This window comes from Falco peregrinus, chromosome 7 (genome assembly GCF_023634155.1).
Source record: "Falco peregrinus isolate bFalPer1 chromosome 7, bFalPer1.pri, whole genome shotgun sequence".
Classification (NCBI taxonomy): domain Eukaryota; kingdom Metazoa; phylum Chordata; class Aves; order Falconiformes; family Falconidae; genus Falco; species Falco peregrinus.
This window is the reverse complement of record NC_073727.1, coordinates 72,998,453-73,070,541: the sequence shown is the minus strand read 5'-3', so window position 1 is coordinate 73,070,541 and position 72,089 is coordinate 72,998,453. Positions and strand designations below refer to the sequence as shown.

The window sequence follows — 72,089 nt, the reverse complement described above, 5'->3', positions numbered from 1 at the left end:
TATGGAGAAGTCCTAAAGGTATTTCCTGTAATTTTAGAGATGAAAAAACCCTTCAGAAAGCAAAATAAGACAAATTGTATTTGTTTATAGGTATTCTCTTTGGGGGAGTTTTAATACAAATTAACTCAGTACAGCTTTTTACAGTTTGAAAACAAAACAGAGTAATTATAGTCTCTGTAAAGAGATGTTCTCTCTCACACCAGGAAGTTTTAACCGATAAGGAAGATCAGTTTTCTAGCTGATAGTCAATCAAGGCTAACGGCTATCTCTTGAAATTACAAAACATTCATTGGTTATTCTCATCATTTGAATATTACATATTTCTAGAAATTAATTCTTATGCTTTGGGGTTAACTGTTTTCTAGATCAGTTTTCAACACTATTTGGTTTAAAAAACTAATTTAACCTTGACAATGGATCTAGATTCATAGTTTCCTGAGAAAAAAGAGATAAAAGAGGTTCCCCATGCCTCCCCAGTCCCATGTGCTGTAACATCTTTGACCATAACATGTCACAATGCAGCTCATGATGTTACACATTGCTGTCTGAATGCTAATCTAGGCTGTCCTCAATTCTTTTTCAGTACCATGTAATGATCCTACAGCAGTAACATTTGAAGCGAGCATTCAAGTTTGCAAGGACTCCACAAGGAAGAAGCAAATCGGTTAGGTACTGCTGTATTGTCAAAATGCCTTCTGTCTGACAGAGTGAAAATCCTCAGACTGTATCCTGGTCCAGGTTTCCACACAATGTGTCTTCCACTTTCCTGCTAAGCAAAACATGTCAGGAAGATCATCTGACATGAGAGGTGTCTCCTGTCAGACTAATTTAGTGGGAGAGCTTGAATGATCGAAATAGTTAACGAGTTTCAAGGAAGACCAGGAGTTTATCAACATAATGCACATACAGCTCTCTAGTGGAGGGGGAAAGGGTTAGGTGGAAAAAGATGCAGCAGTATCAGGAAAATTAACCTGCTATTCAACAGTTCACTTGCTTCCCATCTAGTATCCACACAGCACCACCAAAGAATTACATACAATGATGGACAAGGAGGAAAAGCCGTTTGCCCCTGGAGAGATTTATGGCTACTGTGTAAAGTGCAAATAAAATAAAATGATGGCAATGGTTGGATAGTCTCTCTCTAAATGAATGGGTGCATCACAGTTCTCTGCCAGGAGCTCCTACCCATGACCATATAAGAATCACCAACGCTCAGCAAGACTCACTTGGATTGTCACATTGTGGCATGGATAACACCTGAACAGAGGTGATAACAGGCTCTGAGCCTCAGAGAAAGAGTCAGGGGTCTGGGTATGACGATGATCTTCTATCCCTCTAGCCTTGCACAACAGCCACATAGTCACAGAGCCATAAAACCACAGCAGCAAAGGTAGTGGCTGCTTGGGAAGGTTTTTTGGATATTTTTTTTTTCCTTTATCACATGCCAGTGTACAAAGAAGGAAACTGTTCAGTAGGAATTAGGTCTTTCTCACACAGAAGGGAGAAGAAAAGATCTCAGGCCTGGATATTCTCACCAGATAAGGAGAGCTAGATGGAGGATTGATGTCTAATTTGGAGGTAGGTAGCCTAGATAAAACCCTGAAAAACTGATGAAGGGGCGCAAACAGATCGATCAATCTACTAAACCTCTTAGATGCACCTATACTGAAATAAGAGCTATGGCAAACAAACAAGAAATAAAAAAGTGTATATGTAATCAACATTACTGCTGCACCAAAGCCATCACTCAGCTGACCATTTCTGCAACATGAATGCTGATGAAGAATAATGCCACCTGTTAAGGAATAGAAAGAAGAGACAGAATTTTGTATATCAAGGGCATATGCAGTTTCCCTGAGCCTAAACTATAATGATAATTAGACTCATTAGAGCACTGCACAATGACAGACAGAAAAAGCCCAAAAGTATTGCTGTCAGGTATGGTCTATTGCTGGCCTCTAAAATTGCAAAATCAAGTGGGATAAGCCTTTAGAGAAGAACAAAAAGAAAAAAGTGTTAGCACAGTCATCTGACAGATAGGCTTTGATGTTAATGACAGGCTTGTAGCTCCTGATCCATGGAAGAAAGAAAACAAGACTATACAACAAGCAAGGGGGAAATGTCTAAATATCTTTGGATCCAGTAAGTTAAGACAGCACCCGAAGAACGGCAGCTTTTTCAGTTCTGAACAACTTTGGAAAACTGGCAGTATGGGAGACAGTAATCATAACTTCATGCAGTATTTCATTCTAGAGTAAACAAAGAGATGAAACATTAGGATAGGCTAAAAACTACTGAAATAAATGTAACTTCATTGCTCAAAGAAATATTAGAACAAAAAACCTGAAGAAGTCTACTTATCATCAAGAAGATATCAAAATGATAAGCAATAGTCAGTATGGGTTTGTCAAAACTAAATCCTGTTAAACCTATTCAATTTATATGACATGACAACAAACCTGGTGTTTAGGTGAAAGCAGATGTTTTGGTTTGAATAGGACTTCTGACCCTGTCTAATAGGATATTCCTTAGACTTCCTCCAAAAGTACCCTCATGATTAGCTTACCACAAAAAAAGATAGGCAATTTGAGACAATTTTTTCTCTGAAAGTTAAAAAGTTAAAGGATAAATTAAGTACTCTAGGAGGATCTTGTGGGTTCCATAATCATAAATATTTGCATTAGGGACTGAACAAAAGACTATGCATTAAGTGTACAAGAAGCAGTGAGGGGCTGTAAGCCTACTGTCAGAGGAAGATGAGAATCAAACATCTTGAGAGATGGGAGAAACTGTCACAAAAAAAAAAAAAAAAAAAAAAAAAAAAAAAAGAAGGAATACTAGTCCTAGAAAGGAAATAATGACAATCAAGAATCTCATACACATAGCAATCAACGGCATATAGTATCAGTGCAAATAAGAATTTGTATAATGATTGTTTGCAAACCAATCATAATTAGATAGTGTTACTGAAATACTGAAAGATAAAAACTGAATTGTTTAAAGTGAATCACAGGACATAATCATTCTGCCTTAGTCAGCATTGACATGGCCACATCAAGACTACTGTTCCCAATTGTGGATGTTCCACATCAAAAAGATGAGCTCATAGGAATTATCAGAGAGACAGTAAATGTAGAAACATGAAAATGTGAATTGGTTTGTCAAGAGAAGAGAAAACTGGGGAAACGTGATGACAAGCTTAAAAAGCTGCTGGAAAATAAAAAAAGGAAGGGAATAAACTTTTTTCATGTCTACTGTGAATGAGACAAGTAGTACGGACTAAAATTAGAGCAATGGAGGTGCACATCAGTCAGGTAGAAAAGCTTCTAATGGGAAAGACAGGTAAGTACCAGAGTAGATTGCTTAGGGATAATGCACAACCTCTTCCTCTGCAGCATTTAAGAACCAGCCAGGGATCTGTCAGGAATAGTTTAGATACAGCCAGTCTTGCCTCAAATGGTGGAGGAAAAATTAGATGGACTTTCTGATTCCCATCTTATTTTCTGTGATTCTGAGTAAAATTCTATTTAAAAAAAAAAAATAGTGCACATCTTAATACCAGTAGGGTACATTGGGTAACTGGTTGTCATTATAGTAAATACTCATTTCCTGCATTGTTTTCCACTAAGATTTGTGCACTTCACAGTTACCTTATGTATAGTTTCAAATCCAGCATTTATTCCCAGGTCTCCAGCACATCTCAGCAGCTCGTTCTTTTTAATTCAGACCAGTCTGTGGTTGTGAAAGCCTGATAACATTCCTCACGCAGTACAGCATAGTGCTTTTACAGTGTAACTAATGAATCACACTGCCATCCCAAATGTCCTCAAAATGACTTTTACTTGAATTAAACATCTTTGAGGTCTAAAGCAATATTGTCTATTACTGTCAGTCCCATTTGAGTTTGTTCCTGTGCTGGGCTAAGGCCATCTGTGACTCCCCAGCTTTGACTTCATTTTTGGGTTTTTTTACTGGAATTACATGTAGGCTGGAATGAGCTGTAAATTCTACTTGCCTAATGGATCACAAGGAAGTATAGTCACTCAGCTGGAAACATACTGTTTCCTTATCTTAATAGCATGCAGGCAGCTACTGCTTTTGAATGTGAATTCTGCTTCTGTACCCCTAATGTCTGTCCTGATGGCAATTTCAGTACAGAAACAAAGAGCTTCATGCATTTTTTTAAATTAGGAAGAATAATGTTCCACATTTGATCAGAACCTTCAGACTTTAGACTATTACTCACTGACATAATTTGACTTTGTTTCATTCTGCAGAAAATGGCATAATCCAAGCCAATGAAGTTTTCCCACTCATGTTTTATTTGAAAGAGTAATGCAGGTTTAATAAGTATAAAAAGAAAACAGTGCTTAGGGTGAATGCATGTGTTTCTCTTAGCCACAGGAAATGCATAATGGAAGATCATTTAACTATCCCATATGCTATTTTTTTAATGTTTTTAATGGACCCAGCAGATCGTGTAGTGTACCATCTTGTCTCTGGCAGGAATTAGTACAGGTGCATTAAGAAGAAGCATAAGAAATGGAGTGTATACAGAGTAATCCTTCCTTAACGTACTTTCTTCTCTTACTGATTTTATAAGTTATAGTTATATTTAGAAATACTTATTTTAAAAATTGGGTTTCAAGTATATCCTTTCAAAAGAAATAATGTAATTGTTACTGGGGGGGGGGGGAGGGGAGGGAGAGAATGAGTAACAATTTACCTTTTATATTACTCACAACTCGAAAGGGGAGGAATATCATCTGCATCAAAGTCATATTCCCCCATGTAAGAACAAAGAGAGCAAAAGTTTCTGTTGTGCTTTTGATACAATTAGAGGTGTTCAACCCTCAGCCCTCTGGTCAAATCCTGATGAGCACAGCAGGTCAAATCCTGATGAGGACAGCATTTAATCATGCTGCTGGCTGGCTGGGCATCTCTCAGAGGGCAGCCCTTCGCTCTTTCTGGAGGTGGGCAGAGCAGGGCTGCCCAGCCTCGCTGCACATGCAAAGCATGCCTTCAGAGCATGCAGCAGCCCACCTTCTCCCTGCCCCAGGAACAGGAGCCACCAGCTGAGCAGAGGGAAAAAGGGCTGCCATCTCCGCCAAAATCCTGGCACCTGCCTGTATTTAATTTTTGCGACTACATCCATTATACTTGCTGTAAACTGGCTTGCAGGATACTGATTTTGAGATAAACAAAAGGTAAAAGTTCTCACATTTCCCAGCAGTACTATTCAGGGAGCCAAAGTATGCCAGGATGCTCAGGTTAGCTTAGGAGATCTTTGCAACAGGGTGCTGTGTAAAAGAAGAGTCTTTGGTTCACTGTGACTAGCCTGTGTTCCTTGGCACACAGCAAGAGAGATGGACACTTGAATATTTGGGATCTCTAGGGAATTTGCAACAGATGCAGACTTCACTGAACAAGAAAGAAGGAAATGCAGTGACGAGAAATGTCACTGGGTCACATCTGCAAGAAAAACACTTCTGAAACACCCTCAAAGCTTCTTCCAGATACAGACTGGTAGAGGGATGCCTGTACTTTCACACTTATGTGATATAGCTCTAACTACTGCTCAGATGTCAGAAAAACTACAGGGAACTAAATGCAAATAATTTTGAACAACTGTTTAGGGAGAAGCAGCAGCACAGTTGATGGAGACCAGTAAGCACACCAGCCACACTGACCACTTAGAAGCGCACATACGCCTTATGCAATTTGGAAACCTCACACCTACACACCTGAATAGTCTTTAGCAACACCTCCTCTTAGGAGAAAGGTAGACAAACAAGCTCCTAGCATAAGCAGTGCATGATGTTGCTCATCTAGGAACTGCCTCACTAGGTTAATGATTGTAACACAGGAATGAGCTTTAGCAGGTACTATTGCTCACAGTACGTGCAATCAGCAGTTCAGTTCAGCAATGCACTTGTTTACTGCACAATTGGACTTTCTTAGCAGTGAGTGATTGGCAGCTACATGGTAAATTCTGAACTAGTGAAGGCTGGGGAAAAAAACCAGCAAGGAGAGTAACTACATGGAAATGGATTAACAGAGCTTTCAAAAGGGACACTGTGACTGAAGCCGTGCACAGCTTACAAAAGCAAATGACATTTGGGAGAAATCTACTGAACATAACTTTGCCCAGGTTACTAAAATGGCACTGGGATTTTTCTGCAGGTGCCTGACTGGTAGGATGAGAACTGATTGCAACAGTATAGCCAGATGGAACAAGGCAGCTGATTGGGCTTAACCCAGCAACAGGCTTCTGTCCATAGAATTACCACACCATGATTTATTATTTAAATGCAAATGCTAGCATGCCAGGTAGCACCCCAGTGAGCTGTGTCTTAGCCACATATTCTTTCTTCAGAAACTCACAAAAATATTTGTGCAGGTGGACTGGGTATGAACAAAAGAATTACAGACACTCAGTTTCTTTGTTGGTTTTCTTTTTTTTTTTTTTATTTGCTTAATTCCTTGTTCTTTGTGTATGGGTGAGGTCCAGCAAATGTTCACTGAAAGATCTCGAGGCATGAAAAGGGTTTCCTCCCAGTGTGGCCTATCCTTTGTGCGATAAGGGGTGCTTCAGCTCTAGCAGGGAGACAAAGAAGATCTGCCTGTGCCTGCATCTTGATTAAGTTCCTATGTATTTCATGAAATCACCTGTGAGTCTTCTACCATAGAATTAGGTTGCAGCTGGCAATAAGTTATCAAGGAAAGAGTCAAACTCACTTCTTAGGAAACAAGGGTAAAAATCAGTAACAGGAGAATGGCATTTTAGTGAAGTAAGAACTATTTAAGAAAACACAACGTTAGTAACAGTAAAGCTCAAAGCTCCATTATAAGGCCTGACTTTTTCTTCTAATTGTTAGATCAGTTCCAGGGGTGTTCTACTGACAGCATGCTTTCCTGTATCAATACAACAGAATCATCTATTTTCTACCCAACTTCTGCATGATGGGATGTAAGTAATTTTTCTTCACTTTTTCCTCCATTTTTAAAACAAAATTCATGTTTCTGTACCTTATGAAGATTAATTCATCAACACTTTTAAATATGTTCAAGACATTCTGAGGGTTATATAATTGGCATTTGGTAATTTGATACATGTAATTAGTCAGAATGAAGAAATCCACTTAGAGTTATTGAAGACTTAGATAGTCAACTCTACATCCAAAAATATCAGTCAATAAATTCTCAAAAATATGTATACTTTAAAAGTGTGTATCACTATATATCCCTCCCAGGCACATAATGTTATTATCAGAGACAAAATCCATCTGACCCAGTGTAGCTATTGTCATCTTTCAGGACTTTCAATTTATGTTCCTAACTAAGAATTTTGAAAGTTAAAGGATATACATATTAATGAGTCACTTAGTGACTTTTGGCAATCCCCTGTTTCATTAATTCTGTTGAATATTTCATAAGTAGGAATTGTGAGAGCTTGATGTAAGATAAAAATCATGTTTGAAATGTTTAATACTAAAATATGTATTGAAGAAGAAACATCTTTCTTTATTAGATGTCAGAGCTGTTGGATTTATACAAGTTACCTTTTTCTTTTTTTTTTTTTTTTTTTTACTTTGTTCAAAGTGAGAATAGTGAGAAAAATTATGCTCAGTTGGATGGTATCCAAATCATTCATACTTAAATTACTGCTATCAGATAAACCAGGACTGTTATTATGAGCAAGGATTATAACATGGCATGTATTTGCGCACCATGAAGTAGAATAACATTTTTTTTTGTATACATATGAAACCAAAGTGCAGAAAAATGCAGAAAATCCCTCAGGGTGACACAAACAGCACTGACAGAGGTGAACTCCAAGATTTTCAGGTTGATAACTGGACTATATATTTAGTTTCCAAATTGAAATGTAACTCAGCTTGCCATCTAAAGCCAGCTGTCGCGGCATAGTTTTGTTACAATGAGATGGGAACGAAACTCCCAACTCTAAGTGATTGTTACATTTTTATAGGAAAGTGTGAACTAGATATGATCATGGTGATTAAAAAAGATCTCTTCTATTACAGTAAGGAGTCTTCCGCTGGTTACAAGCATATAAGAACTCCTAGTAGCAGTGTGTCACCTTTAGTTAGTCTTGGAGAAAGGGTGATGTCGCACCACTCAAAATAGGGAAGCAGATAAAAAACAAATTCCTGTTTATTCAATTTTTTAATACTAGAACAAGTGGAAATGTCAATAACTATTGACAGCAGTCAATTTAAAATTGCCACAGCATACTACAATATTTCCTAGTGAATGTGCCAAATTCACTAACGCTCAGAATACTATCTTTTTTTGAATCTAAGGAATAAATATGCATATAATAAATGCACACATCATCATTAGATATAGAGTGATATATTTTTAAAAAAATTTAAACTTCACATCTTAGAGACTTAGCAAGTATTTCATGTTCCTGATATCAAGTTAATATGGGAGAATTTCAGAGCTCACATAGCTACAGAGAAAGGGTTTGAAGTTTGTGGTCTGAAAACCCAAAGTCCTTGAAACACACACAAAAAAATGCCCAACCTTTTTAGTTTATTTATAATTACATCAGTCTCTTGATTCTTTGATGTCTGACTTACAATTATTTAGCTGTAGGACTTAGCAAGACACTTTTGCTAAAGAATGCAATGGGTGAATGCTGCTTTTATTTTGAAACACGACATTGATTCTTGTGTTCCCTTTAATACTGGACTGAGTGCAAGCTACAGTCAAGCTAAATAAAGCCCAGCAATCCAGTGCCATATTAAACGATGCACATTTAAAGAAACTAATGAATGAGATTACTTCATTCTTTCAGTTCCATTCAGCTCATACAGAACTACAGCCAGCTTGGAGAAACTGCTAATGAAACTTACTGCCTTTCTAAAAATAGAAATCCCAGCTTGAAATCTAATGCCTGTGCCTCTGTGGAGTCTAAAGAGAATGGAAATGTAGCTATAAGTAATTTTTTGAAAGATCACTGCTTTACAATGTTTGCAGATATTCAATAAGCCTATATCAGCCCTTTTGAAGGACTCTCTATACCTTCCTATGATACGGAGCTTTATCTGTTGAAGAAAAAAAAAGAAAGTTAAGTCCCTATGTCCTGTTACCATTGAGGGAATTGTGTGTGTGGCATTTAACATAAGAAGTGGCAAAGGGAACAAAGTGCTACACTAGGTTCAGAAAATATTAATATTTTTTTTAACTTAATACAATTAATTTTGTAGGAAGTTTCATTTCACCTGGAAAACTAAATCTTCAGTGAAAACATTTTTTTCCTGAATGGTTATAATCTTAAACAATTTACTTTTGCTTCAGGCTCATGTAATGAATTAGTCCAACCTCTTAGATCTCAATCAGGACTTTATGAATTGTTATGGATTCTGCACACAGGTTCATCCTCTCTCCCAGCCTCATGCAGCTTAGATGAACATACACTTCATGTGTGTTGAAATCCACCCAAGTGCTTCTGAGGACAAGAATTTGTGAAAGCAGGCATGATTCATACTTTCAAGAAGTATGTATCTGGCCAGTAAAGAGCACTAGTAGAGGTGGAAGAATTTAAGACATGCATTTACTATGCCTAGCAAAATCAAAGTAGGAATAAAGAGAAAGTGTGTGCTCTGTGTGCAGCTGGTAAACAGGGATGATATATAAGGGGTTGTAGAAATGCCTCCATGTGTTTCGGTGCACAATACTGTTCAAAGCATTGGTCACATTTCCTGTACTATCCCTCATTTTAACCAGTCCTACACACACACACACCCCTGAATACAAAACACATAGTTACCTGCCATCTTCTGCAGTGACCCCCCTTGATCTGGTGGATCTGGGAGGTCTGGGAAGTGAACTCACCTAGCTGACCTTGGGGCAAACCTGTGTAAGTTTCCACCATTAATACAAGAATCTATTTCTAAGTTCATACACAAAATTGTGTACCTCTAAGTTTAATTCAGGTGCTTAATTATAAGCTGGGAATAATCAATTTGTTCAGACAGAAAGAAAGCACAGTGTAAAGTATGAAGTAAGGAAAATGAGCAGTACCACATGGTAATTCTAGTGGATGAAGGACTGCATGACTTTATCAGACAGAATCTCTTACTTCCTTATTCTAGGCACTATTTTTTGTGCCTTTTAGAAAACAAAGGCTCTCTTTAAGACAAATGAAATATTGATTTTAAGTTCTAGCTAGATCCCATTAAGATGCTCTTTTAAGTCACACTGTGCCTGCAATGAGTGGCGTTTTACGAACATAAATCAGTTTAATACCCATAAGTGGGCTTTTCATAAGCACCCAGAAATAATTCACCCCACTCCCCTGTGCATCAATAGAACTTGACTTGCAGCTTTCTTAAGCACTTTCAAAAAACCTTACCTGCACATGTGGTATTGTGTGTATCAATGATGACTAAGTCACATCACAGACAGCCTGGTTTTGTTTTTGAATACAGCAGCAATAGAAACAGCATTAGAAAATATAGAAAAATAGGAAAAAAAAGACAATTGATAACTCACAGAGCATTTCTCTGTGTGTAGAAAGCAGATGGTTTGAAAGTACATTTGAATAAAGAAAGAACTTCTGACTAGTGTGATACGTTGTCTGGGATGCCTCTGGGTGTGTTAGCTCTGTGTACACTGCCAGATACACCATCCCTCAAACTCCAGAATGAACTTTTACACAACAGACATGGAGCCTAGCTCATAGAATCATATAATCATGGAATCATAGAATCATAGAGTGGTCTGGGCTGGAAGGGACCTTAAAGATCATCTAGTTCCACCACATACACACACCCTGCCACGATCATTGTAAAACACATAAAATAGGGGGGCAACACCTCAAAGAGGGGCAGGTCATCCTGGCTCTGGCACTGAGCAAAGGCAGTGCTTCATGCTGCTCTGGGTGAATGTCAGCCCTGGAAGCAAAATATCAGACAGAAACCGCTGATTCGTTGTGCACCTCACTCTATGAACCGTCCAATGCTTTACTGCATCTCCGGCAATTCTGTCCAGTTACCAAATCCTGGGAAGGGAGGGGGGAGTGAATGAGAGAGAGTTGGGCAGGTCATCCTGGGGCAGGCAGACCAATACCCAGAGAAGCCTACTTCGCTTAACGAGGCGGGGAAACCCATATGGACTGCAGTGGGGCAGAATTTGTTTGGGGAGGATTTCTTTAGAAGTAATTTAACAGACTATATCCGACAGTGTATCAGGCTTTTCCCGTAGACAAAAGTAGTACTCTCTACAGTATTTTTTTACCTGCTACCAGTAAAAAACACATTCAATAGTGACCTTAGGCAAAGATTGTAGATTTCTTACATACAAATAACCACTGATCCACTTACATACAAATAACCACTGCAAAACTGAAAGGTTAAGCAGACACTAAAGGACGTCTCTTCAGTGAGGAGTCAGGAACAATTTTATTTTTCAGCAATTACAATTTGACATTACTTGTGTCATATTTTTATAGTGGTAGGTACTTTGTTTTCTTAGGAGTTGCATTGTAATTGAAAAATAGTACATACCTATGGAAATTTGCTAAATTTTGGTCTATTAGAAATAAATTATAAAGGCAAAGAAGGTTCTCCCCCCATCCCCAAAAGGCATAAACAAAGGCATTAACTTCCTTGATCATATAAATACTCACACACATCTTTATAGCATTCCACTGGAGATAGTTTTCACACATGTAGATGTACACAGGCCTACAAAGGCTGTTACACCTGGTTCTGATACAGTTTGACCCCTCTGAATAAAGACAACTACTGTTGCCCAGACTGGCACTGCTCTAAGGCCATGTCTTGGCAGCATCCTGAATGCTTCCACAGGCAATGCAACTGAATCCCTTCAGAACAATGTGAGCATTGAGCAAAAGTGTTTCAAGGGCTTGAAGAAAGAGAGAGACTTTCAAAATAAATAAAAAGAAAAAGCAATGCTTTTTCCCAGTTCAGCTAAGTCTGCAGACAGGCCATCAGTCAAATTAAAATGTAGGCAGAGAATAATCTTTGTGCACACTCAGTATGCCAACATTGTTCCTCTGGGTTTCTTTGTGCATTTGCAGGGGTGGGAAGAAGCTGGTGAATAAAATAAATCAGTGCAAATCACTCCCGTTGCAACACCACAAGGGTTCAGATCTTTGTATTCAAGAACACACATGAAAAAAGAGTATTGCATGATTTCTTTCCCCTTTGCCTCCTATTCTTCTGTGTGAAAGAGAGCATCACCAGTGATACTGAAGCATGTGGTGCTTTTGCAGATGTGTCCCTGTGGTAAGAAATGGTAAAGTTCTTGGCCTCTGGCTACAGATTAATTCATGTATAATGAGTCTTTTTTAAAAAAAGATATTACAGGAAGAAGTGTTTATACAGTCCTATCTTTTCTAGCCAGTGTTCTCACCAAAGTAAATTCACCTCTTCTCTACAGGTACCTTCATGGTCTTTAGACTAACTGATCAACCTGCCTTTTTTTAAATAATAATAATTGTTTTAAATAATACTAAAATAATACTAAAATAATAGTTTTATTCTCTTTCCTGAAATTTATGCAGTTCTGAATTACCTGTCATTGGGATTTAGCTCTCATTCAGAACAGCTCCAGACCCAAGACAGTGCTATGAAGAAAAAAGTGCTCACTTTGTTTATCCAGACACAGGGATCCATGCATCCACAGGTGCACATATGTACTGTAGCTATTGTCATGCCAGTTAGTGTAATCCCTGTTTGTTTTCTGCAGCACAGCCCAAACAGCCTTTAGCTCTCCCTGGAGCTGAGCTTTTGCATGTGAAAACTTAGTGTTTCTCACACAGAGGAAATTGTAAGTAGCCTTAAAAGCCACACATGCACAATACTGTCCTGGGGCATCAATCTGAACTATACAAGAATTTTGCTTTCCCAACATCAGCATGGACTTTCAGGCTTAAACTGAAGGCTTTTCTTCACATCTTTACCTAAGTGTGCCCAGTTTGTCAAGAATTTATCTTCCAGTGACTAATAGTTACCTTTTTTTTAGGGTGAGTCCCTGCTGGAAAAAAGCCTCAGCTGTTGAAGCTATATATTGAGTGAGCAGAGTACCCCAGCAAGGACTGAGCATGATTGCCATGCACAGAAGGGAAGCTGACAGAGACTCAGGCTAGAAGAAGACTGGAACAAAATCAGACTGATAAGTGATACCAAAACTGCTGTTATGCACGTTTATATTCTTCCCCTATCTGCTATTTCCACTTGGGTGGTCTGTTCATGAAGAAAATTCAGTACCCAGGAATTACATTAAATTTCTTGTTCTGCTCTCCTGAAGTAAATTCCAGCAGCCTTTCTGAAACACCATGGAAACTTATGGGAGCACACATTGTTTGAAATTTATTTCTTGAACTGAAACTTATTTCAAGCATACACAGCTGGCTTGTCTGCAACCTTATTTAAATCTCTGTTTCACTGTCCCAAACATTAGCATGTCAGTAATGACAAAGGTAATACAGAAATGCAAACGTATTAAGAGGCAACATACTATGAGGAGGCAGAGAAGCATCAGAACAGTGAATGAAAATCCACATTAAAACTAACCAATTACTGAAATGCCATCTGTTCATTCAAACTTAATTAAAAAGCAGGAAGTTTTCTTGTTTAAGGGAATAATTAATTCTTCAGGGTTTGGAAAAATGAGTGATTAGTTGTAAGTTTTCTATCTCACCTTTTTTATTGGATGAATCATTATGCAGTTACTTACCTTGAAAATAATGGGTGGGCAGCCTCCCCCATGGTACTCTAGTATTTTTGCCTGTAGCAGTGTTGTATTAAATTTGGAAGGCCCTATTCACTGGACATCAAACACCCTTTTGGGGTTTTTGGGGGTTTTTGTTTATTTGTTTGGGTTTTAATCCTGATGCCCTCCTTCAGTGCAGCTGTGTTAATCTCCTGCCACAGTTCATTTTGGTTTTGGACAGTTTTTCAATAAGGAAATCAGAGTTAAACGGGTATGAGTTCCAAGCCAGGCTGGGTGAAGTAGCATTATTACAAGATGATGTGCAATACACCTTCCAGTAGAAACCTACTCTGGCTTTGGGCTTTCTCAAAGCTTGGACCAGACTGGCTGAAAAATCTGTATGGCCTTAATTTTTGCTTTAGAGTGAGCTAAAACCTAGCAAAACTTGCTGAGTTTTCTTTCCAAGACAAAAGTACAATTAGTTTTCACTTCCAGCCCTGGTGGAAAACAGAAAGAATTATTAAACCACTTTTCCCCTTCCCTCTCCTTCTACCCTTTTTGCCTTTCTCCTAAAGTGAAAACTTCAGCAATTTGGCTTCTGTTGAGATCGCACACTTTTAATACAGTTTTCCACAGGCTGTGGATCATGCCAGCTAGTAGTACAGAGTACTTTTTAAAAACTGCTTGTGTAGTGTAAACAAGAAGACATATGTAGGTTCTAAAACCTTGATTGTCCAGTTTCTCTCCTTGCAAGTTTCTTGATGAACAAAAGCCCTGTTGGCAAATGTGTGCCATCTTAATGAGAACAGTGTTACCACTATATTCAATAGCAATATTACAAATTAATTTGGACCATCAGCTGAGCCCTTCACACTATAACAGTACAGCACACTGGGGCTAAATATTTGTCTTTTATACATAAGTTTTCTAGAAATTTTTCTTTGATAAAACATTGTGCTGTGTGTCATGATTCGATAGATGTATAACCATACATCTGGTTATAAAACTGGTGGTTTTATGCTGCTTTTGCTGCAGAGAAAAAGAGGATAGTCTTCAGTGTTTCACAATGGAAATGCGGTTATGTTGAGATTAAGGCAGTAGTTTAAATTCATGAGTTCCTATCTATGTGATTATATGGTTGTCACTGTTGGCACAGCTGAGTGAAACCTCCAGGTAACCCTAAAATGTTTCATACACAGCCTGAGGCAGTCTATGGCTTCAAGAGCCCCCCAAGACTTTAAAACACTGACGATTTCAGTGGTGAGCAGCGTCTGACCTCCTGCCTCAGGCTTCTCCCTCAGCTGCCTTCTCCAGGAACAGCTTTGCCTGGTGCCACTCCACAATCAAGATTTCCAGACACAGCAATAAAATGTTATAGATAAAGTAATAACATTCACTGATTTAAGTAATATGATATGTATGTTTGACAGCTACACTGTTGTAAAGAACAGTGAAAATTGATTTCTTTCATTGCATTCATTCTGCCTTTAATAAGCCCTAACAGCAAGTTGCTGCTGCACAAAGCAGAGGTTCCTGCTACACAGCCCTCACTCATTGACCTCTCCAACCTCCTCAGCTCTGACTGACTGCTGAACAACACATGGGACCAGAAGTTAAAGACCAAGAAAAATTCAGCAGCTGGGATTCCCCACACTGAGTCTGTCCATACATGGTAACTGGATATGGGCATATCTTGGCTGAAGGGACATAGGAGTGCTTCAGAACAAAGCAGTGTTGCTTACAACTTGCTGTAAACTCAGGCAAAGGCTCAGGCTCTATCCTGCTAAAGGCTTAGTCCTTGTGGCGAGGAATGGGAACAAAGATGTAAACCAGTTTTTGTATAGGAAGCAGTTACCAAATGGTAGGTGCCCCTGTGCAAGCTCCTGTAACGTCTCCAGTAAAACACTGAACTGAAGGGATTTACAAGAAAATCTCCCTCTGTCTCTGGTTGCTAGAAGCATAGCTCCTTTTCTTCAGGCTTGCTTTCAGTCTAGCAGCTTTCCTTGATCCCTGGAACCACAGGAAAATAGTCTTTAGTCACCTTGTCATTCCTCCCAGGCAGGGCTTGTCTAGTCCTTGTTCCAGATGCAAGTTCCTTATGTCCCTTGGATTTCTCTTTCCACTTGCCTTAGGTAGCATTCCCCCAAAACACATTGTTATACTAAGGTACACATAAAGCTGTGCAGCTTTGAGTTCCAGTGCTAGCTGCCAGCTTGAAGCCCAAAAGCCTCCCTAAGGTTAGCATGCCCAGGGGATGCTCTCCTAGAAGGACCTTACTCTGAGCATCTAGGGCAAAGCCACCACCCGAAGAAAAGAAACTTCTTTTTTGCCTAACCACATCCTCCTAGGGAAAGACACAGACAGAAAACAGCAGACAGGCAAAACATGAGCCACGTATTATGTCCTCCAACTAAAGGCAGGGTAGCAACAACACAGTGTCAGTATAGGGGCTTCTTAGTCCTCTGAAGATGACATGAGGATGTCCATACACCTTCTTCCCCTGAAGTGTTTAAATACCACACTGGCAAAACCCTTCCCTCTGCTCCAACCTCATTTTGCAGCCTGGATCCCTTCAGCTCTTTGTTCTCAAGCAATTGTGCTCATTAGGTGAGATGTTCAAATGCTTCTCTTTTCTCAATTAATTTTAGCAGGAGTATGCATATGCTGTGCTTTAAGGCTATTATATGGCTGTATAAAAGCATTTTCTTCATGCACAATTCTGAAATAGTAACATAAAATGAGAATCCCTATTACGGTGTCATAGATTTAACCCCAAAGTGCAACTAAGGCCTAACACTGCCACTCACTCACTCCCTCCGCAGTGGGACAGGGGTGAGAAAACTCATGGCTTGAGATAAAGACAGTTTAACAGGGAAAGCAAAAGCCACACACGCAAGCAAAGCAAAACAAGGAATTCATTCACCACTTCCCAGGGGCAGGCAGGTGTTCAGCCCTCTCCAGGAAAGCAGGGCTCCAGCATGCATAACAGTTACTTGGGAAGACAAATTCCTCCCCTTCTTTCTTCTTCCCCCAGCTTAACATGCTGAGCGTGACATCACATGGTATGGGATAGCCCTTTGGTCAGCTGGGGTCAGCTGTCCGGCTGTGTCTCATCACAGCTGCTTGTGCACCCCCAGCCTCCTCGCTGCTGGGGTGAGAAGCAGAAAAGGCCTCAACTTTGCCGAAGCGCTGCTCAGCAGTAAGTAAAACAGCTCTGTGTTATCAACCCTATTTCCAGCACAAACCCAAACGTAGCCCCATACTAGCTCCTATGAAGAAAATTAACTGTATTTCAGCCAAACCCAGCACATATGCAATTACCGTAAATTTTTCAGATTCACCTAATGATGATGGACAAACTCTAGAGCTGGGGAAACTGGGTCTTGCCAACTTGCGCGCAGTGATTGCCAGTGAGATAGGAAAGTTCTGTGCTTCTCAACCCCACCAAAAATCTCTGACTGGAAGCCTGTGTAAGGGCAGCTCCCTGGTCCTCCCGTCTCTGTATGACTCAGACCCCTCAGCAGAGCAATTGCCTTCAAGAATTCAGTGCTTTCTGGGCACCCTTATGCAAACAAAATGATTCACTCACAGAACGTTACCAGGCTTGATAGCAGTTTCTATGGAATAGAAAGCTAATCATTAGGGTGTGATTTGCTATCATTTAGCAGATGGGTGATGTTTCTATAACAATAGGATGGAAAAAAGGGCAACAATAGTGTGAAAATAGCTGGATTCCTTTATTGGCTTGTTAGCTGTTCTAATTTTAAAATGCATTTCCACTTAAAGGCATCTCAAAGGGCATTAACAGTGTTATCTGTTAGATCAGGTCGGAAACATTTAGGGTTTGATTGTGGGAAAGCCCTGAAAGATGATCAATTAAATTGGAAAAGGAGCCTGTTCTACTCAGTTAATATTGGGAAAATTCAAACTCTCCCGAAGTCCATAGATATTTCTGTTCAGAGTTCTATCTCAAACTGCTCCTAAATATATAGGAATTTACACAGGGAGTTTTCCATTAGTTATGAATACCATCACGTCCCAGGTCCCAAGACATACAATCTTCTAGACATTTCTACATCCAGTTTTAAAGTTTCACAGTTAGACCAAAAACTAATCAAAACACCACATAATACGTTGTTAACAAGAAATACTGTAATGTGTAATCTGAGAGGGAATTTGTTACCATCCTGGTTTTATGGGAAAGAAAACTTACACCACATCACAAACACAAAGTCTATTCCTGCATCGCCTTCCCTTCCTAGCACCACTCCTTTTTGCAGTTCTCACAGACCAGTAGCAATACTAGTGATTTAAAGTTGACAAGCTCTATTGAATTAACCCGAGCTACATATTGTTCTTTTTTATTCATATGGGGAAAAGGCTCCAGGCTAGATGATATTTTTAGTCCAAGCTAGTAAGCATGGCTGAGCATTAGTGGTGGAGAGGCCAAAAAGAAAGAGAGAAATGAAACAGGTGGCATCTTAATGAAGAGCAAGTTTACTCCTGCTCCCATGTCCTGGTTTCAGCTGGGACAGAGTTAATTTTCTTCTTAGTACCTGGTGCAGTGCTGTGGTTTGGATTTGGTGTGAGAACAACGTTGATAACACACGGATGGGTTTGGTTGTTGCTAAGTAATGTTCATACTAAGTCAAGGGCTTTTTAGTTTCCCAGGCCTTGCAAACGAGCAGGTGGGAGGGGTACAGGGAAATGGGAGGGGACACAACCGGGTCAGCCAACCTGAATTAGCCACAGAGGTATCCCTTATCATGGGACGTCATGCCTGGTATATAAACTGGGGAGGGATGGCCAGGGAATAGTTGCTTGGGATTGGCTGGGCATTGGCCAGCAGGTAGTGAGCTGTTGTATTTTGCATCACTTGTTTTCTTTTCTCCCTTCCCTCTGGATTTCATTCCTCTCCCCTTCTACTTTCTTTTCATTATAACTGTTATTATTATTATTCTCATTAGGTTTATTTCAGTTATTAAATTGTTATTATGTTAAGCCTTGAGTTTTATGTTCTTTTCCATTTCTTCTCACTCTCCCTCTGGGGGAGGCTCAGTCAGTAGAGCATGAGACTCTTAATCTCGGGGTCATGGATTCAAGCTCTGTGTTGGGCACCAAAAATGGCTGCGTGCTCTAACTCCAGCTGGCCACCAAGCACCATGCAGCTGCTTACTCACTCCCCCCAACCCCACCCCCAAGGGATGTGGCATTTCCAGACAGCAGCTTTATGATACTGAGGGAGTGTGGAGAGTGTGCTGAGCACATAGATTGCTTGGAGCACCAAAGGTCAATCCCAGAAGGTAGGTAGAGCAGTATTACCTTGCAACCCATTGAATTTATTTGACATAGCTGGATTTGTTTCACTTGTATATGGTGTTTTGTTCAAGCCAAGTTGTCAATTCAATTAGGTAAAGTTCTATAAGTGTAGTTTTGATTTTTCTCGTCACTGAAGAAATTTAATGTAACAGCCCGGATACTTGAAAAATCTTGCATGCAAATCAGGAGTAGCAACAACCACTTAGAAAAGTAAGAGCTACAGCAGTGCAAACAATCTTGAAGTTGAATGAGGCAAAAAAAAAAAAACAACCCAGAGTTGACTAGATATGTTTCTACAGTATCATTCACTTCAGAGGTAAATTTTACTCTTCTGAAATCTTGGTATTTATGGAATCAATAGATATCAAGAGATTGGGAAGTAGCTGTGCAGATGGCTCTGTACACTTTCATCTCAAGTACTGGTTTAGCTCACTAAACATAGAAAAGTTACTTCTTGTCTCAAAAGCGCTTAGGCATTCTGGAATTGCTTGTGTTACAATTTGCTATAAATTTTAAGTGATAAAGATTTTTTGTGTCTAAATTCCCTTTATTGTATGATACTACAGGCCACAGAAGAGTTTGTGTGCAGCAGTATGACACTAACATTTTAATAACCCTTTCAGAAGTGATGCAGCATAAATTGTGGCCCGAGTTTAAGAGACATTATTTCAGTAGCAAGGACATCTGTTGCATACCACTGCCATGAGAAGTTCTTGAAGGAAAAGTTATTTTTCCTTTGCTGATGACATTGGAAGTAAAGTCCTTAATTTTCTAGAAAGAATGAAGCATAGTCTATTAAAGATGTTGAAAGTGTTACTGGAGATTTTTTGTTCACTGGAAATTCACGGTAGCTTTTTATCCCCACCTATTTAACATGCCAGAGTTGGGGTTTTTCGTAGATAATTTTATGACTGATGATTTTTGTTGGTATCTGGCCTTTGGATTAATTCAAACTAAAAGGGTTAGAAAGTAGTTAACTTCTTTTTATACCCATAGTTGCAATATCTGTATTTTAATTAACAAATCAGCCAAACACTCCTCAAGCCTGTCAAAATTTGTAGCAATACTGATAGGAGGAGGTGCATGCTGTGAGCTTTTTCTTCAGACGGAGGCAGCCATGGAAGCATTGGCAGTGAAGGAGTTGCTGGGTGTCTTGTCTGCACTAATGATCCTGCCGGCCAACACTGTGAACTGTGCCTGGACTACAGATATGTCAGTGGAGACGGAGTATCTTTTCCATTTTTATCCATTGAAAAAAGGCTTTTGGGAATGGTTGCACATGACTGTTCCCAGGTTAAACAGTGAGTGGAAGGCAAGTAGTTCAAGAATTGGTCTAGTCTAGACTTAATTGAGAAGAAATCGCATTTTCTTATTTGTTTTCCTTTTATTAAAGTTGTACATTTTTAATTGTGGTTGTGGGAACAGGAGTATGCTGTTTCACTGCAAGTAATTTTTGTATTACTCTAAATGCATCAACTTTCTGGGATCTAGTAGTGAAAAAATAATTTCCTGGAAAAGATAATGATACATAGATACAATTTATCTAAGCTAGGATAGAAAATAATTATTCTGCAACAGTATCAGAAGTCTACTTATATTTCATTTCAATTTTTTATCCAGTATGGCCATGAGCTGTCTCAGCTAGTTCTGTGTGAGAGAACAAAACATTTCTAAAGCAATTTGTGACCACAATATATATTGTAAAGAGATTATTACTAACAATGAACTATGTAACTCCATTTATTTCAGGCACTGTTAAATCAACCTTTAGTAATATAACAAAATAGTGGTGACATGTAAATAACAGAGGAGGGAACTTTCTGCTCTGTGAGACACCAAGGTTTCCAGTAGTCTTGGATAGAAATTGCTACTAGTATAAAGGAGTGTTTGTACCAGGTGAGATGTGAGAGTGTTGTGATAGCTGCAGTGTAATCAAGTCAGGAAGCCCTAATGAGCTGTAACAGAAAGAAAGGTAACTTCAGAGAAGACACTTTTATTTCTCTAGAAAGACTCAATATGCAATAATGGAAAGAATAGATGCATAGAGCGTGGTACAATACAATTAGAATAGAAGGCTATGGCTATCCCAAAGTAGCTAAAATCAGCTTCTCAATATCACACTCATTTTGTCCACGTAGAATCCTAAAATAACCATTTTCTCCCCAAGATTTTCCCCAGGAATTTGCAGCAATCTAAAAGGGGGGGGGGGGGGGGGGGGGGGGGGAAGGGAAAAAAAAATAAAAACAATTTTAATTTTAAAGTGGTATGTAAAAATGCAAGATGTAAAATGCAAAATGAATCTTTTGTGTTAGTTTCCTTTTTAAGAAACAGATTTTCTCAGATTTGGTATCAGAATGCATCTTTTTCTGATCTCTAATAATTTGTTCCTTTTTATTTTGATCAAAAATTCAGTTCCAAAACCAGGGTTACTAAAAATTGAATACCATCTCTACAAGACAGTTTGATAAACTGAAGCAGAAATCATTAGATAATTCAGCTATTGTCTGGAGAAAGTGGTCATTGAAACAACAATGCTCAAAATTCCAATTACAACTAATCTGTTGAAGAGAGACCCAATGTACGAAAAAGCTGACTTTTAATAAATTAGGTTTCATTCAGGTAGCTATTGACATATCGAGCAATTTAGTTTCTAATGAAGTCAGAATTTTTGCCCTAGATGTCAGTGAAACTACCTACCATCAGCTATGTAAACTTCAAATTACCTTCTGCTGAACACAGGAATAATGAGGTGAGCCGTTAATCATAATAAAGGTGATAAAATCTGACTTATTCTAAATGGCTGAAAGCCAGTGTTTAATTTTTTTTTTTCCCTGATAGCTAGGTAGCATTTGCCAATGCTGTTTAAACAGATAGCTTGTGTTTTCCAAATGTTTTAACAAATAATATTGATTACTTTTATTGAGTCTCATTTGCAGGCATCAAAAAGAATGGAGTCTTCATGGGAAACCTGAACAACATTTGAGAATTTGAATAAGATTTGAGACAGAAAAGACAGTGTAGGAAAAAACACGGATATAGGTGGGAGATCAGATGAAACAGGCTTTGAAACTGAGGTAGATGGTGCTTTAGTTCAAGGGCCAGTATGATAAATGTTGCTAGAAGGGGAACAGAATTATGCAGGAGACCTTAAGGTGAAGGGAAGAAATAGGAACAGAGAGAGTGAAGGACAGTAAAGATGTTGGTTTTCAATAATCTGTGTTGTAGAGATTTTTTTCTTCTGCCTCAAAATACAGTGCTAAGGATTCACTTACCCAGAACTTCTGTTTCTTCCCTTTTTTGTCAGCCAGTGCTCCCCATCTGTTACAAGAGATGGCACTAGTGAGACCTTTGATGCACACGTTCACATTTTGTGGCTTTAAACAAGCAACCAGAAATGAAAAGATTCTTAGTTGGCCTAACACTAGTATCAGAACAAAGCAAGAGTGACAGACATCTCAATGTTTAAATAACAAACTCTGATGATTAAAATGAAGATAAGTATCCTTCTAGCCACAAGCCAAATTGCCATTAAGGACTACAAAAGCTTATGTCAAATGTAGTTTTAGTTTGTCACTGCAAAAACCTGTTTTCATTGACAAAAGCTCTCCTTTGCAGAGCTTGCCAGCTGAGCTGAACTGTGTAGGAGTATTGAAATTAATGTGAACCTCTTTCTTCAATTCAGCTGAAGATCCCTAGGAACATTTTTTGTTAAAGATCTCATCCAACACCTTTACAAAAATAGCTGGTGCTTTGGGACTGAAAATGTTCCCAGCGTTTCTCAGCTCAAATGAAATTGCTGACAACCTAATCTGTTTTACTGCACAGTGCGGGGGGATGACCTGTAAACTTACTTCACGTTTCTTTAATACCTTTGAGGATGTGCTAAATGTTGTGGTAATATCCATGAACACACATGAGACACTGTCCCCACCTGCCAGGTGATAGGGCTTTCATAATTGTGTAGTTGTAGCTGAACTGTACAGTGCTCCGTGTTGTTAATCCTCACTCTATATATATATATACATATACACACACACACACACATATATATATAGGGCAGAAGTTCCAAGGCTGTCATCTGGATGTAGCCCAATGAGCAAAATCTGCACTGCACACTAGGTATATCACTAGGTATATATGATACTGATTGTTTATAGAGTTCTGTGTTGTTTTTCATTTATACAATGAAAGCTTGTCTAATTACTACTCACAGGTTGTGATGCTCGGGTGTTTATAAAAGGGCACAAATAAGCAGAAAACCAAAGATGTAAACTTCTATAGGTTTTTTTCACAGTATAAAGTTAATCCTAGAATATACATACTGCCATTGAGAGGGCGTTTATTGGTGTGTATCCCACCAATGCCACATGTTTGAGCTGTATTTACAATGTTCCATTCACTCTGAAAGGCAAGCAGCAAAAATATGAGAAGTCCCACACTGCAAATAGGGAAATTAGGATTTTTGTGTCATCTTTGTAAAAAATTTGAAAAGCCACAGTGGCATCAGTCTCATTGGTTAACAGTGGACTCTAATATACATTGAATACCTGCACTTCCAGCCAAAGAAAAGAAAAAGCAAAACAAACTGGTAACTAGCAGAAAGGTGAAGTCTGGTTACAGTCGCAAGCATATAATTGTAGCTACAACTCATTAAATGCAAGGAATCATAAAAAGAATATTGGTCATAATGACCACTGAATGTAATTGTTGTTTTTTTAAAAGGCCCTATAATGCTTTTTCCTTGAATTACCATGTGAAATTTCAGGGACTATTAATAATCTTTGCCTTTTCTTTGCCAGATATATTTCAGATACAATCTGTCATGATTGTAAATTAAAAAAAAAAAAGATAAAACAGGCTATCTGATTTCATATCAGATTCAGATTTACTTCTTTCCTTGTGATCATTTTACTAAAAAAAATTACATCAGCTGCAGTGTGAAAGTCCAATATTCACATGAGTCTTAGAGACAAAGAAAATTGCCTTGAATTTATATTAATCTATTCCTACATTCAGTACTACACATTATCTCTCCCACTTGTTTGAGCAGGATGATGACCAGTTCCCACAGACTTACATTTCTGTAATTAAATATTTCTCTAACACTTGTTATTTTCTAAAAAAAAGTTAACTTCTAGTTTCATACCTTGATAGGAATTTATGGATTCTCAGACATGTTTCTAAATGGAAGTAAACCTAGAAACCAAAATAGAACTGGATTCTTTTTTATTCTTGACTATAACATATCCATGAATTTGATTTCCCAGGTTTTGTTCCATCCAAGTCACAAAAATAGAGGTGCTTGATGTATGTATTTTATCGTACAGTTTAGAAAGAAAAGCTGCTTACTTAGTAATCCATGCCCCTAGACATTCATTCAAATACTCTGAATTAAAATATATTGAAGTATACAGGGGTGCAGCAAGCAGGTCAAGAAAAGTGACTAATACTTTATATTCAGGACCTGCCATTCTGTGTCCAGAACACTGTGCCCAGTTTAGGGCTTCCTCATACAGGAAAGACATTAACAGGCTGAAACAAAAACAGCAGGAGTCCACTGAGATGCTTGGGATCTGGAGTACGTGATGTACCAGGAAAGGCTGAGGGAGCTGGCTTTGCTCAGCTCTCAGGAGAGGTAGTTCAGGGGAGGTCTGCTTGTTGTCTCGTGCTATACAAAGGGCAGATATAGAGAAGACAGAGCAAATTCCTGATATGTGCGCAGCCAATGGTCAGAGTTTTCAGCACAGGGAATTGCAGCTGGACATAAGGAAAAAAGGGTTTTACAAGAGTGTTTAGGCACTGCTGAACTGAGTGGTTGTGGACTATTTGTCCGCAGAGGTATCTAAAACTCAACCTGAGAAGCTCTATGAACCTTAAATATGAAGATGGCTCTGCTTTGAGCTGGGGAATTAAACTAGATGACCTTCAGAGATCCCTCCTAAGCTAAAGTATTCAATGACCTAATCAACTTGATCTAAAATGGCCCTGCCAATTTAGGGTGAGGAGAGTTGGGCCAAACAACTTCCAGCCTCAAGTAGTCCACAGCTCTATGAATTACTAAATTTTGTATTCAATGTATAGATTTTCTGTAATGGTTAAATTACTGAACAGTTAAAAAGCTAAGTAAAGATTGTGATGGGGCAAGTGATTTTGCCAGGTTTTTTTAATGGCTGCAGTGTAAAGAGCAGATAAGGTTGATTTACTGTTTACTGATCCAAACCAGTCTTGGGGTTGGTGTGTGAATCAGAAGCAGGACAGCAGGAAATGTGGAATGGACTGTCATCTCCATAGGTGCTGATCTTTACTGGCAGCAACTGTGGCACGAGGTCCTAGGTCTATTTACCAAGCCTTTCCTAAAACATGGCATAGTTTGTTCAGGCTTATTCCAAAGACTGGCTGAGATTCACCAGTTCTCATTTCTCCCAGGCTAACACTCTTCTCAGTCTGAAAAAGCGCTCAGCTGTAATGGAAACAGCTGTTGTTTTTTCAACCACATTCTATATACATTGGTCAATGATGCAGTGTTTGTAGCCACAATCCAGTTTGATTTGACATCTTGCCTCTGGGAATAATGAACGCCAGCTCCATCAAGAGCATTTCTGGGATTTTCTTGCCTTATTCATACTAATATACCTTCTAAAGAGGAAGTAATTCTTTCAAAAACTTGTAAGTGAAAGTGTTCTTGCAGTAGTGTTTTTAGAAAAGGAGAACATATTTTTTAAAATAGATTCCTGTTTTGTAAAATGGATTTCTCAGCATAAGTATTGCATTTGACCTTTGCAATTTCTTTTTCCCTTTTCCTGCCTATAATGAAAACTACTTTAGCCTTACTGATAGAAAAAATTAATTCTGCATTGTATCCCTTAGTTACAACCTATCAAATGTATTATAGCATCCAAGCACAGTTTCTGCTTTAAGCTTAATTTAAGTTTAGATTCCTCAGAGAAAACAAATCTTTAAATATCTTTCCTGTTGCTAAACCAGGCACCTGAGGGTTGTTTTTCTGAGTTATAAAGAAATAAATGATATAAATGAATAATATTAAATTCATCTTGAATTTTAACTACCGTTTTGCTTGCTCCTTGAAATATGAACAAAGACTGACTGAGAAGAATTTGTTAAAATGGTCAGATAATACTAATCTGAAAATAAATTCAGAGGAAATGTTAACCTTCTAAAACTCTTAGTCATCCCCTAGGCTGAATGGAAACTGGATGGCATCTTATTTCAACAATTTAAAAAACAGTCTTGTTCCAATGGAGTTTGTGTCCTGTATGTTTTCCTACATAGACAGGACCCTGTACAAATATCTTTTCCTGAATCTGGGTAATCTTTGAGATGTAACTTCTTTACTTATTTCATATTTAAAATAGACATTAGTTGCAAAAGTTTGTTCATTAATAAATTTAGAAAGAGCCCTCATGGAAGACACAATGGGAGTAAAAAGCAACCTGGTATGTTATTGATAACTGTGGTCAGTGCTAGCATTCCAGATCACATTTTCTCTGCAGAGTAGCAGCTCAGAGAAAGTGTTGATGTGTCCCTCAAAATCTTCAGAACCAAAATTGAAAAAAATTTGAGTAATTTCAAATATAATCCTGAAGGAGCTAAATAAGCAATTGGGGTTTAGAAGTGAAGCCCATGCCACCCACTTTTGCCCCATAAAAGTGAAAGATCTGTACAGATTCTGAAAAGTACCAGTAGTACAAGGATATTATCAATCAATGCAAATTTTTGCTTTGGGTATCCTCTGGAAAAATAGATTACATAATAGTTTCTTTACACTATTTTCAAAATGTAGTTAATACAGTGCACTACTGTTTTACTGCTTTCTTCTGAGATTTAAGCAGTACATTAACATTAAGGATAATAGTGCCAATGTCAGCATTGGAATCTAGCTTTTTCCTCACAGTAAAACACTGTGGGATTTAGCTCAAGATTAAGAAATCTAAATGTATGTGTCCCACAGTAGCATACAGAGTATTGGGATCCATTCACTTGCCTAAATGCAGGTGTCTAGGGCTATTTCAGATGCCTTAGAGTGCCTGAGACATCCATGTTTCTGGCTGACATGACAGAGGACCTATGAGATATCCACATCCTTTTGGAGACACAGCCAGGTGGGAAGCTCTTCCCACTGCTGGTAGCACCAAATATTTGTGTGGGGACCACTAATGGATCCATGAGCAGTTGTATCTGAGTTGCTCTGCAGTCTCTACTGACTTTACTGACTAGATTATTATTTCTGTGATGACAATTTGGATGTCTAGCACATCACACCTGTCTGAATCTTAAATTGAATCCTAGCGTAATGAATTGCCTACTGAAGCATGAGATAGGCAAAGGAGAAGACTGGAAATTATTAGGAAATACACAGTGAATAAAGTGTCAGAGTAGGAATCAGCAGATAATAGTATCGTTTCCAGAATTACACAACTGTAACACATCACTTCAGAAGAAATGATGAGGAAGATTAAGACATTACTGACTGAAGGACTTGGATTCTGTCCAACTTAAACCATCAGGCATAAAATTAAAGAGTTTAGAGAACAGGGTAAAATTATGGTAATAAGCAACATGGAAATTACAGTTCTGATACATATTGGTTTGTCACAACATAGCACAAAATCATAGATGCTACAGTTTGGTTGAACAAAATTAAACCAGGAATTTATTGCACTGAAAAGGTTGTTAAACTAATCTGGGATGCATTTTATGTCCCCTCATGGCTTGGAGCAAGAGCTGGTCTAGGGACCAACAGATCGGAAGGGTAAATGACACTTCAGTTAATTTTCCCTGTAAAACAGCTGTGGCTTGGAGTCTTCACCATGGAATAGAATCCTTTTGTGCCAGGCATTGTGAGTGAAAATGATTTAGTAGTAGAGCAAATCCTCCTGCCATTATCTGCTTTTACAAAGTAGTCTTTAAAGAAAAGAAATGGAAATCTATTCATGAATCTGAGATGCATCAATATTTTGACTATAAATTAAAATCAATGGGAATTAATAAATGATTGTCACTCCTTCATAAAAGACTATGACACTTCCAGAGCTGTCAGCTGATACCATTCCTTTAATACAGTCAATGTTGTATCTTCTCCTGCAGTTGTTTTTCTTTCTATGACAGTTCTTGTTCCTGAGATCCTGTAGCTCATGCAGCCAAGGTATTAATTACCTAAAGTAGACCTATCAAAACTATGTGTTGCTAACTAATGACATCTCAACCTTCTTGAAAGTAATCAGAGATTTCCAGTGTCTCCAGGGAAGCCGAGGCCTTGGAAGCTAGTAGATGTGATAGTGAGCAGCAAGTCAGGCATGGACTCTGCTTCATGTTAACAGAAAGAAAACCTGAGCAGCTGGGATTAAAAGCAGGCAAGATCGTGCATGTTTTGGGTAAAGAATTATACACTGTATGACTGGAACACTACGCTAAATCCGGTAGGTCACAGCTAGGAATAAAAAAGCAACAGAAAAGGGTATTCGTGTAACAAATTGAGAAAAGTAGTAGTCAATATGTATAGACACTAAAGACCTAAATGTGTGTAGGGCTCAAACGTCAAGCAGAAAGAGAAAATTGTGTCATACCTTTGGCTATAGATAGTATAGGGGGAAGAAGTCCAGGAAAGAAAATACCAAGAAAAAATACCCCAGCAGTGAAGTAGTTTAACTCCCAGTGGAATTAGTTCCCAAGTGGAAATGAGAAAGACTTATAAGTGAGTTGACACATTCTTGGATGACATCCATTCAATATTACATTTTCTGGAAGATGACCAAAATAATCTAATAGCACTTTTTTGTCTCTTGCTTTTGTGATTATTCCAGCTTGATATTTACTCCAAATTAATGACATTTCAAAAGCAAACAGATGCTAGACCTCATTACTCACAGAGACAGGGAATCTATTAGCATTATTTTTACAACTCTTTAGACCACTAATGTCCCCGCATTTGGTATTTTTAGTAAAAGCTTTCAACCTTACCCTCTCCAAAATTTCCATTTTTATTAAGAGAAAAAGAAAAGATTTTAAGTAATCATTAAGGAGAAGGTCTACCTATTAATTAGCAAAACATACTTTTAAAAAGGGAGGTTTCTTCTGTCTGAAAAAATATTCTGTTAGAAATACAACACTTAGTTTCTCCCAAAGAAACCATCATGACCTTCAATCAAAAATAAACTTGAATAAAAAGAAGTAATTTCTCCAAATTGCATTCAGTCCCCTTCAGGAGAAAAAGTAAGCAAGGTATTTCCATTTAGTCAACGGAAACCACCTCCAGCTGACTCTGCAACAAGAATTCTGCTGCTCCTTCAGATAAACGGATGAGTACTTGAGTGCTTCCATAAAAGGATTTTTGTAATTTTGTGTCCAGTTTTGTATAGTAGAGGCACCTGAGCTGTCCTTTTCAATAATAACTTTCCCTTAATATTAACTCTGTAGGAGTAAGCCCTGAATGCACAACACTTCCCGACAGTTAAAAAACTAGAATATGCAGATTGCTTCAGTATTCTTCCACAGAATGGAAATTGGTTCTGTTTGAACATTTCCTAGTTTCTTTTTTGCTGTAACAGTACAATGAAGGTGAACTTTACAAGTCTGAAGAAAATTTTCAGAAAAAAACATAGATGTCAGTAATGAAATATCATTAAATAAAACCATAAACCAGCTAGAAATACAACTTAACACAATAAAAAGGGTTATCAGCAGTGGCTTCAAAACTGAGGTGTTTTGTAGGAGAACAAAAACTAGATTCCAGCATGCTTACATTTGGCTTTGTAGGTAAAATGCTTTTGACAGCAAATACAACAAAGACATCTGAAGAGTGTGCTAAATAATATTATACAAACTGACTCCTTAAGACTGAAGAAATCAACTAAAAAGTAAGGCTTTAAAAGTAAAGAAGAATGACGGGTGTCAGATCTCAAGCTATTAATTCCTGCAGATCTGTTGATGTTAGTGGAAGTCAGTGCTTTGCTTTAACCGGGCAGTTAAACTGTTTACTGAACACCATTCTCTAGGAATCAGCATTCTCCATCATATCTCCAACTTCTGCCATTTGAAAATTTGTATCTAGAACAGACTCCTTACATACATACTGACAGTCCTCATCTACCAATAAAATATACACAAACAGAAAAACAATATTAAATAATTCTTGCCAATTTTTTGCCAACCATTTCAACTCACAGTTGCATTTTCTGATTTATAGTTTGTAGGTTGAATGTTGGATTCACTGACATCACTGGCAAAACTCCCAGATTTACAGGAATAAAGCTAAGTTTTGTCTCTGGTTGGTTGGTTGGTTTGCAATAGCTGCTCCCTGTCTTTCTGGAGTGGGGGTGCGTTCAGGATAGGATTGTGTCACATCCTATCCTCACAAACAGAAACAATGAATTTGTTAAAAAGCAGCAAGCATAGAGGATGCACAAAAGAAATATACATATTCTGGTTTTAAGGTTTTGGTCTTCACTCATAGTGTGCTTTGTCCATTTTTTTCCTAAATTTCTTGGGTTTTTAAATATTTTCATTTCTGTTAATTTCTGCATTCACAAGGATCTTAAGGTCAAATAAGATAACCAGAAAACCTTATATAACCTCCAATACAACCACAACATAAACTTAGAATTGAATATTGCAGTTGGAAGGGGCCTACAATGATCAGCTAGTCCATCTGCCTGACCAATTCAGGGCTGAACAAAAGGTAAAGCATATTGTTAAGGGCATTGTCCAAATGCCTCTTAAACACTGACAGGCTTGGGGCATCAACCACCTCTCTAGGAAGCCTGTTCCAGTGTCTGACCAACTTCTCGGTAAAGTGATGCTTCCTGATGTCCAGTGTAAATGTCCTCTGGTGCAGCTTTGAACTATTCCCATGCATCCTTCTAGATGCCAGGGAGAAGAGCTCTGTACCTCCCTCTCTACATCCCCTTGTCAAGAAGCTGCAGAGAGCAATGAGAGTCACACTTCACCCTCATTTTCTCCAAACTAGACAAACCCAGAGCTCTTAGTCACTCCTCACAGGACATTCCTTTCAGCTCTGTCACCAGCTTTGTTGCCCTCCTGTGGATGCATTCGAGGACCTTCACATCCTTCTGATGTGAAGGGCCCAGAACTGCACACACTATTCAAGGTGAGACCACACCAATGTTGGACACATCTGGATAAGCACCGTTTGAACAGCTGATCCTATCATGTTAGACACACCCTAGGTATGGCCTCTTGGCTGCCAGGGCACATAAATAATGGGATTTCTGCAGTTATACATTTAATCTGATATTTCTGACCCTTTCCATCCCTGAAAAAAATGCCAGTGATCAAACAAGAGTTGGTGTCCAAATTTATTCAATCCAACTTTAGGGAACCAAGACACATGGATTAGGAAAAGGACCACTCTCTACTATCAAGACAGGAATACCTTCTGAAGATAACACATCCCATCTAAGTACTGACCACAGTCTGTGCTAACAAACTGGACTCATTTCTCTCTCTAATACTATGTTTTCTACATAAGAATTGCGATTTTGTTGTCACCACACTGGCCAAACAAATGATGAAATCTCTCGGGCAAAAATATTGTCTTCCCATATACTATATATACACAGCAACAGGATACAAAGATTACTCAGTCCCTGTCACCTTCACCTCATTTATTTTAATATCAAAGTTCTGTTTTTGTAAAAGGCTCACAGCACATCCTTCTCCAGACAAAAACAGAGGGGGACAGAAATACATGTGATCTGAAACTCTTCATCTCCCTTTCTTCCCTGGACTTGGTCATATAACTGTCATAACGCCACCAGACAAAAAAAACGTGTAACTATTGCAGGTTATGTCCTATTCTTAATGCTGTAACACAAAATCCTAGTACATTTCAAAGACTAGGATTTTCATCTACTCAGTTAGACAAAAGTTTAGTTTTTCATCCTTTATTAATAAGAAGGTTGTTAGGGTCACTGACCAGTGTTCTCTGCGAGACAAAACTTAGAATATAGGTGCTGGAATTTGCAACTATGGTTTTGTCTGGACTTTTTAGCATGAGAGATGAGTCAAATTATCAGTGATTCAATAGCTAAATCATTCCTACAAATCTACCATAAAAAATTGTATGGGAGACAGTTTCACAGATTTAACTGCATGAACCATCTGACACTGTGTCTCTTTTCCCCGTGATCTTCTAATGTATTTCTCTCTGCTGTAAAATATTTTTGGGTGCTGTTTAACTTTTAAACTATAATATCTGATGCTGATTGTCTGAAAATAATAAAGTAGATTATTTTCCCCCATGAAAGAAAAAATGAACTCAACTCAGGGTTTCTTTAGTCAGGAAGAAAAAAAATTGGGTCATGACTTTTGGCGGTTTAAGATGTTGCTTGGTTGTTGTAATTCTGAGTCCAAGCTTGAGTGATGGCAAGACTTGGAAGGTATTTGAAGACAGTGTCTTCAAAGCCAAAACCTGAAATATCATGAACAGCAGTCACTGGTATCTTTTTTAAGCTTTTGGACTTCACACAGGTGAGTCATTTAATTGTGTATTGCATTTCAGAGTGCTGTTGCTCTGTCTGGCTATCACCTCCACACTAAAACATAAGTTTCTTGCCTTACATGTCAGTTTTGTCCCCATTAGCATGGCTTTTTGTGTTAAGTAACATTTAACCAGTATTTGTTTGGGGCATAGATGTTTCAATGCCATTTAATCTGCTGCACTATCGAATCTGAAGTTTCCACTGAATCATTGATAAAAATAGAGGGAAAATGTGTTTCCAGTTAACATACATCTCTCAAAGTCCTCTTATGAAAACCCTTTGTCATTCTGAGCACCTGCCAAACATCTAAAAATCTATCTTGTTCATTAAATAGTATCAAATACTTTTTTAAAAAAACATTCTTGTCCTCTTCAAGCCATAAGATGACAGTCCATACGTTTGATTGTAGCCAAAGACTTGGGCTTTTATGGTCTTTCTGAATTTCTCACTGTCAGGGGATCAGCAGATATAGCCTTTTGAGTGAAGGTAGGAATCAGATATTGTAGCTTGTCACTGATACTGAAACAATGCAGAGGAAAGAGTCTGAGAGAAGATTTGTCTGAACAGGCTGCAAACATTAATGAGGGATATTTTACTTCACTATGCCTAACTGTGAAGAGAGATGTATTTGAACTAGAACCATAGCTGTCTAAGCCAATGTACTTCCCCTACACTGAATAAACTTCGGCATCTTTATATTGTTAACAAATCTGCCTCATGTTTTCTTTATGTATGGACACTACATTTCTTTTCTGTCATCTTTTCCTAGGTGGAAATAAGAAAGCCAAAGGAATAGAAGGAAAAGATTAAAAGAAAACATGCACCAATTTTACAGACAATCTGCTATAGAATAGGCTTGACTGTTCAGCAAGTCTAGCTTAAATGTATAGACCTGAGAGATAAATCTGCTACCAAGTTCATGTTTGATGTGAATCCAGTCTACTTTTATTAAGAGATCTCGATATAAAGATGAGTTTCACATGGAAATGATTTTTCAGTCATTTGTGTCCTTAAAATAACAGTGCAGCTGAAAAAGTGAAAATTACCAAACTGACCAATTTGTCTTCCTTAGTCCAACTTGCCATTTGCAGTTTAATTGTGCCTCTTTAGCTTATTTTCATTCAGGTGTCATTAAGAGCTGTAATTGTATGTGCATATACACACAGATCCATGTATAAGTATGTGTACACATACACAAACATACATATGCAAGACATTCTGAAGATACTACCTTACTATAAATATTATGTACCAGTCAGACGGTCATTTTTGTTTTTAAGCTATTTTATGATGACATTACAATTGGGATTCCTCTAGTATAACTCAGACATTTTAATGTTAGCTATGTAAGTCTGATGTTACCCTACCAGTTATATATACCTTGCATATTCCTTCCATGTCAAAGAACAAAGCCCTGTGGTGCATTCTGTAATTTGAGTGTATGTATTATTAGATACTTGCCATCTTAATGTAGTGGCACTGGTCTATGTTTGAAGAGAAATCCACTAGTGTATCATACACACTCTTCTGCAGCAGTTTCAGTTCTGAGTGTGTATTCCTTATGTATCACAAACAAAAGCAGCATCCCAGCAGCAGTTAATTTCTGCTTGGGGCACAGAAAGCCAGACTGCTGTGCCAGTAAGCTGTGCTTCTTAATTAGGAGGCCACTGTCAATTTTTATGTTTTCATTTGCATTCTGTTCATAACATGTTTGAAGGAAATTATGTCAGTTTTGTTCACAACTTGACATGTATTTGTGAATACTCAAAAACCATTTTATTCTATAAACCCGTATATTTTAAGTTTTAGAGCAAATGTTAGAGTAGATTAAAAGATGACAGTTTCTATACCCATTTCGGATGTTCTCTAAGATTCTTAGATAGATATATGAAAACGAAACAACAACCACTTTACGTTGGGAGCTAACAGTGCTCCACTTCTGACACTGAAACCTTTGGGTTCCAAATTGGTCATTGACATTTTACCTCATTCATGACTGGCAGAAGAAAAGGGTAAAAGAATGTGCTTTACTCACCCAAGGATTTTGACTGAATGAGTTTTCCATTTAGATCCTGCTTTCTGGGTACGTCTATAGATTCCCTCTTTGTAAAGGAAAAAATCTTCATACACTTTCATTATAGCTAAAAAACAATAGGAAAAATCAGCACAGTCAGCAAATATTGCTTCTGTTCTTGTTTGCTCCTTGTGTTTTACCAATAATATTTTTGTTGTCTCTTGGACCGTATAAGTGTGCTTCATAATTACACTTGAATTCACTAATTGCTCAGAAGTCCCTGATGTGAGTGAACCAAAGGAAATATTCCAATAGAGTTCTCTCAAAGGTCTCTTGACAAGTTAATTGGGTTTCTCTGTCATAAAAACTCCCTAACATGGACTTCTTCCAATACAGTAAGAAGAAATATTGCCTGGTGTAGGCTTACATAAGTTTTCTCAATTACAATGAAATTCAATTCAATAAATAAATCTCCTCAAGATTAATGTATAAAATGCTCTGTTCTGACAAGCATCTGCATATTCAAGAAAAGCATTTAACAGACAATGTACATCCTGTGAAATATGGTGGAGTGATACGTATGCCTTTTTCCAAAACTCAGATAGAGTTCATTAAGTACACAGTCCACTCCTTGTGGAAAACTAGATTGTTTATATTTGTTAATTTTTACTTTCAGCTAAAAGGCGGGGGGTGGGGGGGGGTGGGTAGGGGTGGGGAAGGCATTGTGTGAATAAAAAAAAAGGCCAAGGAGATGATGAACTGGAAATTTTGTGCAAGGAAATGAAGACTACAATATGCATTTTATGACTATTCATTATTTCCTGTGACTATAAATCTCTTTAAAAAAAAAAAAAATGTTTCGGGTTTCTTTTCCACATTTTTTCTACCACCTTAATACCATTTGCTTTACTATATGATAGGCTACCAGATCCAGAGAAATGAAAATACTTTCTAGGTCTACATTACCTTCAGATTCCAGTGAATCAGATGCATTAAATACAAGCTTAACTCCAACTTACTTTTACCCTATGATTTTGATGGTCTTAGACTGCTACACTACTTGGAACATAAGAATTAGTGAAATCCAGTTTCCTAAAGTCTTGCACCTTGGGAGTCCCATAAAATACAAGTTTCAGTGACCACTTGTATGTTGTTGGAGCATTTATAACATATGCGCCTGATATAGATCTGTGGTATCCAGTCAGGTTAGCTCATGTTGCAGTATTTTCTGTCGGGCACACTTTCCAATTTCTTTCTCCTACCTGAATATTTTCATAAACTTGACAGAAATTAACTTTACAACCTCTTGATCTCTACCATACTTGGCTGAAAACAGAAAACATTCACAAATTTTAGGGGATGAAAGAGAACAGCTCAAAACATGGGCAAATGAGCCCATTTGCCCAGGAAATCTGTCTAAAAATATACTTTGCTAATGAGGTCACTCACATAAAAAATGTATGCTGATAGCAGTGCATGGGGAATAAGCAGCCATGATGCTACATAAGGGGCAGGTCTGGGGAGAGCTATATCAGTTAAATCAGAAAAAATGTAAATGTTTTGAATTAATAATGCTACAGCTTCTGCCGAGCTGCCTGCAGAACCAGAGCTCTCACATATTGATAGCAACAGACCAAGTGGAAAATCACATAAACTTTTTTCTTGACTTCTAGCTGCAAGCTCAGGACTCCATTACAGCTCCCTGCATAGGCTGCCTCCCTCCCTCTGCCCCCAGGCTTACCAGTGTACAGAGCCAGGAGTTTAACTCCTGCGGATGTCCCTGTACCACTATGTAAAATACCAGCTGTTGAGGTTTCTGAGCTGCAGAGGAGCCTGTGGAGGGAAAGCTTTAAAGCAGTGCAAAGGAACAGAAAGGGGAAAGAAGACTTCCATTGGCATTAGTCCGGGTGAGAGTGTCAAAGAAGTGAAAGGGATGAGTCATTCCAAAAATTACTGTAGAGGCTTCCCTGGATCTTGTTTTGATACCGTGGCCAAAGGGAGGCAAAGAAACAGGGCTGAGTGTAAGGACTGCAAAATTCACTTCTCCCACTGGAGGGCTGAGTGTAAGGACTGCAAAATTCACTTCTCCCACTGGAGGGCTGAGGTTAGAAGATATCATTCATCATCAGCCTGGGCCAGGAGAAGGTAGTTTCATTTCTAAATCCCATAGTTCTTTGAAATCAAGGTCCATATGTTCAGTTTCAGAAACCTATTCTTTATCAGCAGCTCTAAATCAAACACATGTTCTTGGCTCTGCGAAGAAACATCATACCTAAATTATTGCCACAGAAATTAAATATAAAATTTTGCCATGTAATTCCAGAATAACTTTAGTCTACATTAGAGAATGTTATCCATGATTACGTGTTAGATCTACGTTTAGTGTATGTGTGTTTATATGTATGTATATATAGAAGTAAATATATATACTTATGTATATCTGTATGTATATACACTGCAATCAGGAGCTAAGTAATGATACAGTCTTTGGAGCTAAGTGAGCTGGGTGTATGAACTGTAGAGTGGACAAAGAGATGATAATTAAAAATCAAGCACCGAGATATTTTTATTTATTCAGTGACTTTGTCCTAATATGGACGGAGGATGAGATGACCTCAGTCTACTAGCCAACTTTGTTCCCTCCTACGTAGAAGAGACTTTGCATTTTCCAAAATGAATGGATTAATTATTAATTAATCACCAGAGGTAGTGATTTTCATAAAGTTGACTTTAGCGTATGCATGAGCTACTTTGGTCATGCTGAGCTGTCATATCTATGCATATAAATGCAGCGGATTATAAGATTCATTCCAGTATAGATTCCTCTGCATAACATTCCTAAATAAGAAACTGTGTCTCTAAGACATATGAAGATATAAAGTAGTTGCTAGAAAAGGAACTAAGTGTAGCACTGCACATTAATGTAGGGTAGTACTTTCTCCAGATCTTTTTCTTGTGTCAGCAAATCAAATACTTTTTATCCAAGATCATGATAGCTGAAATGTTATGTAGGGTCAAAACTTAGATATATTGCACTAATGTGTTAGCTTTTCTTCTTTTGATTGGGACTGACTAATGTGACAGTAAGGATTATTTTCCTATGTCAGCACTGTAACTATCAGAGTATTTCCTAAAGTCCATTTAAAAAAACAAAGATGAATGGGCAATATTAGATTGTCCATTTGAATGTTTTCAAAGCATTAATGAAACTTCACTATGTTTATTTCAAAACTGATTTTTTAAAAAACAAGTGTTTCTTCATTTCCATCTGAAAGTGCTAATTGCTCAGTTCCTGTACCTTAGAAAACAATGACGTATGTCAGAAAGAATTTGTCATTCAGACTCAAAAGCTGTATAACATTTTCTATTACATTTCTACACCTACTGTTTCACAATTGTTCAAAAATATATATTTTTCTTAACTTTAAATACGCCCCAAAATCCAAGCACATTCCTCATCAAACAGGCTGACTTTCTACATCATGATCGTGAAAGGATTTTGAATGTTTTCAGCTATTAAACATTACTTAGTACATTAGATAAGACTGGCCATAAGTGCTTTGTAAGTTCTCGAGGAACGACAATTGAATGAATAATGGATAAATCTCTTTCAGTAGCTGAAGATCATTGGCAGGATTTTTTTGGGGGAAAAAGATAGTATGATATGTTTTTAAAATTAGAATTATGCTCTGTAGCACAGGAAGACAGAAGAATCAGTGACAAATTATTAGGTTGTAACTGTGACTCATTTAAAAATCTCATTATAACAACAGATAAATGGAAAGTGATTTCACTCAGTGATATACGCACTTGGTTATATACTTTTCATTAGATCTTGATTTTTCCACATACAGAATTACCTTAAACTGAGACACATTTTCTCTCAAAAAAGCATTGACACTTCAAAATATTGTATGAATTATTGAGTGGTTAAAACCTAAAAAATAGCTGAATATAGATTATTTTTTGAGGAAGATTTAGTACTGACAGATTAAGCAAGCAAACTGTGTATACATGGACTACAAATACAATATTAGAGAGAGGTCTGAAATTTTATCATGAGCATCTTATTTTTTTTACTTTCTTAAAACCAATGGAAGCTACTGTGTTCACTTCTAGATCAAATGCAGCAAGGGAAAAAATATTTTCCTTGAGCAAATTAACTTGGACAGAGCAAAAAATACTGATAATATTGATCTTGTTAAGTCTGAGCTTCAGCTTAATTGCACTGACCACATAAAGAGCTTTAAGAAATAATTTTAACTCCGTGGTGCACTGAAAAGAATGAAATCTAATAATCAAGACCATTTCAATAATAAATTGGAGGTTATGATAATTAATTATATAATTGAGGGCAGTAGAAATGCAGAAGCCCTCTGAAGTAAAATGCTTTGGTTTTGCATCAGCCATCCATCAAAGAGGGGAGGACATCCTGCACTGTGACCTTGCCCATGACCCCAAACCCCACACCCTTCAACCTCTCCAGTGACACTGGCCTGGGGTATGAGCAGGAACCTGCAATTGCAGGTGCTGCCAGCACCATCCATGACTGCAAACGGACAGTATTCAGGCTAAACCACTCATTTGCAGTTTCTCACTCCCTGCCGAAGTCTCTTAATTTCTCTAAGAGGTCATGGTTCCTCATTGCAGGGCTCAGCAGAAAAATTCAAAACTGATAGCCCTCTGCAACCAACAAGAGCATTTGGGCTCTGAAAGGGGAGATTCTGGGAGTATTGCAGCACTAAACGGTTTGCTAGAGGGCCCATATACTGCAGCGTTCCCTTCAGAGGAGTGAAGGCTTGGTGGGCTGGCTTCAGTCATTAGGGGAATCAATCCCAGCCCTACAGAGCCGAGCTTTGCCTAGTATTCAACTCCTCCTGCACAGACCCAAATTGCTATTTCATCAATGAGCAAAGAACTGTTATGGGAAAAAGGCACATTTTCAACAAGTCCAGCTCAAGGTCATTTTACTTACTATGGACTCTGATGCAGTAGCCCACCAAACATCCCAGGATGAATTATAGTGCTTATGTCTGTTTTATTCACTGTGGAATGCAATTTGTGTTCTCTAATATTTTGATACAAGGACATTGCACGCTTTAATTTTTTTAATAAGAATAGTAATATTAACATCTTCCAAACTTACCATACCTTGCACTGGTCCTTTGTCCATGATTTCTTTCATTATGTCAGTTTCCTGAAGGGAGGCGAGAGCAACAGCAGAGAGAGCAAGGGAAGATAATATATTCTATTAAATAAAATTAAACCCCATACTAATTTATTGTTGTGTACATACACACACACACCTACTGTATAAATGTACCGTTGTACTTGTATTTCTGCCAGAGAATATTTAGATTATTTGGTTCGCCAAGTGAACAAAACCTTCAGAAACATGTTTAAGAAGCATTAATGCCCAGTTATGACTACATACTGTCTTTTTTATCTCTACATTCTATAGGATCACAAAGCAGCACCATTAAAGAGATGATTAAGAAACTATAAAGAGTTTAAACTCTTCTGGAAATACAAGGGCATATCAAGGAAAATGCACAGCTCTAGTCTTCAAGTAAAGTGAACATATTTCCATATGCCAGATAATTTTCAAGCCCCAAAGCAGAAAAGTAGATGAGACAATGGATGAACAACAACATGAACTTACTTTTGAGGAGACCCTGTAGTGAGAGGCACACCGGTATAACCGATTGGATTCTTCTAAAGCATTGGGACATGGTCCATTTGTATAGTTTTTTCCATATTCACTTGACACATAACAGCGATTTGCACCTGATAGCTCCAGGTGATTGTTCCAAAATGATGGATAACAAGCATAGGATACAACCCTGTTCAGATATTAAAAAAAATTAAAAGTTGATAAGAATCATAGAATTATAGAATCATAGAATCATTTAGGTTGGAAGAGACCTTTAAGATCTTCAGGTCCAACCATTAACCCAGGACTGCCAAGCCCATCACCAAACCATGTCTCTAAGCACCACACCTATGTGTTAGCTTGCTTAAACATTTTCGCAGTTCTATTTCAAGCTTTTAAATATTTTACAACTGTCATATTTACAGAGTCCCTCCATCTTCAAAGGTGTGAATGTCTCATGTCTTCAGCTAGAAGGTGTTTGCTTCAATTCGTAGGCACTATGTTTATGATTAAGTTTCAGTTGCAGTAGTCCTCTCCCCACCCTTCTCTAGAGAGGTAGGGTAGAAAATGTTTTAACACTTGTCACCTAGTACATTCATCTCATTAATGATGCATTAAAATTCACATTGAATAAGATCAATAAATTACCAATGTTGTCAACAGGATCCATTTAGCAAAAATGTCCTCTGAAATGGGCATATTTGCAGCAGAAAAAATATAAGGGAAATAAAGCATTTTCTAGTTTTATCTACATTTTCTAAAAGAATGCTGGTGAAAAGCTACAGGTCTTCTTATTTCCTTCAGCTAAAAAGTCTCTGACCTTTCATTTTTCCTGACAATATAAAGAGAATAGTTTCTCCCATTTCTGTGAGCATTTGTTGTGATTAAAAATCCTATATTTGTTTTTAAAGTTTTGGGTACAAATAATTGGTTTCCTGTTTGCATATGAGTAAATGTGGTGCTTCTTCTCAATACAGGTATAACCCTTATTGATTAATGCCAATAGTACTACCAACAAGCTTCTAGAAGGAGTGTACCCCCTTAACTGAACCTCTACTACTAGAATCCATGGGAGATAGCTACAAGTGAGAACATAGTCTCAGAAGATGTTAAGCGCGGAGCTTTTGGTAAGTTAGTGACCAATGCAACCACAGATCAGTACTAGGGAAAGTATTTAGACAGGGGCTGGTGACTGGGTTCCTCCATTTTGATTCACAAAGGGAAATAAAAATAATAAATTATCTGGAGTGATGCTGTCAGGAAAGACTTGGTCCAGATCGAAACACTGACAAAATATATAACATAGAACAGGTAAGGTGAGATCAGGTAAGTACCAGAAAGGTGGGACTCACTGTGATTTTACAGCTTTTCTCTTTTGAAGTAACATTCAGACTATTCTTTCCTTAAAGGAAAGATAGGTTTATGCCTGGAAGTGAATGTGGACCGAAGGACAAAGACAAACTTTGTGACTTGTTAAGTGGCATCCAGTGTGTGCAAAAGGCTGGGGACTCTCCCAGGGCGCTCAGGCCCCAAGGATTCTGTCAGGTCCCGGTTATTGATAGCAATGAGACACTCAAAGAAACTAAAATGACAGATTGTGCCATGATATCACATGGGTATGTGTCTGGTCTCTACATCTCCTGAAAACATCCTGGCAATTTTGTAGCAAAGCATCTATCTCAAGGTGTTTCCTAGATGCTAAGAGAGCTTTCACTCACAGATACAGCAGTTACATTTTTCTCACCCCTTATTATAAAATTGCATTAAAACTTTTTACTTCAGGGTTTTGGAATTTATCTAAAAGAAATATGACTCATTTTTCACACTTGTAAATTAAATTCTATATTCTACAAATACGTTAATTTAAAAATACTACGTCAAGTAATCACTGGGCAGCTTCTAACAGATTTCAAAACCACAAAAATCCATCTATGAAAAGAATCATGGGGGAAATGTGCAATATCAAATATATGAATCATATTTATTGCTTTGAATGAAACAAAGAGAACTCTTGGAATAACAAAAAAAAGCTTCATCTGCCTGACATGTTTCGAGTTGCAGGCTTCAAAGACTCAAAAGCATTTGACACTGATGTGTTCAGAGGAGTGATCGTGGAGGAGCTGTGATAACTTGCCTGAGACTTAAATCCATGTTAATTTTGGATTTGAAAATCTCCAGAGTGCTAAATCAAATAAGCTTTGAAGCACAATTTAAGAGCCCTCGTTGCACCCAAGAATGTGGAGGGACAATGAAAATAAGACATGGTTTCAAGGAAAGGTAAGGAGAGGTTCTAATTCTTTACCCTGGCAATACATCAAATGAACTGCTGCTTCATGCAGTGTTTGTTTCTTTCAAGCAACTTATCCTGAATTGTACAGCCATTTTGACTGTTTGACTAACTGAATCCTTTTTATTTCAATAAAGTGAAGGAAACAAAACATATATTTAAAATGCACTTGCTAACAATCTGAAATACCCAAATAAAGGCACACTGAATCTTCCACTTATTATTTTATCCTTTCTGTGAGATCCTGGGACCTCTTAGTTTTCTACAGTATACTCATAGATGTTTCCGAAGCAATATAAACATTTCTGTGATTATGCCATGGAGGCCTATGAAAGGGTTTCTTTTAAAGAGCATAATTAAATAGTTCAGTGAAGCAGAATATTTTAAAATAGGCAGCCCTATAAATAGGATATGTATTCAAGTAGCTTGCCAATTGTACTGTACTTTCTGAATCTGAAGAACTGAAAACTGTATTTTCCACACAATATTGAGGATAGTTATGTTTGCCTATGTATACTTAGGATTTTTATAAGATAAGCACATACGTGCTTCAACTACTTTGAATAAGACACTAGCATTTAACATGGTAGAAAAATGGACCCTGAGAAGAATGTCTTTTTGCTTACCAAATTCTTTCTGCCCAAACTACACCAGCACACCCAGAAGCTGCAAAAAGCAATAGTTCTGCCTGCATGAAAAGGGATCCTCCATCCAAGGTTTTTAGGCTGCCATCGCTTAGGTCCTCAGTCTACTCACTGGCAAACCCTTTTAAACCCTTCTGAATGCCTGAAGGTATTCTGGATTCCCAGATTTCCAACGGGGAATGGTAAGTATTTGGTCCAAATATACAGGGGTTGTTGTTACTAATTTTAAAATTTATTATGCTTTGTTTCTATTGCCAGGTGAAGCAAATTTTTTGATTATGTCTGTATACATATATAATGTTTATAAAATTTATCTGTCTTTATATACATAATCATTCTAGTTACCACTGATCACAGATTTCCAAAAGAAATAAAGGATTGCCGCTTAGTGCAATCAGGCCTGCAAGGCAGGAAAGGTGAGCAAATACAGTCCTCAGAGCATGATCTAGCATAAGCAGGCAAGGAGTAAATGATTGAAAGCCAGTGTAAGGAATGGTATGATACCTGTTCCCCAGGTGGACTTAGAAACACCTTGGAGGGATACAACAGAGGAGAAATTCATTCCTGGGGTAGGGATTTTTTTTCCCCGCCTTTCAGTTGGATTGTTCCACTGAAGTTACCACAGGTTCCGAATAGATGGGTCTTACTTCTGTGGCAAAAGAAGTGAAGCACCAAATGCCACACTGGCACACTGGGAGCTGTGTGGTAACCCAGACGTGTTGACTGATTCTGAACCAACAGTCACTTTTGAATCTTTTCACTAACCACAGTTTCTGCACTCACAATTAACATATTTTAACAGCTTTTTGCTAAACATGAGCTTGTATGTGCTGAAGCATCAGCACAACAGTAAACATTAAAAACATTTGAAGAAGACCTTGCCAGAAGAGTCACAAAAGAAAAAGAGAAATAAATGTGTGTTTACGTGCACATTTACATACAAGTATTCAAAAATACTACTAGAAGCAAGCGGCATCTAGTGAGAAGCAGTGAAATCTGTGACGTGTTCATACATTCTTGGAAGAATTCATCTGATGTCATGTTTATGTGCTCAATGAAAACTTTTGTGTTTATATTGTATTTATAGGTTTGTGAGATGAGAACATAATCTATTTTTTAGATTATATTATTAGCAAGTTGGTCAAAACTAGTAACAATAATATTTTTTTCATACCCTGCAACTGCTAAGAGCCCAACGTAGAAGTTGGAATAAGCTCTGATTAGAAGCAGTATTTACTTTCAAGTGTTTATAACATTTTTACTACTTGGAAATGAAACGTTTCTTCTTCATTCTTAAAGATTATAAGATTTTAAGTTCCCTCAGCAGATAAAATAAATGTTTTCAAACCACACTGATTCCTCCCAAATTATGGCTTGTAACTGAAATGCCTAAAATTAATAATAATTAGAAATAGAATACAGATTTATTCTTTAATGAATGGAGGAAGAGAGAGAGTCAGTAAGAGTTAAACAGTGATTCAGCTCATAACAGATTTCACTGTTAATTGGGTGCTCAGTGATTCTGAAAAGTCAGGTCTCAGCACTAGTCTAACCTCACTGAGCTTTATGAAAGTCTTCCATTGACTTAATTGGGGATAGTTTAGGCCAGTACTCGATTTTCCTGAAAATCTATCAAAAACCTGAGATAAGCCTACTTCAGAAATCAGAAAACCAGAAGATTTAAAACAGCATTAAACACATGCTGTGAAAATATACAAGCCCACACAGAAGATCAATATGCTTTCTCCCTATTGCAGAGTGTGGAGATAATGAAAAAAATGATTGCAATATACTGGTTCATAAAATAAAAGTAGTCTGAAAGCATGAGGAGACAAGCACTATAAATAGGTCTCATTCAAAAGACACTTCAGACTCCTATTCCATAAATTTCCAGTTTTTCATTGTCAAAGGTAAAGAGTTTAAGCTAAAAACAGTTATTAAATAATCAGTCCAGTGAATCAAAAATTTTAACTGATTTTTTTATATACTATTTGCTCTTGGCCACTGTCAGAGACCCTTTCTCAGACTCAGCATAGCCATTCCTGTGTTCCTCCAGGATCTGTCCTCACAGATATTTTCCTTAAGGTGTTTCTTTGTGTCTGGAACTGTTGGAACAGAATTTGAAATATTTGAATTTCAGGAAAGAAAATCAGGATTTAGAAATGTTGTTTATAAAAACAAGTATGTAGAGGTATTTTTGTGTGTGGTGCTTTGATGGTGAATCCAATGACGGAGAGTAAGAATGGGTAGCAGGAAAAGGTCTGTGAGAGCATGACGATGTTGTACATGTTGGAGCTGGCTCCATGGGGACCAGAAAGCTTAAAATGACTAAGAAAATAGTGTTGAACTGCAGAGATTTATTGGGGATCTAGCTAGTCTCCAAAAATTTGTGATGGTTCTGACACCTACTCTGCAGGTCCTTTACTCAGTCAGCTGCAAGAGGCTGGTGAATACCATGAGGCATCTCAGGTGACTGAGCAATAATGCAAGTATTTAGGAGTCAACACAAGTTCACAGGTGTGCTCTGGTGAGCTGAGGTGACCTGTCAGTATGCTTCCAGGCTTATACCAGTCAGAAAGACTGCCCTGCACACCACTTTCACACTGGTACTCTGCGGTCAGGCAGGGGGCAATCTTGTCGCTACTGCGTTCACACCAGCACGAGGTCCTGGCTGGGTACAGCTAGGGTGAAAATGAAGTGCCTCATACAGCTTCAGTCTGCCTTGCTTTCCTTATAGAAATAAGTTAACTCTTGTATACTGAAACCACCTCTGCAGAACAGGCTGGGTCACTGACTACACTGCTTCAGATAAAAAAAAAAAAAATGCAGCTTTCTGGTGCAGGAAGAATCTTATTATTATGGGCTCATGGTGGTGTAGGGAAACCAGCATGAGGAGGGGGAAATAAAGAAAATTGGGTCCTAATAGAAGCATAGTATTAAAGCAATCTTTTTAGGGTAAAATGCAGCTATCACCTTCAGGATGGTTGGCATGCACGGAATCTACATCACCACAGTTCCCTAAGCAACACGTCCTGCCAGCTCAGCACATGCTGGTAGGAATGACAGAAGATGGAGCGGAGTGGAAACACAGCAGCCATGCTCTGTTGTGCTCCCTGCAGGAACGGGAACTTGATGGCACCACACAGCGGATAAGCTGCATACCAGCTGTCACATGAAGGATCCACTAGATGTCCGTGGCTGAGTCAACCATTGTGGCAAAATGACTTTCCTCAGATGAAATAATCTCATTGCAATACTGGCACACACCTCTATCTCAGAGTTACCTGCCTCCACGGTACTACTACACCTCACTGGGCACACTATAACAGTTAATAACAATATGTATGACTAGAGTCACTCAAGCCCCACCTAAACCCGATGGAAATGGGCTAGTCCTGGACTGAAGTAAATCCGGACAGGGGTGGGGGGAATTGTTGTCTAAACTCCCAGATTACCCAAGTCTGACTCAGTGTTCACAAAGCTAAGTGAATCTGACCCACTCTAAAGTTGTTATGAATTGAGGGACTTCTAATCAAGGTAGTCAGACTTGGGAAGGATAAGAAACAAAGAACAGACAGTGAAAACGCCACCGTTATCTAAGTTACACAGAAAGAAGCCTCCAAACAAGGAAAGTCCTAGCTATGAGAGGAAACAGGATGATAAGATGTTGCCAATCCACTGACATCAACAGAAAATTAGTTGAAAAGAAGATAAAGACAACAGTGGTAGTGGGAGATCACGACCTCCAACTCAAATAACACCCCCAAAAGAGGGCAAATCCTCACTTGAGGAGCATGTGTAGAGAACCTCAGTAGTGCTTTCCGAGGATGCATACTAATTTGCATCAAAAATGAGAAACTTGTAACCAATCCTATGTATGATAAATGAATATGTAACATACTATAAAGTGTAAAAGGCGGACAGATGAGGGGAGAAGTTAGGGAAGACTCCTGGGACAGTTGGCAGGCTGAACCTGCCTGCTTGCCCATAGGAACGCCTAGTGGGTAAGAATCTGTTTTCTATAACTAACATATGTTAGCTGTTCCTAGATATAGCATCTAAAGTGTGCTTTACAGCCAGTGTATTTATCACCAGCAATCTTCAAACATTATTAATATAAAATTGTGGCAGAATAAAGAGTGCTATTCTAGAAACTGTTAGTGTTAATCCTTCGTGAGTGGTTGCAGTGGCTGGCAGTGGGTAACGTATTCAAATGAAGTGAGAAGACCCGCTGAGGAGTCCCCCTTGTGCTGTTGGTGTGTTTCCCTGAACAAGTCAGACAAATTGCCCTCCAGTCCAGCAGGACTGTTCAGTGAAGGGTCCCTATGGCAGGACACTGACAGACTGGTCAGGCACAAGGGTCTTGGCTTTCCTGGGGTGCTGATAGATCAAACACTAGTGGTTGAGAAAATCTCCCCTCCTGCCCTTCACATGACAGGTGTGCGTATACAGGGAATGCAGTCAGAGGGAACAGAAGACTAGGAAGTTGTCCTATTGCTGCATTCTTTAGGGTTTTTCCTCTAAAAATAACTTGCTTCAGCTGTTGTGGATATTACACATTAAAATGGATCTCTTATCTACACCATTAATTCTTGTGCTCCTGTCCTTAACATAGGTAGGCAAGCAATCAGTTCAGTGAGAAAGAATTGTATTTACTCTCTTAGCAGCATGAGCTACTGATTAAAAGAAGCCTGTTCTTCTAGTTACAGAAAAGTTGCTATAAATGTTAAGCTATAACTTTCATTTTTTTCATGAATGAAGCCTTCACCTTTACTCCTGTGAGCTGCTGATGGACATTCGCTGGATGGAATCCATTACTGCCCACTAACCACTTACCTAAACGGTGTCCCACTCAAAATCTAGATCAAAACCAGTTTAGTATTTAAACCCTGAGACAGAAAGACAGAGGAACACTTGATATAAACTCTCCCTATAACAATACAAAATCCTTGTCAGATCAGGAATACTTTGATACATGTGAAGAAAGCAGAATGATCACTTTGTATACTGTGTCCATGTGAATGACAGCGCTTTGGTCTTCACCTGTACCCCCAGGCTGCCATGTCAATGACATCTGATGCATCACAACTGACATTCTTTTGTTTTTTCCATGGTTTGGTTGGTCGGTTTTTAACTAAATTTAAATGTTGACAGCCAGCACACCTGAGATCTCTGTCTGTCAGATTTGGGTATATCAAAGACAAAGTAAGGGATGACAGCGTATGAAAGTGAGAGACGAAATAGATATTGGTATGGAATAGGAAGTATTATTTTTTTCTGATAATATGAGAAATAGCAGAATGTAATTATACCATATATAAAATCTGGTTATTGCAAATTCTCCTGGAAGCTATTTCCAGGCACATGAAGTTCAAGGAGTTGTCTGGGAACAGGCAGCACAGATTTATCATGGCAAATTATGCTTTACCATGATGAGATGATAAGATGAGATGGTGTGACCATGATGAAATGACCAAGAGAAAGAAAAGCAGTAGATGTAATTTACCTTGACTTTAGGAAGGTTTTCAGCATTGTCTCCTGTGGTGTTTTTCTTGTTTATTGGACTAAATAAGTTGCTTACAAGGTCAGTAACTGAACTGGACTGGCATGCTGAAAAGTCGACAGATCAAAGTGACTGGTGTCTGTTTACTAGTGGCATTTCTCAGGAGTCAACACAGCTGCAACACTTTTGCATGTCTATTAGCAATCTGGAAGTGGGGCATAAGGGGTCCTTAGTAAATTTGTGGAGGATGCCAGACTGATGGGGAGTGGTTAGTGTGCAGGGCTGCCATTCAGAGCAACTTTAACAGGCTGACAGAAAACTCACGAAAATCAACAAAGGCAGAAGCCAAATCCTGCCTCTCAGCCAGAGCTGCCCATGCAGCAATACTGGCAGGTCACTGCCTGTGTAGAAAGCATTTTCATAGCAAAGGACCTAGGGTCCTGATGAACAGAAAGTTGATTGTGGGCCAGCAGTAGGCCCTCTCAGCAAACATGGACAATGGGTTGTGCGAGCAAGAATATAGCCAAGACATTGCAAAAAGTGATTATTCCCCTTAAATCGTCACTTAGGAGGGTTACTTTTAGAGTACTGTGTTCAGTTATGGGATCCCCAGTAAAGACACTGACAAACAGAGCAAGCCCAGTGGAAGGCACTTATGAGGCTGAAGCAAATGATATGCAAGGAGGGGCTGAGGCAGCTGGATTTGTTCAGCCCAGAGAAGAGAAAGCTAACAGAGGGTCTCATTACTGTCTTCAACTACATAAGGAGAGGTCACAGAGGAGACAGGACAAGACCCTTCTTGGAGATGTACAGTGAAAATTTGAGAAGTACCAGTCACAATATGTACCAAGGAAAGTGCTGACTAGGTATAAGAAAAAAAATATTTGACCACAAGAGTGGTCAGACAAAATAACCTGCCACAAGAAAGGTTGTAGAACTTCCATCCTTGGAGCTATTCAAAATTTGACTGGGAACACGGCCCAGCCAGCCTGGTCTAATTTCAGAGTTAGTCATGCTTTGAGCAGAACATTGGACTAGGTGACCTCCAAAAGTTCATTCCAACCTAAATTATTCTGTGATTCTATAAATTACTATGTGTAATTTTTTTTAAAAAAAGCTTCTAGCTATTCACATGGAGTGTGAGAGCTGTTAAGGTTGCTTAGTCTGACCTGAAGGAAGAAGGATCTAGGTATACTCCTTGCTACAGTGTTGAATTCTGGCACAAGTTTGGGATGGGATGTTTACAATTTCCTTTATAGAAAGATAATGTTTGATCCTTTTGAATATTTCAAAATGTTGCCTCATGCAACTGGCTGCTTACTCAAGGCTGTTTAACATGAAGAACCTGTAACCCAAGAACCATAGAAGTTTTGAGTCCACTTACAGTATTCCCTTTGATATAAAAAAAAAAAAACTTTCTTGTCTTGCTGTTAGAGAGGCTATAATTTCCCTCAGTTGCATTACAGCTAATGACATCTAGATGTAATGAGACTTAAATGGGAGCTAGGTGGTTGCAGAGTTTTCTCACTGAGCCCTCATTCAGAACAGTCTTCATTTATTTCTTTGGGAATACTTCATAGCTCCTCGGCTTCATGAAGGTGATTTAAGAAGGTGTAAATGGGAGAGTGATAGTTTTCATGAAGTAATACAGTTATCTGACCTAGGACAGGGCTAATGCATCTTTTTTGAAAGATCAGAAATCCTCATTGTAACACAAGCAACATTGTAACATGAACAACTGGTTCAAGTTAAAATAATCAAAACAGATAGATAAAATATTTACCCATGTGTTTTCAGATATCTCCAAGCACCATCAATACTTCCACCATTACATCCATACTGATTCCTGGTATCACAAGAGATCAAATTCTGAGCAGAAAGGTTGTCTGTGATCTGACCCTCAGAATGAATTGCTATTCTATCTGCCGCAACACCTGTTTTGAAATAAATTTTCCATTGTCAAAACCAAATAATTTCTCACAATTTCACATTGGTTGTTGTGAAAGAGGGACTGAAATACAACCTCGGTATTTTCTCTCTGTGCAGATGTCTGTCTTTACAAAACAATAAGGATATAAACTGCACAGACTTCTGAGAGAGGACTGTGAAACTGCAAAGCATCATGAGCAACTTCGCTGTCATATTATAAATCCATAGATTTACTGTTTATCATAAAGTCCCACATTCCTAAATATCAGATAAAGCATTTACATAATTTAGTCTGATAGTCTCTACTATGTATATAAATGCATATTCATCTCTTCTTGACTTCAGCAGAAGATGCAAATGCTCCCCCACCTCTCTGCAGCCTAATCTCATAATCTCTTTTCTTTCTTTTCTACCTTTGCTTCGTTTATTTGAGAAAAAAAGAAAAGCAAAAATGAACAGTCCTATGAAGAAGAAAATTCAAGACTGAAAATACATATTGTTTTCTGGAACGAATATTTGGAAATGCTCGTATCAATGTGTAAATATGGGATTCATTGGACTCCCTTCCCTTATCACACAAAACTCTTCTTCTGAGATAAACACTTTAGATGTCTGAACTCAATCAGATAGTCGTAATTCTAAGTACTAGTATATTTATGCACTGATTTAAAGGCAGACTAGGTTAACTAAGTTGTAGATGAAATTAAGCGGCTTCTCCTTTCTTTAAAGAATGACAATGAAACAATTCTTAAGCCCCAATCCCAGTCATTACCTGTGCTTAAATTATATTTTCATTATTGTTAGCTCCTCATTTTTGAACCTGAAAATAAATTTTACGAATCCCTTGAAATCTAAAGCCCCATCAAAATCAACATTAACTTCAGTGAACTTCAGAAGATTGAACCTGCTGATGGCAGCCGACAATGACTGTGTTTTGTGCTTTTGTGAGGTGTCACATGATAAAAAAATTATTTTCATATGTGTAAAAGCTTGTTACTGAAGAGTTTTGGAATACTTTTATGAATTACTCATGATAAGAAAAAATTAATCTTACAAAGAAGGACTGAAAATTCAGAGTAAAATGCTAGATGAACCTAAACAACATAGGAATGCACCTCATAATATTTAGCATTGAAAATAATTACGTGAATTAAAAATCAGTAGATTCACTTATGAAAGTGAAAAATTACACTGAATATCTGGAAAGTGTTTCCCTCAGTGAGCTCTGTTCATCTCTCTAGTAATCTGTCAGGAGAGCTGTCAGAAACTCTCTTGGTTTTCTCTTTTAAAACTACACTGGGCAAGACATATTGGTAACAGAGTGTGTTCAGTCTGGCTTTGGCAGGGAGCTGGGGTTAACTGACTTAAACACTCCTTCTTTTACTTTTACTGCTGTGATATAAAGAAGCAGAAGACTGCACCCATGAGGATCCACTGGTCAGATCAAGTCATATAAAGATTGATTGCATAATTTTTTTCTCTATCTTTACATAACGCAGTATGTAGTGAGATATATTTCAGCCTAAGAAAAATGAGCATTCTGATCTCTGTAGCTTTTTTGGAGAAAATGACACAAACACTTGTGCTCATTTTTCATAAAACCAGAGGCTGTAGCATGAGATTGAACTGCATTACTGACATTTCTTTGCTTACAGAATTTGAAAGTATTTTGTTCAAGAAACACCTGAGCAGTTTCAGAGTTTTCCTCTCAGAAAATTATTGAAAAGATTATGTTTAATTTACTTGAGTAGTAAGGGTGGGACAATGGTAAATGCACAAATAAATAAATACATTAAAAAAAAAAAAAAAGTCTACCTGTTCTAAGCTTTCAAGGCATGCATGTAGCTGTGCAAACAGGGAATGCAGATTTTTGTAAAAGTTACTCTACCAGTTATGATAAAGTGTGTTACTCAACTCATTCTCTACTTTCTGCCACCAGAAAATCTCCCTACATTACACAAACTTATGAAAAGCAAAGCTTCATAGCTCAGATTGACTTTTTAAGACTGGCACAACTTAGAGAGAAAGCTGTAGCAATTTTAAATGTTCCAATTTGTTGATAAAAAGTGAACAGCAAGCTGAAATTAATTCATTACTAATCTTTACACATTTTCATCACACATCTAACATCAATCGTATTTTTAAAAGGAGAAAAAAAATATTATTACTTGCAGTTGAAAAAGCCCAGGACGCTCCACAGTTTCGTTGATCCAGAGGATCATGGATCCACTCAGGCCATGCATAAGTGGCTGCAAAAAATGCAGGAAATTTTTCTTCTGGAAGTGTGTTTCCCTAAAACAAAATGTAGGACATCTGTGTATGCTTCTATTCCTAATTTTTTCTTAAATTTTACCTTAATTTTGTTCTTAAAATTCTTAATTCTTAAACAGAGGGAACCAAAGGCTTTGGTACCTGTGGCTTCCCAAGCATCCCTGTAGTGGTTACCTTGTGGCTAGGTGCTGTGGGCCCCCCGCGAGCAGGGGCATTCTGGCACTCCACTAGCTGAGCTGGAAAGCTGAGCTCCACAGCTGCCAACCTGAATAACCTGGCCAGTTTCTCTCTGATTTTTATCTCACACAACAATTCCCTATGAAACATGTTAATTATGATCCAGCTGGCATTTTTTGAAAGAACAGCCTTCTGCTACAAATAGCAGCAAAGTTAGGTACCTGTTATCCTATTCTCCTTGACACATGGCTACAGGCAAGAAATTTTAGTTACCATGAGGGAGGCATCAGTACAGTGTATCACTGATTTTTTCACACAGAGGTTTCTCAATCTCCAGCACTTATTCTTGTTCCAGAACAAAAAAATCAGTGATTTTTCTTCTACTGTGCAATCTGATGTTGAGTCAATGAAAATTCATGGTCTGCTCAGCTAAAGCCATTTGGACAGCCTTTTTTGCAGTCTTCATCCCTCAGCCTTAATTTATGTCCTCTAAGCTTTGCAGAAATATCTGCATATGCAAGAACCATCTGGTACAACTGCTAATAATCTGCTCTGTGTTCAACTTATCAAAACCACTGACCCATTTTTTTTTTTTTTTGCTGTTGAGCTTTGGGGAACGGTTGCTTAAGCTGCACAGGGAAATAGGAATAGCTATAGAGAATTGCAGTGTTGGTCCATCCAGTCTATCAGTTTGTCTCAAACAATAAGATCTGTTCCAGACGAAAACACAATATACAAAATATGATAATCTGTTCCTAAGCAAAACATTCCCTGATGATTCTTTTCTACTAGTAGGCTCATACCCTGAAGTACAATGGCCTCTATCCTGTTCACATTCTGTTATTTTACTTTGCTTTACTTAATCTTCTAATTCTGGGTGTCCTTGCTGCACTATATTTCTAAATTGTTTATGTGACTTATAAGACTACATACCTTTTCCTGAGGTGATTTAAACATCTGAGGCCAGTCCTTTCAAACTATTTCAGGACTCTGGGGAACTGAACTTTACCATTTTGGCTGTATCCAGATCATTTTGTTGCGTACATTGGGAAATAGGGGTGCCTCCACCCAGCTTGTACACCTGGATTTCCCACAGAAAATCCATGGTTGAGAAGTGGGTAAGGAAAAAAGAAGCTTGCACCTCAAATCCGTATTCGACATTAGGCTGGGATACAGCACCAACAGGCAGATTGATACAGTCTGTCATATGCCCAGACCTGGTAACTCTCAAGTGCTTCCAGGTTTACTACATTAGATGCAGGCAGTAAATCCTAAATACCATTAAGGTATACTGCAAGCCGTTAAGTCACTTAAGTGCTTTTGAAAGTTTTACCTCCACTCATAACAAGCCAGTAATCTTTTCAATCTTGCTAAATTATTAATCTCATTATTTTGATTAATCACTTTCAAGTCTGCTTTTTCAAAAGCTTCTTAGATACATGGGACTTGCAACCTCAAATGACACACAGAAAGCAAGAGCTCCTTTAAAGAATACCTTGCTATGTATCATTATGTTCATTATTAATGAGCAAGCAGAAGCACAAGATTTACTTTGAAGATGGATCATACAGGTGAAATCCCAGGCAAATAGAATTTCTTTCACATGGTAAGACTGCTCACTATCAAGCAGTAAATAAGCAAAATTTGGCAAAGATTGTTTAGTACCCTTAAGTGTGCAATGACCACTTACAATGTTACAAATAAGTCAGCTGAGAAAAGCAACAATGTGTTACTTTATGTATGCCTAAACCGCTGCCAATGTATTTAATAGCCTCATATTGTAAATCCCAGAGCAAATCCCTCATTAAGCCTCAGCCTTGTCATTTAGAAATGCAGGACTGACCTGTAGCCAGAAACATTAGCTTTTTGTCTGAGAAATTGCTAACCTGATATTGAGAAGCACTGCTGTTCTGTGACAAATAGTAAGTCTATTTAACCCTTGGCCCAGCTCCAAGGACCAGCATCAGACAGCACAATGCAATCAGCAAAATTATTTTTAAACCTTCATATGTATTCTCTGCCTTGAAACAAGCAGTCTGGCCAAATCAGAAAGGTAAGTGGACATAAAAGAACACTCATACTTCAGCTATGACTTTTTCAGAAGAGTTAGATGGCCCATCAGAGAAAAAAGGCTGAAGATTACTGAATTTGCAAATGTGAAAATAGTTTTTTCTGAGGGAAAGCAAAAAAAAATTTTTTTCATCTAGGGAAAAGGTTCTGGACATCACTTGCTTTGTGAAGACAAAACAGGTTATGCACGAGCTTCAGTTTGCAAGAGAGAGCTCTACAACTGCTGAGCTTTTTTGCTATGAAAAGTCATGTATCAGTGGAACAGCTGGTGTACTTTTTATACCTTCACATTACCTTTACAACTTCTTTGATACTTAATACAAAATGGTCCCTTATTACTAAAGTATGTATTCCATTTTCTTGTAAGATGGCACTTAGGAGAGCTCCTTGTTGCTGGCAGGTGCAGACCCCACCACTGCAGTGTACCTTCTTGCCAGAACACGTACTGACAGAATACCACCAAATATGTATCACAATGTGTTTTAAAGGCCTGGCAGCTAGTTTTGTGCTACACAGAACTTCAGGAATGATTACACTATCTCCTGTAGTGAGTGAACACTTTCTAAACATCTCCTCAGATAACACATATGACATTATTGGGAGCTTCAGCTTTGTCAGGGGTCACAACAGTTTTAGTGATGTATTTAGCTATAGATCTATGTTCAGGTCTAGCCATACTCTGCAGCAGAGGGTCCTCATTTCAGTAGTTCTTGTTCCATACCATTTTCTTTTAGGTACTTCAATTTGCCATCATGTTAAACTACACTTCCAGGCATGAGTGTCACCTTATGGAGCAGGTATAGCCTTTTGTTAATAGCAGACCTCTTAAAATCTCTGTGAGCAGCTTCAAGAAGTTTGTGTTTTCTCTAAGATGAAATGTAGCTCTGTCACTCAGTTTGATTTGAAGTAATGTTATGAAGCTATGTTTGTAGTTGGATACGTCAGTCAAAGAAACTAAAAAACTAGACTAAAAAGCCTCTGCTCCACCACCATCAGAACAAAGACTATGCCGTAGATGTAAAGAGGTCAATGCAGAAGCATTTGACATCCTTGAATCTTTTTTCCATGCAAATGAGTAAGGAGCCCCTGCTACACAAACTTGCTTGTCCCAAGCATCCCCAAAAGACAGTAGAAAATAATTAGAACAGCAGGCCCTTGGGTACCAGAAACTGTCATTTATTCCCTAAATAGTAGACCAGTAGCATGCTGAAGAAATGATTTTATTTAAAGTTAAAAAAAAAAAAGTTTTATTTAATGAATGGGTAGCTACAGTTTTCTTTCTACATTAGCGAAACTACCAAGTTTTAATCAGGTCAGCACAAGATAAAGCCAAAAACTCCTGGACACTAATTGTAGCATTTTTATCAGCTATATATATATATATATATGTCTTTGGGCAAATGACTTGCAGTTTTCTCACTTGCAAAATGGAAAAGGCAGTAATAGTCTCAGAGAATGCATGAATATTTAATTAGTGCAAATTTATCCACAGTAACTAGTACCTTAGCCTGCAGATGAATTAGTACTCAATAAATTTACTTGAAGGTCAAGCCATTAAGGCTCGAAGAATTTGTCTGAAAAATATTAAAATTATTATTTCTGAATGTCATCATATCTTTTTACTCTCTTCTGAGCCTTCGCCTAGCTACAGCTGAAGCTTAATGGAAACACTGTCATGAAAACTCACTTTTTTAGAACTTTAGGACTTTGTACCTGTGTTAGTGTGCTTCAAAAAAATATCACCAACAGAAAATTATTTATGGAAGGTGAAGCAGGGATAAGTGTGTCTGAAAATACTTATCCTAAAAAGTGCCTGGAAGTTAATTCCATGGCCACTGTTTGTTTGCCAATTGGAAGAATCTGTCAATGTACCCCTTGTGAGCCCAAGTCATGCCATGAAATTGCTGGATCATGCAATGATAGTAGATATGGAGCTGGCTACGAGTGAAAAAAATTTTTTTTTTAAAATGTTTTTGTGAAGTAATAAATGTGGTAGATGACAGGAAATTTTCTGAGGCAGAACAAGGACACTTAAAGAGGTGTCGTTTTTCTACAAAACTATAGAGACAGAATGAGGGAGATTTGGAGCTTCACAGGAAGCTTCAGTGAAAAATATTTTAACATCAAGAATAACTAAGAGAGAAACCACTGGGGTAAAAGCAAGAAAGTTCTAACAATTTTGAAGAGAAGCTATGGGAAGGAGAGAGGCTCATGTATAATTTAGAGCAATTTTTCAAAAGCTCGAAGAATTCTCCAGAAGCTGAGAAAGTCATACAGATATGATTATTTTCTATTTTTAGCTTTTCTAAGTAGAGAGAAAGGTTTTTTTAGAGTCCTGTGCAAAGCTTGTGCTTCCAACAACACATAGGACTTCCTGAGGGCTAAATGCATGAATGTGCAAAGCTGGACTTCAGGAGAAGAATGCATTGAAGCTCCTTGGGTGTCTGGCAAGGCCAGAGATATTTGGATTGTGGCTCACAGATTTCATAAAAAGATAGTAGATAGAGAAAATATGCCTGAGAAACGTACCAGTGGAACAAAAGCTGTAAATAGTGTAGCAGTTTAAAGAAGCTGCATGAAACTTAATAACAATGCTTCAATAGGCTGGACTTAATGCAGGACTACTGAGCGACCAGCTACCCAAACTGAAAGGAAAAGAGGAAATATTGTAAAGAAATTCTTGTTACCTTCCCTTTCTTGTTTTCCCAGGTGGGATTTGTCTCACCTAGCTAGGTACCTAGTAATGTAGATGTCACCCTCTGAGCCAGGTACATGATACCCACTTTTTGCTTCTGTTATATAAGCATCACATGGTATTCCTCAAGATAAAAAGCCAACAACAAATCAACCCCAAGTCTCTTGAGCCTCAATGCACTTTGCTGGTAATTTGTGGCAGATACTTACTAAAGACTGCACTAAACTCTTTTATGTCATTGTCTTATTTTGACTTGCCATCTTCAACTGAAGCAGATCCTTCTTTGGCTGCAAAAAGTAGTCTAGCGAATTATACAAGGCAAAACTCCAAAGCTTAATTTCTGTCAACTTCTTGCTCTGACAATCCCCCTTAATGTAATTTTGAGCAAGCTGGCCAGTCTGGGCCACAACCCAATGCCTCACCATGCTGGCGCAGGGAACTGACTTTGTGTGAGGCAAAGAACCAGTTTGCATCAAGAAAAAGTGTTAGGATTGTTAGAATCGTTGTGGAGGCACATGACCCTCCCCCTCTTTCCCAGATTCCCTCAAGTGGTAGCTCCTCACTGCTTGTGCTCCCCACAAGGTCTTCCATGATGTGGAAACCCTTCTGCCATAACACACAAAGAACAAGGATTAATTGTTGACTTCAAATAGATAATCAAATGTTAATACTTGCCTGAACTATATAGAAGCCAAAGATAAAAACCCATTACATTTTATGTCACTTGCAAACCTTGGATCTAGCTATTTATTCTTGCAGTTTTCTTAATTTCATTATGTTGAGGTAGTTAGCTTTTCAGTCCATGATTTCCATAGTTTGGGGTCTTCTAAGAAGCTAAGAAACTGATCCAAAGCATTGGAAAATCTACTCTGTATTCAATAACTATGCATTTCTTCTTTAATTACTCAACCTACCTACCTAAAGTATATTTGCTTTGATGCAGAACTAATCTGAGCATAAATATAAGATAAGAAATTTAATTTAGCTGCCATGAAAATGGCCATGGCCAAGACTTTTAGAAAGCTGGTAGTAGACAACCATCTCATTTTCCAATGCTTTCCATCATTTTTCTTTCCATTTGGCCAAAACCCCAGCCTCCTACCACATCTTTACACTGCTTTATCCTATGGGCTTTCAGAGCTTCTTTCAAAGATTGCTGTTTAGTTTCAGTTGTTATCCTTAATGAACTATCCCCCAATTCATATTTTATGGTTACAGCTGTGTGTGCAATGATTAGCAAATGAAGAGGATCATATGAAACCAGCCTAATGAAGTCAAGATTTCAAACACCGGTGATCTACAACACTAAGTTAATATTGGTGTGTAGCTTCCCAATGGTTAGCATTTGTTTTTTCTCCTCCTTGTTTGATTTCCAATAGGACCACATATTCTGTGACTTAGAGAACTATTCTGGGAGCTTCATATTCAACATGGAAACATTTAGTCTTAAATCCCTGAATCATAATCTTACAGTTTTTCACATTTATTTTTCCACGTGATGAAGTTATTTTAAAAAATTAACAATTATACACCACACTTACAGGAGCTTCTCTCATGTTCAGCAAGGAATGAGATGGAGGGAAGGTGCCCAGGCGCTTTTTGAAACCTTCTTCCACTGTCATTCCCCAGAATTGACTGTAGTTGTCAGCTTTCCATCTTCCTCACAGACAGAAAACAAACAAAACCCAAGTTAGAGATACTATTCACATCAATATGTTGCTCCTTTGTAAGAACACCACTAACAAAAACATCCAGAAATAAATCTTTCAAATTACATTTCAAAACCTTTTATTCGATATGCATGAGAAAATATTTAGTACACTCTTCCACTGCAAATGACTGTAGGATGGAGCAATACAGCAGTATATGAAAATAAGTGATTTGAAATCTCCATCATGGCAGCCTGCAGGAGATGAGCATGCAATGCTTCAGAGGAGTACTGGAAAACAAGATGCTCAGTCATAACAATTACTGAGGTTACGCTCAAATTGTGCTTCAGACAAGATGCCCACAGAGAATGAACAGCTTTATGTAGTGACTTACATTGCCTTCAAGCTCTGGTGCACCTGCAGTGAGACACTGTTGAACCCAGCAGAAAGCCCAGCTAACACCTTCTGCCTGGGTTTTACACCAATAGCCAGGTTGAAAGAAAAGGCTCCCCATGGCTCTTTAATTATTTCCTCCCTACTCACAGGTAGAGTAGACTCAGATTGTAGTGTTAACCCTGCAAACTGTATACACAACAGAAAAAGAATACCTTGCAGCAATACACATTTGGAACATGCCAGAACACGTTATTACTGGAAAAGGGTTGAGCCACAGCTTTCAAGAAGCTGAAAGCATTCTCTTTACCCATTTCTTTCTTGCTTGTGTACGAGGAACAAGGAGGTGGGATTCGTGCTGCCCAAATGAGAAGCTTCACTGCTCTTGGCCTTCTTGTAATCAGAGAAGAATACAAGCACCTGCTTGTTGGATCGTATCTTACCTGGGCAAACCTTACCAATTACCACTGATGATAGAGAGGTGAGGGGCACCAGGTGCTTAAATGAAGTGTCTACCCTAACTCAGTTGGTTTAAATGTCTCCAATGAAGTAGAAAATTTTTTGGCACTAAGTCACAGTTTGAAATCTGGGCAGGCTTCACTGGTGAATTTTGCACCTCAGTTCCTAAGGAGGCAGCCCCTCTATCTCTGTCTGTAAACAGCCAGCAGGCTCCCAGGGCTCAGCTGTGGTACTGAGGTGCCCCTAATCCCTCTGCGCTACCTGGAGGGGATAAGAACTTGTAGTAAGAAAAACACAAAGCCCTACACAGTTCTGATATTTTGGTCCCCATTTGGCCCATCCTTTCCTCTTTCAATGCTACCTAGTCATGTCATGTAGAACAATGCTTTTGAGGGAAGAGAAAAAATTACTTTAAGTATCTATCCCAAGTAATAAATAAAGTGAAGTATAAGGGAAGGTGATCTAAATAGTGTTTTGTGAGAAAAAACTTGTACTAAACTTGGAAAATATTTTAGAGCTATGTTTACAATGTCAACTCCTATCAGCATGAGACTTTATCTTTCCATTTAAAACTCCATCATCTGCCAGAGATTTAGGAAAGTTTCACAGATGTACATTTACCATCAAATTGTTGTAATGTAATTGGGGAAGGAAGGGGTGGGGGTGACTGCATAACTTGTAATTCATACAAACATACAATGAGCAATACAGTGGTTTATAACAAAACTTTAAAATAAAAGCATTCTCACCCATAATCTCCAGAATTGATGTGCTGAATTAAGTCTTGGCGAACAAGGCATACTTCTTTTGAACATTTCCAGAGACTCTGGAAGCATTTGCTGAAAGGGCAAGAATATCACTGAGCAGAAAATTAATTGTCAAAGGAAAAATATGCATTTTAACAGCAGAAGGAAGGTGGGTAGAAAAAAGTATAAAAAATATAAATGTTACATAGTGTTTATAAAAACACAATGCTACTTCACTACCTTATGAATCGTAACTGGAACAAGGTGGGAAGGTTGACAGCTTGTGGGAAAGGTTGTATTTGAAAAATTTTGCTTCCATCTTTGCGAGACCAAAACAGGGAAAAAACCCAATGTCCATTAAATGAGATGCTCTGAGCAACTTTCACTGTGGAAACCCAGAAAGGAGCCATATGGCCATAGACACCTTGCTCCAGGGATGCTGGTCTGAAGTCGGAGCATGGGGGTCAGCCCTGTTTGAGTGCTGCTGGAGCCCCCCGGCTGTTCTGGAGCTGGAGGTGCAGGGCTGGATTTTGGAGAGGCAAAGCTGGGAGGTGGCTTAGGCAGCTGACTGCCAGGGTCAGTAGCAGAGCTCCTGTCTGTGCTGTCTGCTCCTGTCCCAGGGCAGTTAAAGGAATGCGCAAACAGTTCATCTCTTTCCTACATAAATATACATACATATATTCTTCCTCTCACAAAATAATGTAAGGTCTCATCACTCAAGCCAAAGAAACAGAGGAAGACGTTCTATAAATAATCCCCTAAGCTTTAAGGATATTTGTTTTGCCAGGGTTCAGGTCAATGCCCAGGTCTAGGCCGAAACCATTTCTACTCAGGTCAGAGCCAGCAGACTGAATGAGCAGGACAGAATTAGACACTGAGGAGGGGACTTTAATACTTCCATTTTCATATTTTGATTAGAAAGTCCACTGACCTCTTGCAATTCTTCTAAATTGTCTGTAATCTATTTCTACAATATCTTAATACAGCACTATTCCAGCAGACATGTTTAATATGAATTTAAAGATGCTCACTACCTTAATTGTTGTTTCATGACATATGTTAAATAAAATTCAATTTGCTGTTCTCTGAAACATTACCAGGAATTGCAGTTGTCTTTAATTATTGTTCCTTCTCCATAATATCGGCCATCTTTATAACAACCTGCCAACATAACATATAGAGGTGTGAAAAAATAATCATTTTTGCAGTGAATTAACTCAAAACTCGCTCCTATTGAATTAATTGGTTAAATGCAGTATGCGTAAATTATTTAGTTGAAAGCAACATCCATTTCCAGCTTCTTCAGAGTAATGAAGGCAGTTTGATGTATTTTAACTTTTTACCAAACACATGATCACTCATAGCAAATAAAATCAGCAACAGATTCAAAACACCCACCGAAAAATTATATGTAAATAAAAATAATTCTTTAAATAAAGTTATTTTCTAGTAATAAACTTAAAAAGAATATATTTCTAATAAAAAATATTTTCTGATTGGCAATTAAAATATAAATAAGTTTTTCCAGTTATAGAATTCAAAAAACTAGTAACTATTCTAAACCTATTGTCATATATTATTTTTTCTCAATGGTTTAATTCTTCTTTGAAAAACAGGCGGTTCAACCATGTTTCAAGGTAAATGTATGTTTCATATACTCTCCAACTCCAAAACACAGTATAAAACCTGATTTGAGCGATGGTTTTTCCAAACAAATACAAGACTCCTAATTTTCTTCTTTGATAACGTTTCACTAAGAAAAGACTTTGTGTGTGTTTTAAGATCTTCCACGTAAACTGTTTCTTCAGTCAAAGTTTCAGTGAAAGAAAGACCCAGAATGCCTGTGCAGGGCTTTGGATCCAGGCTCTCACAAACACTGTACATTTCACACATGGGTCCCTGTCTTCCAGCCTGTTCTTACGGTTCCTCCACTGGTAAGCCTACAGGTAGAGGTCACGTTCCTTCTCCCACTGAAAAGGCTGGGAGCCAGCATGCCCAAGTTGTCCTTTCAACTCTGTTTTCGAGAAGCTTAAACCATATTTCATATTGATAAAGGGTGACTTACATTTGTGATCTATCATACTGTTTCCCCACCACAGGTATGAGGAAGGCCATCCTCCTCCCGCAGAAAGGCTGCAGTTCCTCTGCCCAGGCATACAACGTGTGCCTGGGCTGCCTGGGCCACCTTTATTGGCAGGAGTGCTCTTCTGAGCCACAGCTAATTTCACACCCAGGTGCCGAAGCAGACTAGAGCTGATGAGTGAGTTACAGGTGCCTGCCTTTCCCGGTTAATGACACAGCAGGCTGCGTTAGCTAGTGCAGGCGCAGGTGAGATACATCCCACCTAAGTAGTCTGAGGCCCAAAGTGTTTGCCCTAATTCATCTTCCACCAAGATCTGAGACATTTTTCAGAGAATATGCAAAGCAAATTACTCAAGTGTCACAGTTTGTCACAGTCTGCCACAGACAGCATCCGACAGTAGGTGGAATGAGGCATCAAGCATTTCAAATATATTTCAAATATATCGAGGGGAGGCAGTATGGGTGCAGCACCTGAGCAGCAGGCCAGAGCTCTGCTGGTGGGCATCACTGCTCATCCCTGACAAAAAATGCAAACCTGGAGAAGTACGGAAGCTTTCTAATAACATGTGCTTAGGGAACTGAAGATTAAAACCGTACAGTTTCGCTGGTCTAGCCTAATTGCAGAGAGAGAGCTGGGAGTGCTGCCTGAGGCATCGGTGGCAGAGAGCAGAGATATCTAAGCTAAAAGACACTGTTTGCGTGGGAACACAGCAAGATCATCTGGCTGTGAATATATTAGGTTGAAATATAAATGTATTAAGTGGGAAATTAATTAATTTAAAGATGTAGCCTGATGACTTCATGAATGGGATTACATGATGTTAAAAACATGACTGGAAGGAACAGTATTTGATACACGAGGACTTCCCTCCCAGGCTGACATTCCTATACCCTCACAACACTGACTGCATTTGCCCCCAGTATTGATGTCAGTACTTTTGTCAGTGAAATGTCCCCAGGGTTACTCGCTTGTAGGCCAGATCCTGACTGTGTAGTGTAAAAGCAATTAGAAAACTCTCTACACATCACTTTTATATCACCACCAGGTTGGGATCCAGTGTGTTGGCCCTGACAAAGCTTTTGAAACAAAAAGATAAAATAAATAATAAATATAGACAATAAATAAAACTCTAACAATTATTTTAATAACAAAAAAATAGGAATACCAATCAGAACTTCTATTTGGTATCTAAGAGAGGAACATGCACAGTTTCTGCTGAAACATGAAAACCATCAAAACCTACTGAATGCTGGTTTCATAAAGACAAAGTCAAAGCAGGTCTACATAGTTAAATCAAGACTGGCCCTCAGCATGGTGCACACCCATGGAAGAAGTCACAACATTGCTTACTGCTGCTGTGCACCAAGTCAAGTGAATAAACAGGGATCCAGAAATAAAGCACTAAGGAATTTTATTGCTGCTCACTCTGGCCCATATATACTTCAGTTTATTGGTTTATTTAAAGAACTATGACTCAGGAAGCACTGAGAGCAAAACCACAGGCAACCAAAAGATCAAAAATCTTCCAGGTGAAAAGTACTTTGGTGTATGTGGTCTTCTAGTGCTTAAATAATTCTCAGCCAAAGGCAGAAGCTTAGTCTCAGTTACTAAAAGTCAGCTAATACACTTATGTAATTTCTAAAAATACTTCATAATTTTCAGGCATTCAGTCCTTTTTGCTTCTCTGTTTTTTCCTTCCAATTAGACTCTCTCTTCCCTTTTCCTCAGACATTCCAGTTCCAGGAAGTTCCTTTCAAGTTATTTTTTTTCTGCTGTATTTTGGCTGCTTTTTTATTCTCCATTTACCCTCTAAACTATTTACATCAAAAATATCCAATAAACAGATTTTAAACAGCTGCAGACTTTCCATCAGGGAAGCACTTTAAGGAGCAGAAAAACAGGATTGTGTTTTGAGATGAGATATAAAAAAAAAGATACAAGCTCACCTATAGAACAAGTGAAGGTTCTTGAATAAATACAACTGCTATCTCTGGCAGGTATGTACAGTCAGAGTTACAAAACAGCGAACACAGATGCAAAAAAAATGGATTAAGAAAGGCAGTAAAAATATTACCCCTTACCTATTCCCTTATCTAAACCTTCTGTTACACTTTTACCTTTAAGACAGGGGTCCTCAAACTATGGCCCACAGGCTGGATACAGCCCCCCAAGGTCCTCAGTGTGGCTCCCGGTATTTACAGAACCCCCCGCCCCCCCCCGCCGGGGGTTGGGGGGGAAACCAAGCAGCCGCAGATGACTGCCTGCCACTTCATCCGCGTGCCGGCCCCCTGCTTAAAAAGTTTGAGGACCCCTGGTTTAAGAGGTAGGCTTATGGCACTACCCACATGGCAAACTGCTGCAGGTTTTGTAGTGATTCGTTTACATGAAACAGTTTGCCAAGCTAGACCCACAGGCTGCCAGCTCTGGAGCAGAAATGCTGCTGAATGTTTATGCAGAGCTCATGACAACAACCCCTTAATCTGTTGGCAATAAAATACACCGCTGCACAAAATAAATATGAAATAGATGTCTTTCTTCACATAAATCACAGAACATTATTTTAGATGATTAGAAACACTTTGGAAAATCAAATTTGTTTTACAGCATTTCTGTCACTTGCACTTATCAGATTTTGGTTGCATGCCTGGCTTAAGAGCACAGCCTCCTGAAGAGCTTATGGTCTGAGTGCTGGAATGCAAGCAGTAGGGTTACTGCAAAGAAACAGTTAACATTAAAAAATGATAGTAGTATTTTTGTTGATTTTAGGCTTTTGAAAGTTTGTTACGATGTCCATATTTTCAGCCAGATTTGGTCTCCTAATGCTAAGAAGCTACAAAGTCTTAAAATTCATAATTCTAAACTTTTCTCACCAGCAAAGATTTGGTCTATGCAGGAGCCAAGGGAGGACCAGCTGTTTATAGATTTTTTTTTATTATTATTTTTGTTTGCAGTCTCTAGTTCTAAATAAAAATATACTGAGTTTAGAGTAGTCCTGGAGAAAACTTTCACTACAAACTAACTAGTAAAAACTAAAATAGGCCAGAAATCCTTGTTCTAACCACATCCCTCCACCTACTTTGCACCTGAGGAGGAAAGATAGTGTCCCACAGGAAAACTATGATGGATCAAAATCATTGTAGACTATCTCAGAGCAGTATCATTCAGAATACCTCTCAGTCGTCTTAGTGATTTATTTGTACTGATGGATAAAAAAATTTAGATCTTGCTGTCCATCTCATGTTAATCTGTGAAGCTCTATTGAAATTGTTGATATTACACTAATTTTGACTCAATGAGGTTAACTCTGAGAAGTTTCAGGTAAAACAGAGATTCTGTCCAACAGAAATATGATCTAATCAACATTAGAAATACAGCCCTAGAGATAAAGAAATACTTTATCTTTACAAGCATAATACTTACTCTAGTTTCATACTTTTTGTGTTTGTCCACTATGTCTTTAGTCACATTTTTAGGATGTATACACTCTAAAGATTAATTAGTCCTCTTACTTGCAAGATTATTTTTATCATGATGCATTAATGCCAGCTGAGCATTTTCTCTGTACCTACCTGATGCTGGAGGTGGCCAAGGCTCATCTGATCTGGTGGGCTCAACAGGGTGGTCACAGACATCCCAGTAGTCAGCACAACAGTCTACAGGGCCAGGAGAACCTGAGGCACAGAACTGGTCACAGTAACATATAGCTGTTCTAGAGACAATGTTAAAGCTGCAGTCATCATTTCTTCCTGTGCAACAGCCTCGTACCCTGCAGGATCTTCCCTGATACAGATTCCTTTTTAGCCTGTTCCATTTTGCAGAACCGCCGTCTTCAACAGAGTAAAGTCCTCGGGGGAATTTTCTTCTAGAGTCACGCTGCTTTGCCATCCAAACTTCACTTGCAAAGCAATATAAGAGCAATATTTGACTTTTAAGCCACATTCTTCTGCCTCTAATAGCCTTTTCTTGAGGCCCTCTGTACTTTATCAGTAAATGTTCATTTACTGTAGATGTAATACCTTCAGCTGGTATTCAGAAAGAAATCTGAACAAAGCTGCAGACTACAATTTTCTAGGAAGACTCTGTATGTGTTAATTATTAGTCAGACACTGTAAACTGATTTATTTGCCCAAGATACAGAGATACTGGAAACAGAGCCACAACTATGTATTCATCATTATGAGATATTGGGTACATTCTTTTGGAAATGAGAAAGTTTATAGTAAAGGTTTCAGAATATACAGAATACACATGGTCCAGTATTTTAATTCTATACTTTTAGCTTCTAAGATCAAAACAATGTGAGGAATAAGTACATGGTGTCAATGGAAGCTGTCTTTCTTTCAGGCTTCGTTTACCTGTTGTCCATTTGATTGGAAACTATATAACACTTAGGTTGAATTTCATCTACAGTTTCCTTTCTTACATGTAGGACTGTATCACTGCAGCAAACTTACCCTGCATCCCCCATTTCAATCTTGTTTCCAGTGATGTAACTTAGCTTTATATGTTTCATTTTGCAATCTTTTTACTGTTGGCAAATTCAGAAAAAGTCAGGGGATTATTCAGTATAAACTATTACCCAAAGATACTCTTTCCAGGTTTGCATATCTTTTGTCAAAATGAACTTGGCAATAGTGTAATAAATACCCACTGATGAGTGTTGATTCCTATTTTAAAAGGAAATGGCTGTAGTAATAAAATCACAAGGAAAACCAGAGCAGATATCAAAAAGTAAGTCTAACAGCCCTTACTGCTTGATCTATGGTCTCCAGGTTTTTGAACAGCAGACCTAAAGAAATATGCATGGTACTTTTGCCAAAATTTAAAAGAATCAGAAAAAAGCAGCAAAGAACTTTGAAGTTCCTAGCAGAGGTAACATACAAAGCTAAATTGCAAAAAAAAAAAAAAAAAAAAAAATCAATAAAAAAATCATAGTTTCAAATCTGAACTGTAACAAGACAATTTAAGTCTCCAGAGCTGAACAAGCAGAGGTAAAAATGAGTCATCTTTTTGTCTCCATTCTGTAGTAAATGAGATGAAGCTGCAGAAGTTGATGACAGACTGTTTTCTAGGGAATGAAGGGGATATTTCCCTTTGTGACTTCAGTTGGGCTGTTCAGTGCCACAGGAAGTCATAGCATCAAAGGGCAGCTACTTTTGAAAGCACAGCTAGGAACACAGCTGGTTTGGTTGCTTTGCTATGAATGGCAGAGACATTAAGAAGGAAAGTGTGTATGTTTATACATATAAGCTTGTAATTCAAATGCTCAGGTCTTGTTATGGTATCTTGTCAGCAGTGCTTTTATTGGACCTTCCTCCCACACTGTCCCCACCACAGCTAAAGAACTGCAGATGAGGGAAAATTGCATCAGACCACAGGGTTTTTACTTTGCTCTGTTGCAAGCAATCTTCTGTATGGAAGTTAACAGAAAGGCCAGGGTCAGCAACATGCAATCACTGTACATCACTAATAGGATATAAATCTTAGCCTTCCAGTTCGCTTTGTGTTTTTTTTACTAAGTATTGTTTATGAGGCAAAAATCTGGACAACATTTAAAGTCTGTCACTGACTGCTAGAATGCATCAAATATAACATGAGGAAAATAAGAAAAGACATGTTCATGGAAACTCAGATGAAGTGCTCACTAGACATGATGATCCAGTTCTTTTCCTTTTGTCTATGCAGCTCCATCAGTTCCAAGAGAATGACTCCTGTTTTTCACTAACATTAGCAAAATGCAAATCCTCTTTGTTATGACAGATCTTTGGAAATATTTTTACAAAGTTATCTCCTTCCCTTGAAAACATAAAAAATAGAAAAGCTATCTTATGTGATAAATGTTACTCACCATCAGATTAAGTGAAAAGGCATGCCTGTGTTTTAAACTACAGACCCCTGGTTTCATTTGGTTTTCTTTGGCGGTTTGTTTTGTTGTTGTCTTTTTTAATTTTCAGCTTCAAAGACTTGCTGATGATAAACCAGAGGCAAAAGATTTGCTTGGAAATTATGTGAGCTAGTTTACACAGGAATTAGATTTCTTTTAAAGGGACGTGAAAATGTGCTTCTAAACAGCTTTGATTTGTGACACAAGAAACAGTGTTGAAACTTGATAAAATCTATTTTTCCAAAGTGCTGGCATGTGTGCAAACCTGAAAAAAAACCACAAATCTATTCTATTGTGGTTTGGCAAATGTTTTTATTCCAAGCAAAAGTAGCATGCTTTGTAAGCGAAAGTAGCTCTCCATTCACTGTATGAAAGCACACATTGACTTACCTGTAACTATGTAGAAACAGTTAAACATGATCCTTCTTCTCTATTGAAGATTAACCTTTTCCAAGCATAACAGCTCTGCTAAACATTTGAGTTAGGGTCCAAGTCCTAGTTCCAGTCTGCACAGTTAAGTACATAAATGTCTGACTTTATCTGTTTCAACACCACACATTTGGCAAGAATTTAAATATTAATAACACTGAACACTTTGTGGAGTAACAAATAAAACCCAATGTAAAATATCCAAGAATCTCTTTAAAGCTGGCGCAGGATTATTCCACAGAGTTTCTTTCAAAAGTCTCCCTGATTTGTCTGAATGAGCCTATTGGGCACCATAAAATTCTCATTTCTAGTCACCTGCAGGGTACAGGTGATTGCAATGGCTGGTGAGGCTCTGTGTGCTGAAGGTAACTGCCAGGACAAACCGCAGAGCCCACCCCATCAGAAGACCATGGCATCTTTCTCCTGGCTGTCACAAGAGGACCGGGGTCCTTTGGGCTGTATGAATTGGTTAGTGTAGAAAAAGCCTAGGATTCCCCAGTGTGTGGCTAGATACCACTCCCTGCAGAAGTGAGAGCAGTCTTACATAGAAATCATCAGCTCATTTTTGTTCAAACATCTTTTACAATGTACAAAGAGACACTGCAAGAATGATATATACAAATTGTTTACATAAAACAATTATGACTTGGCTAACACTCATATTAGATACTCACTATTAACATGCTCACAAAACCCAGTAAAGCAGCCAGGAGTCTGTGCTGATCCTCAGTGTTGCTGAGTTGCCACCTCTGCATTCTGATTCTCTGGGGGTTTTTTAATACCTTAAGGTATAGATTTTTTCCTTTTGTATCCTTGAGCTGTTACTGTTTGCATTTTAACAAAATGCTTCTGTCTGTGCTTTCACTTTTCTCATTTTGCATAGCTTTAGCTTGTGAACTTCCTGCTATTTAAGCAATTTTCTCATTAAAATTCAGTCAAGACCACAGAGCTGTGCCACACCAAACCAGTCTCTGGATCCCAGACAGCTGAACTTTTGCGCCAAGGGTTACCCTTAGTCTCTCATGCAGCAACCAAATTTTCTCAAGTAATGAATTCTGACCCTCCTTCCCACAGCTTATTCCGTGTCAGTGCCCAGATACATCCCTTGTGCTAGGCACATCTCCCTGCAGTTCACTTGGGCAACTTTAGTAAGTCTTTTTTTGTCAGCTTGAGTTGTAGCACATAGCAACAACAGAAACATCACAAGCAGGCACAGGATGGCGTGAATACTGTATATCAGACTGCAAGAGAAGATGAGGGGGCAAAGGGTACCATTAGCAAGGGCTTAACATAGGCAGTCATTATGATCCTGATGGGAATGTGAAGTTTACTGGAAAAATAATTAATAAAGGCAGGGTAAAGGCATTGGAACTTGGACTAAATTTATTACACTACTGAATAAGGAGCATCCATTAATTTTATAGTGCTACTGAAAAAAGAAATAAATTTTTTGTGTTGAGTTTTGCTTCTTACAATCTCTCCTTAAAGGACTTTTTTTTCCACTTAATACTTTTTCCATTGGTTTCTCAGGATAGACTTCCTAGACTGTAATTGCCAATATGGTCTCATTTTTCATTCATAGACAGAAGCTGTTTAAACAGATAAGGAAACTGTTTTTTGAAATATCCACAGATTAACAAACTCATAAACCCAGAGGTCAATGAAAGGATTCCTCTTTTGCCCTTTCTATAATCCTAGTAGATCTTTCTCTTGCTTCTGCTCCTTCCACCTACAGGCTTCAGTCTATCACCTGGGCTAATTTAAACCTAAACTGTAGCATGTGAGTAATTATCTTGGCTAGAAATGCTAGATGGGATTTGGGCTTTACAAAAATGAAATTCAAGAGGAAAAGAAAGTTGGGTTTGGAATAAATTCAGAGGAAAGGAAAACGCTTTGGAAAAAATAGGCAGGAAAGCTTATAAAGACCTCTGAGAATCACACTGGTTCTCAGCATGAATTTTGCCCACTTCAGTGCTCTACTGTGGGTAGACCTATTACATCTTATACAATATTTATAACTCACTTCTAGTTACAAATGTGTTTATATGTATGAATTTTTACCTATTTTTTTTAAGTTTTCAATATTTTTTTTTGCTATATTTACCTGTATGTGTTGATTTTGGTCCCTAGGAACCATCTCTTGAACTCACCAAAATGTTGGTGTTTTTTTCACCATCTGGTTAATGGGTATGCTGTCCACAAGATATACGCGATTTCTATTATTTTTCCACTGAGAAAAGAAACCAATACGATAACAAACCTCATATGTCTATCAATATGTTCGTGACATTCTGAAGAATGTGTGTGCTCCTGTATAAAGGGAAAAATATATACTTTACCCGTACGGAGAATCTTACTCATTGCTGAACTTCTGTTTTCACAGCTCCAGCATTCAGCAGTTTAAATGCAGGCTGGATTGAAATTACACCAGGTCCAATAGTGCAAGAGGCTGAGTATTTTAGGGATTATTCCATTTAAACTGGTTTTAATTTTGATGTTTTAACTGATGACAATATTTTTTAAATTAATTCATCACATTAATTTTAATGAAAGAAGAAGCAATTCTAATTAAAATATTAATCTTAACCACAATACGTAGCACTGTGTCAGGAAGTAAAATGCTCCTGCACAGCCGGACAGGGCTGCGATGCAGAGGT

The 72,089-nt window shown here is 38.2% G+C and overlaps 1 protein-coding gene across 5 annotated transcripts; it reads right to left on the bottom strand.

The window, feature by feature from the left end:
* Positions 1–16,560: 16,560 nt before the first annotated feature.
* On the bottom strand, positions 16,561–67,168 carry TINAG (tubulointerstitial nephritis antigen). 5 transcript variants are annotated; one of them, XM_055810109.1, is made up of 11 exons: positions 66,689–67,167; positions 62,134–62,197; positions 61,040–61,129; positions 59,331–59,445; positions 52,745–52,868; positions 50,431–50,581; positions 40,223–40,403; positions 39,712–39,757; positions 34,582–34,687; positions 22,302–22,347; positions 16,561–16,858 (listed from the first exon to the last, which is right to left on the bottom strand). In XM_055810109.1, the coding sequence occupies exons 1-11, from the start codon at positions 67,056–67,058 to the stop codon at positions 16,802–16,804; spliced, it is 1,350 nt and encodes a 449-aa protein (XP_055666084.1). In that variant the 5' UTR covers positions 67,059–67,167; the 3' UTR covers positions 16,561–16,801. The 5 variants fall into 5 exon arrangements, with proteins under 5 accessions (XP_055666084.1, XP_005238177.2, XP_027643627.2 ...); XM_005238120.3 differs by lacking the exon at positions 16,561–16,858 and adding an exon at positions 20,754–21,221; XM_027787826.2 differs by lacking the exons at positions 16,561–16,858; positions 22,302–22,347 and adding an exon at positions 23,165–23,430.
* Positions 67,169–72,089: the final 4,921 nt, after the last annotated feature.

Excerpts from the sequence above, each read along its gene's own strand:
- TINAG (XM_005238120.3), bottom strand. The coding sequence starts at position 67,058 with ATGTGGCTTAAAAGTCAAATATTGCTCTTATATTGCTTTGCAAGTGAA. Across the intron at positions 50,582-52,744 it reads CTGGGCTTTTTCAACTGCAA|GTGTTGCGGCAGATAGAATA; the intron begins GTAATAATATTT and ends ATTTCAAAACAG. Across the intron at positions 21,222-22,301 it reads GGAAGAAACAGAAGTTCTGG|ATTGCTGCAAATTCCTGGGG; the intron begins GTAAGTGAATCC and ends CCCCCCTTTTAG.